The sequence below is a fragment of the Polyodon spathula genome, chromosome 24, assembly GCF_017654505.1.
Source record: "Polyodon spathula isolate WHYD16114869_AA chromosome 24, ASM1765450v1, whole genome shotgun sequence".
Classification (NCBI taxonomy): Eukaryota; Metazoa; Chordata; class Actinopteri; order Acipenseriformes; family Polyodontidae; genus Polyodon; species Polyodon spathula.
Window position 1 is genome coordinate 13,534,486 of NC_054557.1, and position 71,404 is coordinate 13,605,889.

A 71,404-nucleotide genomic window follows, 5' to 3' on the forward strand; every position below is an offset into this window, starting at 1 on the left:
CATGTGGTTCCATAGTGGATCTTTGTAACTGATGTAGTAATTCAATGATTAATGATAGGGGAATGAGAGCCTGCCGAGTGTTCTCTTCAGTGTATGGCTTGACTGGTTCACTTTTTAATCTTGATGTTGCACAAATAAAAGTTACACATATTTAAGTAAAGCAGTCCTGTGTGTGGATATTCTTTGTTGCTTTTGCTTTTGTGTAAAATATGAATTTTCTGTTCTTTTTTGGTAACACAGTATTGTTTCCACAATTGTAACTGACAGCCTTATTTAAAAAAAAAAAAAATCTATATAAATCTATAGAAGACATTTTTTATCTGTTTTAGAAAATTCTTGGCAGAAAACAAAATCCTCAAAAAAAAAAAAATCTATAAAAAACTGAACTAAGGTAAAGTACCTATAGATTTCTACAAAAAAATACAGGCGTTTGTTTAGGATATGTTCAGATGTGCTATGGCTAGAGAGCATTCTCTGCGTGCAGCAGACAGGATAGCTGTCATTCCAGAAGGACAATTCTAAAGCTGTTCCATCATCCCACTGGTGCTCTCCTTCAGAATGCCTTGGGGAGCATCAGAAAACATCGAGCACAAAGCCAAATTGCTCCCTCTCTCTGGGATAATAATATATGTGTTCTCAGGTTCAACTCAGTTTACATGCACAGAAGCCAGGACTTATACTTTTCCATTGAACACACAGGGGAGCAGATAAAAAAGGGATCTTGTTTCATGATGCAAGTTAAATGCCCCTGTCCTGGGGGCCTGATATCATGAAGTGTCCTACTGTCTGTCTGGGAACACTTAAACAGATTTGAGCTGCCATCCATACCCTGTGGCCAGCCCTGCAGAGCGGGACCTGTGCAGGTAAATGGAGCTCATTTAGGGGCCTCCTGTGGGTGTGGGAAGAGCTGGCAGTTTAGATCTGTTTACCTCAATCGATGTTACTGTTCATAGAGTCGACCAGTGTTTTATTGAGGTACGGGCTGGGCACTGGAGAGCGGACCGGGCACATAAACAGATGCCAGTGTTATACCTTCCTAAAAGAGATTACCCATGCAGGACAGAACTGCTATGTTCATTTTCTTCTTCCTTTTTTTGCATGAATGAGCCAAGTTGTTTATCAAACCCCCAAACATGGCTTAAATAGAAAAAAAAGGTTTGAAATTATATATATTTTTTATGAAACTTTGTGCTATTCAGAATTGAAACCACAGTAATATAAACACCCACACATAAGGCTTCTACAGAAGCATGTAACCCTAATTTAAAGGCTGATATTAAATTAGACAGGCAAACACAAGGTATTGAAAGGACCCTGTCAATTGGGGTTGAATCTAAAACGACCCTTTTCAAACTGTTTTTTTGGGGATTTGAATCCCTGCTGGACAGACAATGTAATAACTTATTTTTGTACAACCCCCATTACATTTAAAGGGTACATAAGGACCTTTTTATTGTATTGTGTTACATGTTCCCATGTGCTGCTACAACTGTTTACGTAAGGTGTGTGTATTGTTTTAATTATTTATTTATTTATTTACATTTTGACCACTTTTTTAAACTTTTAAATTGCATTCCCTGCCTCAAGATGTCTTCACATGTACCCGCCTGGACCTCTCAGAAGTACATTTCCTCCTGCTCACTGGTGCATCTATCTCAGTTACATATGTGAGCAGGAGGATGATGGGAAATGTAGTTCTGAGAGGTCCATGCGGGTACACGTGAAGCCATCTTGAGGCAGGGAATGCAATTTAAAAGTTTTAAAAAGTGGTCAAAATGTAAAAAGCCAAAAAATAAAATGATTCACACAACTTACGTAAGCAGTTGCAGGAATGTATGTACCATTTAAAACCTGAGTGATCTGTGTTGAAATGAATAAGGCAAACTGATTCTGCTGTAACACATGTGAGGCACATTAACCTGACGTTTACATCCTCTAGTTTCCATTGAAGCTAAGAAATTGACTTCATAAATCATAAGTTGGCTGCCGTATTCAGTTGGCTTGTCTCATAATCTCGGTTATGAAAGAACCACACTATAAACTATATTATATAGGTCTAAGAGTCAGCAGATTCATGCATGATACTGTGTTTAACTTGTTCCATGCTTTGCCTGAATGATTGACCTTGAATAATGCATTTTGTAATCAATACTGGTAACTCCATCATCCTGGAGGCAGCTTTTAAAAAGTACCCCGTAACAAAACAGATAACTGTGATAAAGATGGCATTTTATGCAGTGTTAGCCTTCAATAACTGCATTCAGTTCCACAGAGTATTTTTTGCCTCAGTGTAATCCATGCGCTTTCATATTAACCCACTAGATTTAATCTAGACAGTATAGGGGCTGTTGGTATTTTGGGAAAATCATATTTTTAACCTGTTCCAAGCATACCCCCCCACCCCCCCACCCCGACACACACACACACACACACACACACACACACACACATATTAGAAACAGGTAGAGGGCTCTGTGTTCAGGGCTATGGTGCTGGCTATTCTGTTCAGCACTTCTAAATGAACACCTAAACAAAACAAGCTGGCTTTAAGCTTTTTTGTATGCATGGACTTTATTAAACTAACATGGACAAATTAAACTAACACCTACACTGTATACCTCCAAGAAAAAGCACACATACCCACACACAGCAACACACACTCAAAGACGTGCGTCATCCAGCCGGTAAATGACACACAACACAAAAAAAAAAAACCGTGAGAGCCAGGCTGTGTGCTTCCTGGAACACATTCTCAATTGGACCAGTGTAGTGAGACTGCAGCCCCCTGTTCCAGCTCTGTGCTGAGAGAAGAGAGGCTGGTTTGTGCCTGACATAAGGAAATAGTGTTCCTGTGGACACACTCCCCCCCTCCTCCAGCACCTTGCAGCACAGGGCCTGATTATGTCATGTCTCCAAGCTGAACCAGGCAGCAGTTAGAGCCCAAAACTCCTCAAGCTCCCTTTCTTTTCTCTCTCTTTTAAGAGCGGAGCTAAATGCGGTGACTTGGAGCCAGTGGTTCAGTTGCTCTGGGGGCCATCTTTTCCTGCTCCAAACTCCTGAAAAATTAAGTCTTTGTTCGAAGCCTGCAGGCAGTGTTTTGGGTGAGGAAGGGGCAGTGAGGGAGATAATAACTCCTAGTTGGGGGCCTGAGGAATAAAGCCCAAACTCTTATTAAAAAGACATACGCTATCTTTATGAAGAACCATGTGAAATGCACCTGGTCAAGGTGATGTCGTGGATATGTCTAAACATGAAAACGTTACAATTGAGGTACTTGCCATCAATGGGCAAGCTTCCCTTCTGTTGCCATTCCCCTTGTAGGATTGTGCTTAATCTACTTTTATTCATATGTTCCAGTCCAGATTTCATGCGCCCGACACGCAGGTTTATGTGTGCATTCTGTGTATGTGTTCTTTAACTAAGATAAAAATACAACCCACATTAATGTACAAAAACTCCAGCTCTTTCTCAGAGCACTGCTTTACTGGAAAGCTGAACCTTTCTCAAACCCGTCTCCTTGGATTCCATATAAAAAGAGTATATAATTCCACGATTCATAGTGAGGAAAGATTCTTTATTGAGCTGTATTCTTTATTGCAACACTGAGGGGTCTCTAACACAGTGTGCTACCGTATCAGCTTAATTCTGGGTTTAGACCTGATTTAAATAGATAGATAGCTAGATAAATAGATAGATAGATAGATAGATAGATAGATAGATAGATAGAAAGATAGATGGACTGAAACTGAGCTACAGCATAGGAGGTGATGGGATTCCTCATTATGTTAAAAGTCAATAATTTGCAGATTTTGCTTCAATGTTTAATGATGCTTCTCTATCTCACCTGTCTTAATACTTCTCAACGGCATGTGTCAATCAGGTATTGAATAAACGAGGAAGCACTGTATTTCCAAAAATAACAGCAAACAACCAAAATATCTCGGGGACCAGTGATTGTGAGGGCAGTGATTATGGGGTAAGATGCAAACACAGTTTAAAGTGTGCAGGGCTTTTACTGGGGTAGCCATTAAAGGTTTCCTTCAGCGGGTGTCTCACATTTGGCACGTCTGAACTGTGGTCTCAGCCAAGTGGTTTAGTTGGCATGGCTGAGTGTGCTCGGGCGGGCGCTGTGTGAATGAGAATTAAGCTGGTGGCAGTTGAGCTGACAGCACTGGGTTCTCAGGATAGACCTTTGTATAGTCGAGAGGGAGAGAGGGGGAGAGAGAGCATGAGGACAGGATGAGATAGAGACAGGTATATAGTGTACTGCATAGCCCCAGGTATTGAACTGAGTTAGGCTCCGCTAACCCAACACTAGTAAATGGATCCTATTGAGGAGAGACTGGCTGCCTCCACTCCACTCTGCAGTCCAGCACAGCGGTCCTCTAATGCTGCTGCTGCAATGCACTGTTCACTCAGTGCACAAAACAAAATCCAGGTTAACATCCATTTACAATAGAGCTTTTCTTTAAAGCAGAGCTTAAAGCCATCAGTGTTCTAAATAAAATGAATTAAGGATTATCTTTGACATTTCTTAAAAAGTCTACCTCAGAATTTTATGATTGAGCTATTAATGACACACTGTTCTAGCATGTATATTTAAATGTACCCTTTCTAAAATAGATTTTTTATTGATCAGAAGATAAGTTTTAAAGACTGAAGGTAACTTGTATCCAGACATTTACAAAAGATCAGGAGGGATAATGTCATCCCTTATAAAAGCCAATTTGCACAGTAACTGTGCAGTTTTCCCATGGTTATACTATGCATTTACCATAGTTTACTTGATTACATGCTGCTATATATTTACTATGGAAGATCTTCAAATTGGTTGCTGCTAAAATCTTATTAGTTATGCTTGTTGTTCAGTCAATGAAAATGATGGCCCTCACTGGTTGAGTTTAGGACTGGTTTATTAATGATGATGACACCTTTGACCATTGTCACTGTTCTGCACTTAGGCCATGCAGCATTGGGTTGACCATCATTATTACATTTACTGGAAATGCATTGGAAATGCTTGTATTCTCTCTGCGCAGGTGAACCCAGGTCAGGGGGCTTGGAGGTGATCACAGTTCTTATAATATTGGCTGCTGCCAAAAATGAGATGCCAGGAATATTTATAAGAATTTTAAAAATATATATTATTTTTTTAATGATTCAGTCAATATTTAAGCTTCTTTCAAGCACGCAGTTAGAGCTCGTTAATGTATGGCTTGCAAGCTTGTTGTCTATAATACATCTATTCATTGAAATACTACAAGCCTCTTTTCCCCTTAGAGTAAGCAGGCGCCCTGACAGACTGAGGGGCGGTATGAATACGCCAGTGTGCTGTGGCGAGAGAGCGCACAGTCAATGGGCCTCTCATAGGCAGGCCAGCAGCCCTCCACACTGTTGGAATCAGCCTGCCTGAGCTGGTGATGATGTACGATCACTTTGGAGGACTCTTGCACTGCCTGGAGCTCTGCGCTAAAGGGGTCTGGCTCATTTGCATTGTGGTTAAGATGCTCGTTTGCATTGCGGTTAAGATGCTTGTTTGCATTGTGGTTAAGATGCTCGTTTGCATTGTGGTTAAGATGCTCATTTGCATTGTGGTTAAGATGCTCGTTTGCATTGTGGTCGTCAGTTCGCACCCAGCCTCCTCCCTGTTTTTCTGGTGCCACAGATTGGCTTTCAAATCCCATTCAGTATTACTGATCACCTGTAAACCACTGCTGCTGATTGGTGGCTGTACCCTGGATCAGAATCCGGGCTCTGACAGCAGATAAGCAATGGAAGTGTTAGACGCGCACAGCAGTTACTGAAGCTGTCAGGATGCTTAACCGTTGTATTGTTATACAAATTAGGAATAGTGCCCCCTAATGTATCGGGGCAGTAATGTGTGTGATTTGTGAAGCAAACAGGGAGACAAAATCCATGTATTATTATTATTTTTTACTTCAGTGGTGGCTGGCCTTGGTTTACCTCTGACAGTTTCCAGCGTATATATTTAACTCAGCATTTTGTGTACAATCCGCCCACCTATTCAAAGTCACACTTGCTGTGTGCTCATTTGCATTTCTCTGATTGCAAATGCATCTGGCTGTCCATTAATTCTGGGATGGGGGGGAGGGTGTTGGGGGCCGGCTTGCACACAGAACCCAGTGTCCCTGACCATCTGCGCACGACTGAAATTTATGTTGAAATCAGGGTGCAAGACTAATTAGAGCAATAAAGAATAAAGAGCTCTTATTAATTAAATAATGTCATCCAACAGCAGTGCTGCTGCCACGGTCCAGTATGATTTACTCTCATCTCTGTCATTCTGTCAGCAATAGGTTCAGGTTTGAGCTCAACCCTTTTTTGCACAGAGACACCCTGAATCAGGTAGCATTGGGGCACAGGTATTGACCTGATTCATGTGCTGTCCACTGGCTTTCCCACATTGTCACTTATTCTTATTCTACTTATTATACTGACTGGAGGAGGTGTCCAGTGATGAGCTGCTTTGGCAGCAGTAGTGAAGGGGTTATTCCCATCTCCAACACTGCTGCACGGCACTCAGCTCTGACACCCCCTCTACACTGAGCGCTGCACACAGGCAGGCTGCCGGCTTATGAATCCAGGCATTCTGAGATGCTGCTGTTTGTCTTGGATCCAAACCAGAACCCCCCTACCCCTTCCACACCTCCAAACCTGACCTCCAGCACGACTCCGTCCGAAGAATCACACACAAGCCAGGCCTGTTCCTCCACTGGTACGTGTGGCACTGCCATACCTTCATTCATCAAAATCACAAGTCCGATATTTAATATATACTCCATCGTACATTGTGGAGATCACTGCAATCAGATAAACTGGGTCACTCACATCAGTTTCTACCTGGCTGAGGACATGGAGGCGATTCCGTCGATATGACCTATTGTGCATTTCCACTTGTTGTGAAGGTCTGAGATGTGCACTTTTTAAAGAAGCGCATGTTATTATAAACATGTATTTTTAGATCTGGTACTACACTATGTTAAAGAAATCTCTGTTTGCAACCATGCTTTCAAATAGTGTTGCACTTCCTTGGGTGTTTCACCTGGAGGGAGAAACCGTCCCCACGGCATCAACAGCTTCTTTCCTGTCATTGGCACAGCCAGTTATATGCTTTTACCTAAAAGCTACCTCTAAGGTGACTGAGGAATTGTGTAACAGATTTCATGAGAGCAAGGCATTGAAACCAATAACTTTCTTTTTACTTTTTAAACTCTTATAAAGGTTAGCCCAGAAAAGAGCCTGCTTTCAAACGTTTTATGTAGCGGGGGGTGCAGTACTGTTTTGCTTCTGGCACAGATTCGGTGAGTCCATGATGAATCAGGAGTTCTGGAGGTGTTACTCCATGTGTATGCTCTGGCACCTTTGCAGGCAGTCTTCCAGAGTAATGGGATGGGAATGAATGGAGCCTGAACTCCCCTCTCACCCCAGGGGTTATTGAGGCGCATTGGCATTGCAGGGCTGTTCTTCCTGCGGTACCTTCAGTCTCCAGACCTGACTGCTCAGTCCCTCTGGTTGTGTAAAAAGAAAATAAAGCAGCTGACAGTGTAGCAGTAGTAGTATACGAATGTGAACTTCCTTCGCCAGGCTTCCGCTACATACATTCCAAAGTGGAGCTTTACAGGGCAGCCAGTTTCCCAGCTCTTCCTTCCCAGACGCTAAAGCAAACAGTTCCGTGTGAAGCAGCGGGCTTGCGGAGGGGAAAGGATCTGACAGTCACAGCACAGCCGTCAGGGGGAGCTCGCTGTCTCCTTATATTAGACGAGCCGCCAGTGATGTTTTTTTTAAGCAGAGGCATATGCATGTATCTGTACAGTAACAACACAGGAGCTGCTCTCACTGTGACACAACTTTGGGAGATAACGTACTAATATACTAATGTAATTGAATTGGTTTGGCATTGTCATGCAGTTCAGATGCATGGGAATCTCTGTTGCTGGACCCATCAGTTGCTGGATACTTTCATACCATTATAACCCACATATCAGAATCCACCCAATCACAGTGAAGTATTTGCCAAAATTCCAGTACGTCTTATCCTGCCTACAGAGGTCATCCTGTGCATAGAACAACCACACCTAATTCCAGGGGTCAAAATTCTAAACAAAACACCCATACCTGGTTCATTTTGTCAAACGGATCATCCTATTAACTTCACTCTTTCTTTAAATTTTGATGAACTGGCCTAGCTTCTCTGAAGAAAAGATTACCTGTGGGCCTACATGAATTATCCAGGGACTGAGTCTGAATATTTTTTGTTTTAAAGCTATTCCTGAGTACAATCTTTGGGGGGGGGGGGGGGGGGGGGGGGGGGGGGGGGGGGGGCAAACACAGAAAAAAGGAAAAAGGAAAAAGTTATTTTTATTGCAGTGTTTGATTTGAAACACTGCCCAGGTAGTCGGACAAAGGGCCAGTTTATTCTCTGGCTTTTCCTTTCTCTCTTCTCTTAATTTACAATTCTTACTGCTGGACGAACGATAGACAAGGGGGCTATTTAATAATAAAAGACTTGCAGTGCTAACTCAAAACACTATTATTATTAATATTATTATGATTTGTTTTCAGTTGGTTTCAACCACGTCTTCATTTCTCTGTTTTTCCAGGGTTTTTATTTGAGCTGCAGGGATTGTAACGGCCAGGCTCAGTGAATGCAATATTGTCTGGCTGACAGAGCTCTGTCAATGCCACACTGCACAACTACGGGGTAGAGCACAGCAAGTTTGCATGCCCCCCCTTTTTTCCCCACCTGAATTTGACACACCCAGGGGAAAAAAAAACAAAATGAGGGACATGGAAGAGTGAAAATATTAATACAATATAGATACAATACACAATATAGCGTTGACACAATTGTTTGCAAAGTGGTAGACCCCAGTTTAAGTCACTTGTTGTTTCCAGGCTTGAAAACAGGCCTGGTCATGGAGCCATATGAAGGCCTAACAGTTGCCATGGAGATGCGCGGACTGCTGAGTGTCTTGGTGGAAAGATTAGCACTCCGTTAATGACTTAATTTCAAAACACAATGTTTTTTTTTTCAGGAACCCAGTTAGGCAGAGTCAGGTAAATAAATAGTGATTCTAAGAGCTACATTGTTATCCTTCTTTACTTGTGTTTTCCATGATGTAATAAGCTGGTCAGAACTGATTAAAAACAAAAAAAGAAATGTTGACATCTGCAGTGTTCCGTAATCATTTTAAAAATCTTTTGGAAAGAAAGTGGTAAAAGTTTGTGTTTTGATTTCTATTGCTCAGTCATGTTCCTGCAGTTTCTAAGGGTTCTAGAAGGCCCCCCCTCATTCCTCACATCACAAACGTTGTAAATAAATAAGCTATATATAGCTTTAGCTTTAGCACAAAAACAAACAAAAAAAAAAAAACAGATTTTACAAGCGAACATCCATCTCTCCACAGCTCTAGCAATAATTCTCTCCACAGCTCTATGGACACTTTCCATCCCACTGGAATTTACTTTGCTGAGTTTGAAACATTTTCTCTTTCCCTGCCTTCCTTCCTTGGGCTAAGACCCAGATGAAGGCCTACAACCTCCCCACACCCCCTTCATTTTTTATTTTAATTTTAAATTTTAAAACAGTTTCTCTGAACTCTGTGGAGCCCTGCCAAAACTTTGAAAAAGAAAAAAAAGATAGGAAACTAAATGTGGTAAAATGATACACACAGTGGCACAAAGGGATATGAGAACTAAATGATGTACAACACCTGGGAGCTATTTAAAAATATCACACACAAGTCCTAATAAGGCAGCATATAGGTACTGACATGGTACTATGATACTGTGCTGTACCCCTTTACCATACCATCGCAGTCCCCCTTATTTGTGTTATTATATATAGGACCACTGCATTCTCAATGTTACATCGCTAATGATGTAATTACACATAATTCCCATATCTAATTATGATTTTTTTTTTTAAAACAGGTTGCTGCACAAAGGTTTTGAATGCCGCGTGACCTTTGAGGACGATTCCATTTCTTCCCTTCCATTTTTGCATAGTGCTGACGGCCTGTGCTTCATGCCCGTGTGTTTCTCCAGGTAGAAGCAGTGCAGTCCAGTTCTCTGTCATGTGATGGTACACTGCAATGTTTCCTGAAACGGGCCCAGGCATAGCATTACTGCTTCTGGAGAAACTCAAGGACGGACGACATGATGTCATCTTCAAAGAGGGCTCCAGGTAGCATCGAATGCTCTCAGACAGTCTGAGTCACCCCAGTTTAAGGCCATTGCCTTTTTCGTCTCTTTCTTTCTTTGCAGAGCACACAGCATTATCACTTGTTGGAATTTCAAGTTTTCCATGTGTACAGTACAACCCCCCACTCCTAGATTAGCTGAGCTGGTGGGATTATCTAACAGGGAAGTTTCCCCTGATAAAGTTCTGGTTCTGTGGGGGCCGTGCAGAAAGAAGCCATGAATGGAGTTTGCTGTTGATGTAGTTTCACTGGGGAACAGCATATAGAGCACAACACTGCTGGGCTGCAGACAGACATGAGAAAACATTTCAGAAAGGTGATGAGAGACTACAAACCTGAAACTTCAACATTCATGTCCAAGTGCAGATGCAACAGAATTGTGCCAGGAACGCTTTTTTATTTGGGTGGTACAAATTTCAATCTTGGGACAGTATATGGGTAAATGCGGCATTTACTTTGGTACAATGAATAGGGCAAGGGTCTGATAGTCTGATAGTCTTTCAGTATTGAAAAGTGCAGTTTTTTTGGTTAGTGAATGTAGATTTCTTCTTGTACCAAATTTACCATGTTCCCAAAGGCACCAGTGCATTGCTTTGCACTCAACGTGTCTACAGGAATGAGCAGTGGAAAAAGCCTAGCTGGCCTCCAGGACAACGGCCTCCTTGTCCTCCAGCCACGGCTGACCAGTTACTTGATAGGAATAGCTTCCTGAAACAAAAAGAATCAGCATTTCTACCTTAATAATGAAATTGGAAAGAAGCCGTTATATTTTTTCGCAGGCTCTAGGCGGGATCAGACAGGGCTCACTGATGGATCGTTCTATTCCAGTTTCTCAGAATAGCTGGAAAAAATGAGGGTCTTAAATATGTTTTTACTGCAGTGCTCAACCCACCCCTGCTGTTCCACAGAAATTCAGTTGATTAATTATGATGTACTGAGACTCAGTGAGGCTTGTGAAGGGTACAGTCACCTTTGTGTTCCCTAAGTGTGTCCTGTGGGTCTAACATTAGGTATTGTCTGTACAATATGGATGATATTAATCTAAGTATACATAGATTAATGATAGACTATTTAAAAATATTTTGTTTCCCTCCCTCTGCTTTTACCCAGTGGGGTGATTTTATGCTTTGGCATTAGAAGTCATAAGAATTGTAGTATAACTGAACATGTGTGTTAGACTCTCAGTTTGTAAAGGGAGTGCTTCCAGACATTGAGATGTATTCTTTAAGTGTTTAGTTTTAGAATTTGTCTTTAAGATGTACCATTTATTGCACAATACACGGCATAGAATCAGGAATGAAAGCAGAATACATTTGGGATATTTCACAGAGCTGCTGTAACTGTGCTCAACAGAAACATTAAAAATGCTAGTTTTAGATGCACTTTGTAAGCCACTTTCTAAAACTAGCTCAGAATATGCACTAAAATGAATTATATGGAAACATATACATGTGGGTCTCAGTCCTCTTAAAGGACAGTTATATCAGGTGTTGAATTGCTTTGGCACGGTACAATGGGTCTGAATTGGATAGCTCAAGTTAATATATTGAAAGACAATACTATTCTGTTGCTCTGAATGTCAAAGAAATTGAGTCAGTCTTGGTAAATATGAATGTCTAGTTTAAGAGCCAGCATAGCCAGTTTAAGGATATGCAGTTATGTATTAACCTCTATTGAAGTAACATTAACAGCAGTGCCCTGGACAGGAAACGGCTTATTTAATTTTAGCAAAAAGCTGTTACTTTGTAGCATTTGGCCCGAAGATCTGTAACGAATGCCACTGAAGAGCGGTTACCCGGCATGCTAAATTCAAATGCTATGTCTTTTTTCAATCTGATTTAAATGCGGTGCAGTTTCTTTCTTGCAAGAAGACAGTTATATTGCATATCTTACCCTTTCCTGTTCTGACACAGGTCTCACTCTCATGCTGGCCAGCTCCACACACCGTTTGGAAAACATTACAGGCTGAGCCCAGGAGCAGCGCCTGTCGAGGGGGCTGAAAGGAGCCCTCTGTCTCAGCTCGCGCTGCTCTGTTTGTGTTTTCCTTCCCGCACCAATTAGAGTGATAGATGGCAACAGTGAGACCCTGAATTCTCGCACTTTATTGTCACTTGGGGAGTAATTCAGCCAACCTGTGAAACAAGAAACTAAAAAAAAGGAGAAGCAGTCATTCCACAATGAAGCAACAGTTTACACAGATTAAAAACAACCCCTTTCACAATGACCCTCAATGGCAATGCAGTGGGGTACTGCTGTGGGAGTGGTGTGAGCAGCTACAAGGTAAACATTTTCCAGCATGATATCACAGTATCAGTGCCAGTATGCCACAGTATCAGGACCACTGTGCAATATTTCTTCTGAATCCATTGTATTGCCATGTTGGCAATGGTATCGTCTGTGAAGGGATCTTCTGTGCAATAATTATAATGGTGTTCTAAAAGTTGTAGCAAACAAAATAATTCCACAATTCTTAGCCCTTTTTCACCTCCATTAGCTACATATGTGTGAAATGTGCAGTTTTAAAATAAACACATGTTAAAGCTGGCGTGTATTTTCATTTATAAACATGATATCTGGTGTTACTTTAGGGTATGGAAGCTCTCAGTTTCTATGCCTTGTTCTTGTGTTATCGGCACTATCTTGGTTATTTTACCCCAGCAGTGTCTTCTGGGGCAAAGCATGTCATTCAATAGAGGAAGCAGCTGATTGGTTATTGACAGGAAAGAAGCCAGTGAAGGGGTGGGGGCAATTTCATGCTCTACATGACATGACCTAGGAAGTACAAGACGGTCAAAAAGCATGGCTTTCAAACAGAGTGCTCTTTAAACTAATGTAGTACCAGATATCATGTTTTGAAATGGAAAAAAAAACAGGTTTTCTGCACGAGATGTTTCTTTCAAAAAATTTGCAAATAGGAGACTTATAAAATGGACAGAGGAATTTCTGAAACTATATTGTTAGCTACAATTACTTCAAACTTGTCTCTAAATCTCCAGCACTGCCAACAGACTCCCTTACTGCCCTATTGAACTGACTCCCTTACTGCCACTGAATTCATCCTGTGCTTGCTGGCCCTGTTGAAGTGCCCTTGTGGGTAGGTAGAGGTCTTGATTCAGCACCCCACCTCTCACAGGCACTATATTCATCACCTTATTATAAAACAACAGCTCTTTATCTGCAGGTAATAACCTCATTCTGCCATAAATCCCAGGTTAATGCAGGCCTGCTTTGTCAGGCGGGTGGTGGGGGAGACTTTTCCATCCAAGGTTAACAGTAAACTGTTTATGAGTGCAGAAACTTGGAGAGAATTCTGGGACAGTGATGACACCTACCCACACCGCACCACACTCTAGTGAATTCCATTAAGCCCTGCAGGCTAAAGCAGAACTGAACTGTTAGTTTATTCATAATACTGTTGCATATAGAGCCATTAGATGTGCAGGATAGCCGTATAACCACATGATCAACACTTAAAATCAACTCCAAAGAATGGAAAAGACGTCAGGCTGGGATAAAATATAATTTGTTCTGAATGAGAAGACACACTTGTGGCACTATATACCCTTATGTCATTGCTTAACAATTCACTTTTAATTCTCCCAGGATTGAATTCTTTGTCACAGTTTCAGTAAATCAGTGACTAATCTGATCTGCCTGCTTCCCCTGGGAAACCATTACAAACATGTTATGAAGCAGGAAAGATTTTCCAGTGAACAAACTTCAGTATATAAACAAACACCTGCACATAATGACACTACTGCTGTGATAAAAGAACAAGTGTGGAGTGTATTTAGCCAGTGTTAGTACATTGGTGTTTTGTCCTTACTGTGCATAACCAGGGTGTGTTCACGGTTTTCAGCCAACATACTTTCTATGTTATTTACATGATCCTGCTGTTCTTTCTGCAGCTCAGTGCCTGCTCTGTAGAAGGTGGAAGTGGAACACTGCATTGAATACTGGAACCTTTCTACCTGTCTTCCCTGGTACCCGGGCACAGACAGCAGGAGGAACATTTTACCAAGCACGTTACTACCTTTCCCCTTTTAAACGGGGGTAACACTTTACACTAAGTGTCTCTCATTACTGTGTATTTACATAGTAGTTACTTTGTGAATACATGTGTACTTACACATAATTACAATGTGTACAGTAACACAGCAATTGTATACTCACATATATTTAACAGTAACTCATTGTGCTACCCCTGCTGGTAATACTGTGATCTGCAGGGTTTCTTAAGGATAATACATAATTCATGAGTATAATAATAATAATAATAATAATAATAATAATAATAATAATAATAATAATAATAATAATAATAAAGAGTGGGTCAAAGAGTGTGCATTTTCTCCAAACCGGTAATCCCCTGGCAGACTGGGTACTGGGATTAGCTCCTATCCAGTCATTCCAGCAGTTATCACTTCCCACGCTGCCTGTGGTGCAGCTCCTCGCCAGCCCTGCCCCCATGACAAATCAACAGGAGACTGCTTTTTAAATGACACTGTTCTATCTTGGATTGGCAGCTCTGCAGCCCACACAGAGGCAATAGCACTGGCAGTGGCAATGAGAGTTCTCCCGCAAGCATGACTCCAGCTTGCCTTGAAGGAAGTGTTCTTTCTCTTAGGGCACGTGGGCACCACTTAGGCTCCAAGCCATTTTCTTTATGAAACTCCACACAAAGGTGTCTGGCATCAATCGCCCCAGCTGTTAAAAGACGAGTACATCCCTTATGAAAGTGTACCGTAGTAAAAGCATAGCAAAGTGTAATAAAGCAGAGTGACCGCATGGTAAAGCATAGACAAACACTGTAAAGAATAGAGCGGAATGGTAAAGCATATGAGTAAACGTAAACCAGGCTAATCTGTGGTAAATGGACCGTACAACCACGGGAAAAACATGGGAAAACTACAAAAACACTGTGCCTCCAAGCCCCACCCCACACTCCTAGTTTCCAGCCCAAACACTCCTAACTGCATGCATTTTAAGTCCACGTGGATTTTAAAAGGGGTGTTTTCTTATGTGTGTCAATGTGTGTGTGTGTGTGTGTGTGTGTGTGTGTGTGTGTGTGTGTGTGTGTGTGTGTGTGCTTGGTCATGTCTTCATCTATGAGGACTTCTAATCAAGTGATTTTTTCTTTATCAAGGCCGTCCAGCAGCCAGTAAAAGGATCATGTTGAATTTTCCTTTAATGCTGTTAAGGTATGTGAAACATAACTTTGCAATTTCACATTGTGGCGTTTAGAATTTTCACATACCGCAGTCTTAAAACTGACAGAGGTGAGTCTGACGCAAGGTTAAGCTGCCACAAGCACTGAAACTAATTGCTACAACACGCACCCCACGGCTGGGGTCGCACAGAACAGTAGACCAGTCAATGAGTCAAGTAGTAAAGTGATGGTCACCTCAGAAGCGGGCAGTCGCACGTCATGTGACTGTGCAGTTAACTGTGAAATGTGTGCTCTCAGGTGGATGGGAGTGTATTTGCGCTTGCAACCCATTAACATATTGATGACATTTTAAAGCTTCAGTAAATCCCAAGCAGTTTTAAAATACAGTGCACAGGGCCCATGATTTATCAAATTGCTCATGCATGTCTGTGATGCACCTTGCTTGCATGTGCCTTGCCAATACCATGATTGAATGTGCTTTACCAAACGTATGCTGTGCTTTTACCATGTTATACTGCAGTAAACTGCTATAAGGGTTCATGGGAAAGTGAATACGTGTGCAGCAACAACCCTTTACTTATGCGTATGACCAAAAACAAGAATTCTGCTGCAGGGCTGAAACAGCAGCTCTGCAAGATCTCAAGGTCCTCTGATAACTCAGAAAATGTGTTTAACTAATTATGATGCATATGATCAGCTCAGTGTTTGGTTTGCGTTTTAACATTCTGCCCATGTAATGACATGCACTTAAACTCAACACTGCAGACTGGGCTTCAGGGACAGAAAGCTAGCACCTAGATTAGATTATTAGAATCATTTGTATATAATATAATTTCTATATTTTTTTTTAGCACAGCCGAATCCAACAAACCGAGCACTTCAATCTACATATTAAAGGCAGTACTGTAAATACGCTGACGTCTTTTCCTAACCGCACTTTTTAATTGCTCACAGTTGCCTCCTGTTCAGCACCGCCAAGTTCGAAGCAGGTACTCTCCGCACCCCATCCCGTGTCCTAAAGTCCGCCTGTTTAAATACAGTGGTCCATTTGGTAATTCCTCGGTCCAAACCTGGCTAACTCCCACTGGAGCGAAGTAAAAGAGTGAAGACCAGAGGAGCTCTTAAATGTTGGAAGACTGTAAGCCAAAGTTTTTTTCTTCAGTCCACTGGCAGGAGGAGTCTTCTTGGCTAAAACCTCTCTCTCTCTCTCTCTCTCTCTCTCTCTCTCTCTCTCTCTCTCTCTCTCTCTCTCTCTCTATCTCTCTCTCTCTCACACACACACACACACACCCACCTCTCTTTCCCTCCTCTTTCTCCAACCTTTGACAGCTAAAGTTGTCCCCGGTGTGAAAAAGGATTCTTTCTGCTCCAACACACATAAGCAGCGCACTCCTGTCTGTGTCCTGGCTGCTGAATACGGGGTCCTTGAGGTGTCAGGGCAAGTAAGGATCTTCTGACCTGGGGGAACAAAATATAAGACATTACAAAATTTAATTACAAAAATTAAGAAGGGGAAAAAGAAGAAGAACATAACCCAAAGAAGAATTTCCTCAGCAAAGTGTATTACTGGGACTTTGCACTACATTGTTTCAGGTAACTGACATCATTCTGCAAGAGAGAGAGAGAGAGAGAGAGAGAGAGAGAGAGAGAGAGAGAGAGAGAGAGAGAGAGAGAGAGAGAAGAGAGATACAGTCATGTAGTTAATTGAAAGTTGTATAAAACTGCAGTTTAAAAAAAAAGAAAAGGCTTCAACTATTCTGGGAAATGAACTTGAATGGAGCTGCCCAGTTTAGTGGTAGGAGTGTAGAAACATGTATTTACTTGTTAAGAATTATATTGGGGTTTCTGCATTTGCACATATTTGTTTATTTATTTGTGCACAGAATAGAATAAGGAGTCTCTTGTGATTTAGTTACTGGTGTGCCCTAATCACTGATTGTCCCTGCATACAGAATCAGTCTCTATGCTAGAGTTTACAGGTAGGGTTTAAAGCATTGTCTGGGCAATTCTCGCTTACCCAAATCTCATTCTGAAACACATTGGCGTCTTTTCAGTTCTCTAAACATGGGCAGATCTTTACACTTCTGCCATTCACAACAAGGGTTAAGGTTTTGTTACAGAAATGAATTCAGTGAGGAAGCTTCCTTGTGCTGTTACTGGTGTAGTTGTCCTGGAAGAGTCCTTTTTAATAGATTTCAGTTCTGGTAGTATACAGATCAGTCTTTATATCAGTTGAATATACCTCTTAAAGCACCACACGTTCATTGGAAGCAATGAGATATTGGCAGGCGAAAACTGTCACTCACAAGCATTGCAAAGGTTTTGGCAGCAAAAGAGCTCCTCATACATTGGTTGCCTAGAATTGGTTGATCTGTAGAGATTCCAAATCTAATTACAAGAACGAGCAGCACGCATTGGACTTTTGAGATTCAGCCAGCCTGTTGCCTAAGCCAGTTTGACATAGCTAAACTGCAAGGATGGGAACTAGATCTCTTTGGAGTTATTATAGATGTTACGTTTTCTGATAAATGGAAGTCAGTGGGGGAGGTAGAGATATCTACTGCTACTTCTCAATACATTATGTGAACTGTACAGGAAGAAATTGTGTTACTGTGCTGTTTTAAGCCTTTCATTTTGGTTTCTATTTATAATTATTATTTAACAATAAGTTATATGAAATCTTGAAACTAATTTACAATACCAAATTCAAGTGATTCATCTCAAAGGGTATTGTAACTATTGACTATCAAATACTTGAATAAGAGTAACCTCTAAGGCAGGTTTAAATACATGAAGAAAACTGATTCTAATGACTTCCCTGGTTCAGTTTTACTGTCCCTTTGTATAAAACTGCTGTGGTGTATATCATTAGCCCAGTATATCATTAGCCCATTTTAGCATCCACTAGCAACCTAGAAGAATACTGGGGAAAAAAAAAATATTTCAAATGCACTGTAGGTTCAAGATGCTCCAAGCTAAGTCAAAAATAACAGAAAACCTGATTAAAAGGAGCTGTTGTGTTAGGATAGGATTTCAGAAGTAATGCTACATGAATTATAAAGTACCAGAGTGTGTGGAGTTTTTAGGAAGCCTTGTGGAAAGAGTATCAGTAGTGTGCGCCTCCATGCATTCCTTGGCATGGTGGAAGCACAGACAGACATGCTCAGCAATGTGAGCATATTTGTTTGAAGGGAGCTGCTTTAGAGTATCAAGTATGTAACAATGGTTTCCACAGCAGACCTACTAGATAAATAAGGATAATGTATTCATAAAGAGTGCTTTAGTTACTAGGCTCCCTCATGAAGGCTAAATACTGTATAATATGGAAAAGCACAAGAATGTTCAGTGAATCGCAATGAAAGCACAGTGAAAGCATCTAAGCATGTTAAGCATTATTCAAACCCTGTAAATCACAGTAAATACTTAGTATAAGCAAAGGCAATTTTGAGGTATACTGCAGAATTACTGTGCGAATTTACCATGATAAACTTCTATAGAGGATACTACAGTGTCATTTTCTCTTTCACAGGTAAAAGTTTGAGAGATGAGAACAGTCTAGGTATTTCTTCTTCTTTCGTTGTTGTTAGAATTGTCAGTTATAGACATTGCCTTTACAAACCCCTTGCATAAGACAGTCTAGACCTAAACCCATGTGTTTATCCTCCTATCCTATCCATGACTGTATTAATATGCTGTATTAATATTGATATGCTGAAGTATGCATGTGCATTGAGTTCAGACGTGACTCGTGTGTGTTTTGCCGGTTCCAGGTATTACAGTCCAGTATGTGCTCTTTGAGTGCTTGCGTGTTTTTATGTGGGCTCGGGGCTGTAAATGGTGCTATTGTTTTTTGGCTATTGAAATTCCTGGCTGTTGCGGGGTGCTGACATTGCTGCTTATTGATTCTTAAGAGCCCTGCCAAACGTTGACCAAGCTCAGGGCTTTTCTTTGGCACCTACGCCTCGCTACAAAAACACCATCGTACGGTTATCGTTTTCAACTGGAAAGCTGTGGAAACAAGACCTGTACTGAGCTACTGCATAGAAACATTTGATTAGAATCAGTTCCCCAAAATACTAGTGAATCAACTCTAGTGCAGCTAATCTATTTAGTGTGCAGTCATTCTGTAAAACGATAGAAACAAATTCTAATTCTAGGAACAGGTTTGCTTTTATTAAATTTTTTAATGAAAGATTGTAAATGTAATGCCCATGAAATTGAAGGAGCAATGCCCTCTTGCCTTTTAATCCTGGACATCTCTCAAGTAGATTCTGTTATTTGTGTAAAATTGTGTGGTAGTTTCGTGTTTGCCACCTAATTCATTTCACTTAGCACCTGAGAGAGGCCTTTGTGTACTAGGCAAGAGGAGCTGGTGAATTAGCCTATTAAGTCACTTTGGAACGGGAATCATATACATTCTAAAACCACTGAAAAAATTCTAATTCTAGAGGCATTATGGTTCTAGAAATAAGTGGTGTGGACCTCAATAGCAGAATTGAGTGTTCTAAATGAACTTCATTGGAAGAACAGGGTGTTCTACTGGTATGGACATCAGCGAGAACAGAATGCTATAACTTTGCATGAATCCAGATGTGTACAGTACAGTCTTTTCTGCTGGCCCTAGACCTGAATGTGGATAGTGTTCTGTTGGCATGCTTGTTAAACGGAACAGTATGGCCTAATGCAATTAAAGTCTTCTATTAGCATGGACCTCAATGTCAACTGCCTTTGTTATTGGCATCGCTCTCAAGGGTAATAGAATGTACTATTGGCATGACCCTCAATGGGATATAGAGTGTTCTATTCAAGTGGACCTACAATTATGTGGATGATAATAGAGTGTGTTAATATGTTCAATTAATTTTACAAGCATGTTCGTATTATACAGCAGTAAAACTGATTCCTGGTACCTAATCAATGTGCAGTAGGTCACATGGTCTTTTTGCAATTAGACACTGGATTAATGGTGGGTTTTTTTGGCGCGGGGGGGGGTTTGTGGGGAGGGGGGGGGGGGGGGGTGATGGTGGACAAAAAGAAGGAGGAGCCAGCAGAGTTGAGAGGTCACATCATTGTGTTTCTGGAATGGGAAAACCAAAGAATTGGCAGCCAATTAGCAGCACAGGAGTGATTGTAGCTAGGAAAGAACTATATTGTAACACCATATTCAATACAATGCAACAGTTGCAGGTAGACTATTTAACTTGATTACAAATGCAATTTAATACAAATGCAATGTGGCCCTGATACAATTAATTATTATTGGGTAGAGAGTCATACATATGAAACTATCTTACTATCCTTAGTATAGGACCTTTGCATTGCCATCACAGTGCCACTGAAGATCACTTGGTAAGGGATCCTCTGTCGGAGGCAGTGCCTCTCTCCCGGCCCCGAGGATCTGGCGGGATGGTGCCAGGTATGACTCGAGGAGGCCAGGGATGGGGTGTTGTTTGCTCTTCAACCCACATTTAAGTCAAGTTTAAAGTCTGGGCCAGGACAGATGTGCAAATATTAGAAGTGCATGATGCGAGGGCTCTGTGTGTGAGAGAGAGCTGGGCCGAAATCTGACAGCACAGGAATTCTTAGTGTACTGCTCCTGTTTGCGTGTCTGTGAATGTATGTATACATAGGGCTGGACCAGTCTGCTTGCACCAAGCTTTTGACAGCAGTCACCAAGGGCCAGCAATGAGTGGCCCATTCTCAATCTTCTGAGAGCAAGTTAAGGCAAACCATTTTCACTCCGTGGTTCCCTTGGTTCATCCAGGTAGCCCGGTCAAGACCAGCATTATCAGTGGAGACTCATTTTTGGTTGGATAACACTTGTAATAAGTCTAATCAGTTTATAACATATGAGGCAGGAGCAGGTACTTCGCCGTGTTACTATCAGCACTACAATGTGTAATAATACAGGCCTATGAAAGCACGTTGTGGATGCACGTCGTCATTGTTTCCGCTTTGCTCAATACTTGGCGTTGAGGACCCCTTTAGTGTTTTAAAAATGCCCTTGATCAGAATGGGACGTGTAGATTGCAAGTGTAGTTCATTTACAATGCACACTTTTTAAAAGTTCACTTCCAGTTGCATTTTCAATAAAAATGCACAGTGCTTTTAAATGTCTAGCACTTTTCATAGTCCTGTAATTGAAAATGTATTTCAGTGTTACTGTAACTTCAATAAGAACTGACAGGATGCATTTGGCTTAGACTCCTGATAATACGAATCACTGATAAACCAATTTTTTTTTGCTGGTCCATTGAAATTCGCCTGTATAATCATTGCCTTGTATCACTTGACTGGCACGCAATGCATCTACTTAAGTAATGTTCTCCTAGCTAATGCAAATCAACTGTAATTGATTAAAGTGACACACTATTTCATATTTACAACACCATCAGATGAACTTTATTTATTCCCTTAAATCAATGGCTATTGATTTTATAGATTCATGGAGTCCAAAATCAAATGATGTACCACACGCACCATTTAACATTGTTTAGGAGAATTTCTGCTTGTTAAATACTGTATATTATTATGTGAATTATATATCAGGTGCACAGTCAGTCAGCTTTAGGCAATACAAGGCCGTATTTAATGAAAATGAGCTGCAGTTTTGCTCCCACCTGCACAATGCATACAGAGGAAGAAGATTTATACTTGCAACAAAAAAAAAAAAATCACTTAAAACGACTTTTATTATCTGTTTCTTGTTTGTCCAGTAAGTACCACAAGATGGCGCAGGCTCCCACGTTCTTTCCCTGAACAAATCGTGTTCTGTTTGGCTTTAGTTTCTCAACAAAAGGAGTCTTCAGAGCTGCAGTGGCTACACACAGTGCCAGCAGTCTTACACACGGTCCCAGGAGAAGCCAGGAAAATTCTTTAAAAGAGAGGACTGTTGCTCAAAACTAGCCAAACCAAAGTCCAAGGCAACAACGGAAACCTTAAAGTTTACTTAAAAAAAAAAAAAAAAAAAGTAGTTCCTTGTAACTGAAACAGAACAGGCAGTTTGTGTTTGAGAGAGCGTGGGGCTTGTGTGTTCATCTCGCTCTCCTGAAACCGCTCTGTCAGTGAGAGCTGAAGACAGCAGTACTGTTCACCTAAAGTAGCTTTTCTTTTAAGGCAATGAATTGCTGCATTAAGCAGGCAAAGCAGTCAGCTTCTCTTACTAGGCTTTAAATGACCAGCCCTGAGTGCTTGAATTGAATTTGTGGGCTACCAGGTCTCAATTCTCTATGAGTCTCAGATCACCCCATACTGAGCTCACTGTATGGAATTGGCTGTCTCTCAACGCTCAGATATCTACAGTGCATTGCACAGAATGTGCTGTGTCTCAGTCTGGCTTATCCAATGTGAACATGCTGTGTTTGATGGTCATCAAAAGCCTTGATGAATCATACTGGCTTCCCCCCACATCTTAGCAGTTCATTTCATTCTTTGTTGTTGTTGTTGTGATTTTCGTTAGATATTCAGTGTGCACTGGTGAGCAGGCAGTGGTGTTCTTTGAGAATGTTCTCATCTGAGTGCATGACGTGAGTATTTCCATTAAGGCTATGAATAAGACTGTTTTTATAACCTCGCTGCCGCTGGTTTTAGTCTGTAAATGGAGCTGTTGATTATTTTCACTCTTTGTGTTTTTGAATGGGGTTAGTGGTGTTTCTCGTGCATTGGTAAGGCTTTCTATGACTGGTTTGTTAGAGGTTGAGAAGTTTATCACCACACCACACTTGAATGCCAAGTTTACATGAGGCCACTGGGGTTCATTACCATTATTAACCAACACTTGCACTTTCTAAATGAGAGTCAGGGCAGTAGTTCCATATGCAATACTGTTGCTCTGTATTAAAGGCTAGCCCAAGGTCAGAGTCAATGGCATTTCTTGTTCATGTTATACTATAGTTATTTCCATGAATGAGAAATGACTAATAACTATTTTGAGCGGAATAAGGAGAGAAATAAACACTGCTTAATATGGAGGGAAATCATTTTACATTAAGTCACAGTTGATTTTAAAAATAGTTTATACTGGACAGAATAGGATGTTTTTTGGTGAATAAATCCTGGTTTATGAGGCTTGTAGCGTTTTTAGTGTTTGCTACTCTGTGGTCACCAATAGTGAAGATGGAGCACGTTTCCAACTGGCTTATCCAGTAGAAACAGATTGTAATAAACATGTTCAATACATCAATAAGTGTTCTGCAATGTCTGGGCTTGCAGTGTAGCGTTACATGTCCACTGCAGTGAGGTCCTACCACTTATCAATTCAGGGACATTAATCGACATTTTCAAATATTCTTCTTCACACCAGAGCTTTTTCAAGATAACGGGACTTTTTCTTTTTTTGACGTTCTCATGTAAAGATGGTATAGTCCAGTAGATTAATGTTTCAGCTATTTCACATCCCCAGAGCTGTTTGCACACTTCACAACACTGATAACGGTAGAAAGCCAAAGTGATTGTCAATGTGGTTGTACAGTAGGTGTGCACACTAGTTTATGTATGCACACTAAGTCTCTTTGTATTCACTTCAACCTTGTCCAATTAAGTAAATGCATACAACTGGGCTTATAGTGGTTATAGCTGTGGTACCAGGAAACTGTGGTCCAGTGTTGTATGCTAAAACACTGGCAATATGGTCTAATCTTGTGGTTAAACCTAACAAACTGAGCCTAGTGGTTTCAGCTGAGGGACTGGGAGACCGTGTGGTCTTGGACAGTGTAGTTAGAGCTAAGGGACTGGGAAATGTGTGGTCTTGGGCAGTGTAGTTAGAGCTGAGGGACTGGGAGATGTGTGAGCTGGTGATAATTGCTGAGGGAAGGCAGGGTTGAAGTCATCAGTTCAATTACTTGAAAAGCCATACTTTTATCAAACAATAAAAACAGTTAACATTTCTGAGTTGAAAGTTGTGTTTGTGATTAAATTTCTGAGTTGAAAGAAGTGTTTGTGATTGAAATTTCTGAGTTGAAAGTTGTGTTTGTGATTGAAATTTCTGAGTTAAAAGTTGTGCTTGTGAAAGCAGTTGATGGGTTCTTGGTAGGGGTGTGCTGATACTCATACCCAATGCCATAAACTGACAAAATGTCTGTGCCCCAGAGGAGAGGGAAATAGGCTTCCACTCAGCTTTTAAAACAAGTGAATTGCCATTGATAATGAGTTATTAAAGTGAGAGATGGACAGTTTGTCTTGTGTTGAAATCTATTAATACCTGCTGGTAAACTTCTTAAAAGCAGTTGTGAGTATGAATATGAGTATCGGGACACCCCTGGTTCTTCATCTGACTGTGTGCCATGAATAGTGCTCAGAGGGGTTTCATACTGTACCCTGAACCCCTGGTTCTAGCCTACCTTCTAAGCTACTTGACTTGTACTTACACTGATTACTTCAATAGGCAGTCCTGTCCCAGCAGTTAAAGTGCGATGGCTTTCAAATACAAAGTGCTAAATGCCTGATTGAAAGGAGAAAGGGGTCCCTCTAACCTTGAGCCCAGCTTTAAATAGGTCTGTGGAAAGTAAGTGTTACAGATCCCAATCTATAATTGCTTCATGACTGTGCAAGGACGTTATTTTCCGTAATGAGAGAGCTCTTTGTACACTGGCAATGCACAGCCAAAAGCACCGCACTCCTGCTGCCAGATACTACAAATGTATTGATTTTATACATCTACAGGGAAAGCTTACAGTGCCTGATTATACTGGATTATAGTGAAGCATTGGAAGGAGATGTCAGAACCTTTAGAAGTTTACCATAGTAAAAGAACAGCAAAGTGTAATAAAGCATAGCGACAGCATGGTAAAGCATAGGTAAGCATTGCCATGAACAGCAAGATATATTAAAGAATATTAAAAACGTGGCAAACCAGGGTAAACTATGATAAATGTATAGTGTAAGCATGGGAAAACTGTAAAAATACAGTGCAAAAATAGTGTGCTAAACTTTTATATGGGAAATCTAAAAAATAATAAGGAAGCTTGTGTCACAGAGAAAGTTAGCTCTCAATCTGAGATACTCTGTAGACTTCCCCATGAATAACTACAGTTGAATTTGACATTTAATGGCGTCATAATCAAAACCCTATCAGCCAATCAAAGCTACATATATCAAATATTCAATTCCATTTAATATTTTGTTTGTGTTGTGCAAGGAATCTAAAGATATAAAGTCAAACAAACTATTGTGATGTCAGCCCTGTCTGGGTTGAATCGTGATACTGAGTTGCTGAGTTTCAGCTACATGGTCAAGCCAGGTATTATACCAATTCATTTAACATGTGCAGGGGTCTGGCAATGACACCTCTTTGGAAAACACAGCAAAGAAAGGGCCAGTTTCTAAAAAGGTTGGAAATGCGACATAGTGGAATATTTCCACCTTTTAGCAGCTAGGAAAATATTAGGAAAAGCTCAGTAAAGGATATATAAAAAATATAAGAGGCCATTCTTTCAGGTATATTTTTTATATTACCATATAAAAATATACCTGAAAGAATGGCCTCTTGTTTCATCAGAAGAAATGCAAGCTTTTGTAATACAGACACACATTTGTCAAAGCATTTGGTTGAATTCATATTGACAAAAACTACAGCGACACCTCAAAATGTAGTCCTCAGAATGTAGTCCTCAGAATGTAGTTTTCAGAATGTAGTTTTCAGAATGTAGTCTTCAGAATGTAGTCCTCAGAATGTAGTCTTCAGAATGTAGTCCTCAGAATGTAGTCCTCAGAATGTAGTTTTCAGAATGTAGTCCTCAGAATGTAGTCCTCAGAATGTAGTCTTCAGAATGTAGTCCTCAAAATGCAGTCTTTAGAATGTAGTCCTCAGAATGTAGTCCTCAGAATGTAGTCTTCAGAATGTAGTCTTCAGAATGTAGTTTTCAGAATGTAGTCTTCAGAATGTAGTCTTCAGAATGTAGTCCTCAAAATACAGTCTTTAGAATGTAGTCCTCAGAATGTAGTCCTCAGAATGTAGTCTTCAGAATGTAGTTTTCAGAATGTAGTCTTCAGAATGTAGTCTTCAGAATTAAGTCCTCAGAATGTAGTCTTCAGAATGTAGTCCTCAGAATGTAGTCTTCAGAATGTAGTCCTCAGAATGTAGTTTTCAGAATGTAGTCTTCAGAATGTAGTCTTCAGAATTAAGTCCTCAGAATGTAGTCTTCAGAATGTAGTCCTCAGAATGTAGTCTTCAGAATGTAGTCCTCAGAATGTAGTCCTCAGAATGTAGTCTTCAGAATATAGTCCTCAGAACGTAGTTCAGAATGTAGTCTTCAGAATTTAGTTTTCAGAATGTAGTCTTCAGAATGTAGTCCTCAGAATGTAGTCTTCAGAATATAGTCCTCAGAATGTAGTTCAGAATGTAGTCCTCAGAATGTAGTCTTCAGAATATAGTCCTCAGAATGTAGTTCAGAATGTAGTTTTCAGAATGTAGTCTTCAGAATGTAGTCCTCAGAATGTAGTCTTCAGAATGTAGTCCTCAAAATGCAGTCTTTAGAATGTAGTCCTCAGAATGTAGTCTTCAGAATGTAGTCCTCAGAATGTAGTCCTCAGAATGTAGTTTTCAGAATGTAGTCTTCAGAATACGTCAATGGTTTTCCTGGGCTCAATGGTAGAATTCTTAGGCCACACATTTTTTCAAGACATTTTCAGACAGTTATTCCTTGACAGATCTCCCTGCCCTTTCAGTATGTATCAATGCTCTCTCTCTGTCTCCAGGTGAACTATGACCACTTTGCTCCTACTGTTCGTTTGTTTGCGATTCATCGCAGCGACAATCTCCACTGAGCTGTCAGGTGAGTGATCCCAGCTTCCTCATTATAGCCCAGCCCCACTCTCCAAAGCTAGCACTGTATCTGCCAGGATCTATAAGCAATCCCGTACAATCCAGCCCCTCAGGACCTTGGGATTGCTTTTAGATGTTAATCAAAGTGGAATATTCCAACCGGAAAAGCCTTTCTTATGAGTTTCCGCCTCCTGCGTTAAATCTGCTGTACAAGTTATAACTGTATGATGCGTCTGTTCTTATTGCATTTTAAACTCTTTCAACATTAAGTAACCTCACAGAAAAACCACCCTAGGATAAAAATGTGTTGTTTTGAGTGGAGTTATCTTTCTTAAAACTGTGTGCAGTTTTGAAAGAGCTCAGCCTAGCATAGCTACAGTGAATCAGTAAAATGAAAACTGCAGCCAAACTGCACTTTAATCAAAGTTGTTTCTGTCCCTCTTACTGTGCCCCCTCCTTCCCTTTCGCCATAGACCCAGCTAGTGCACTCAGCGTGAGCATCCCGGGGCAGTCTCCACTGCGTCCCCTGCTGGGCAGCTCGCTGGTCGTGCCCTGCTACTTCCTGGACAGCACACCCCATGACCCCACTTCTGCCCCTCTCACCCCCCGGATCAAATGGAGCCGGATCTCCAAGGAAGGCGAGTCTGTCATCCTGGTGGCCACAGAGGGAAAGGTTCGAGTCACTGCCGAGTACATGGATAGGGTGACCATGGTCAGCTACCCCCTGGTACCAACTGACGCCACTCTGGAGATCAACGAGCTGCGTACCAGCGACTCGGGTATCTACCGTTGCGAGGTGATGCATGGCATCGAGGACAGCGAGGACACTGTCGACATCCAGGTCAAAGGTAAACACTGCCACACGCAGACAAACTGACAGGCATTTCACATTTTATCATAAAGAAGCATCTTGAATCCCGAGTTGGTGGATTGATTTTCCTGTGTATTCTCTCTTCCACATGTCTAGGATGCATTTATATAATAATAGGCACTTTGAAAGGAAATTCATGTCAACATTCATAAATGGCAGCCAATATGCACTCCTACATACAGCTTACCCTTCTGAATTTGAAGTTGTATTATTACCTCTAGGGTATAACTGTGCTGTTATGCCCTTTCTGCAGGCATTGTATTCCACTACAGAGCTATCTCAACTCGCTACACCCTGACCTTCGAGAAGGCCAAAAGTGCCTGCATACAGAACAGCGGCACCATCGCCACGCGTGAGCAGCTGCAGGCAGCATACGATGATGGGTTCCACCAGTGTGATGCTGGTTGGCTCTCAGATCAGACCGTCAGGTGAGCTACAACCTCCTGCTTCCCCCAAACATTTAGTGTTCCGTTTTTAAGGGAAATTCCTCAAATAACTGGATTTATACCAGGGTTGTCCAAAGTTGGCCCTTCCACTCCTGGTCTTTGTTCCAGCCCTGTTTAAAATAGTTTCATTGAACCAATTAAACCTCCACCCAGACCCTGAAGTAGTTATATAATTGTACCTGTTAAACCTGAAGTGGAATGGCCCTCCAGGTCCGTGATTGGACACCCTGATTTATACAGAAGTCACATTGTCCCAGGTCATGGTTTCAATCCCCTTTGCCCAGTGGAAAGATAGACCAACACAAATCAGGCACCTATCTTTTATTGAAACAACATTTGTCTAAAGACGAATAAAGATATGAAGGGCTTAACCAGACCGTGTATTTACCTCACACATAGAATAGATGTAATTTAGTAAACAGTGCTCTGCAGTCTTTGCAGCACATATGTTGAATTATTGTACGGTTCCTAGGTATCCAATTCATAGTCCACGAGAGGGTTGCTACGGTGACAAGGATGAGTTCCCTGGTGTCCGAACGTACGGAATTCGGGAAACTAACGAGACATATGATGTGTACTGCTTCGCAGAGGAGATGTCAGGTAACAATGCCTTCTCTAGTTATGGAATTATGAATTCAAGGTGAAGTTATAGTACAAAGCTTGAACAAAACCTACATAATGTCCTACAAGTCCTGACATCTACTACTGACTGCTGTCTAGGCTGTTGAAATTTCAGCTGTTGTTTGCTCTTCTGTGAATACAGGCATCTATTTCAGCTATCACGCAGCTGCGTGTTTAATATAATAAACCTGCAAATTAATTTAGATTCGAAGGATGTTTAGACATGACACTTTTTAGACCATTAAAATGTACCCCTTGTGTCACTGTCTGTGTTTCTAGAATTAACGAGTGACATTCTCATTTTTTGCACTGCAGGCAAGGTCTTTTACTCCACCTCCCCAGCTAAATTCTCATTCTCGGAAGCAGAGGAGCAGTGCATTAAGCTTGGCGCCCAACTAGCCACCACTGGGCAGCTCTACCTGGCCTGGCAGAAGGGCATGGACATGTGCAGCGCAGGCTGGCTGGCTGACCAAAGTGTCCGCTACCCCATCACTATAGCCAGGCCAAACTGCGGGGGAAACCTGGTGGGTGTCCGAACCGTCTATCGCTACCTGAACCAGACTGGCTATCCCTACCCAGACTCCCGCTATGAGGCCATCTGCTACCGAGGTGAGTGGGCGGTTTAAGCGTCTTCCTTTGATTTAAGCAATGTGTGGTAAGCTGGAATGCTTTGTTGTGTAAGCACAGCAAAAACATTTTTGGTCGTATGCCTTCCTGCTTTTCAGATGAGCCAGTGGAAGCTGTCACCGCGGCGACAGACGGATACCAAGCCACAGAAGCAGAGGAAGTGACCACAGAGATCGGCAGTGGTCTGCTGACGGTTGAGACCTTCACTGAGGGCCCGGAGCTCTTCTTCACCAAGCTGACCTCGACGGGGGAGCTCCAAGGAGAGGTGGTCACACTGGAGCCTGTCGACCTGACTGGCACTCCCGCGGTAGAGCCCTTCAGTGCCACTGAGGTCATCGAGGGATTCCCCCCCTCTGTCACCATGGACTTCGTCTTTCCAGGTGTCAACGTCACTGATCTTCCCTTGTCTCCACCTCCTGGCATCACCGAAGAGGTCCTGACCCCGGAGGAGGTTACGGCAGAACTCACCGGCACCCCAGGGTTCCTGGTGGAGGAGCTGATCAGCGTGGTCACTGCCGCCCCTGAAATCGGCTTTCCTTTGGTAACAGAAGGAGCTGAAAATGCCACAGACGTGCAGGAGGAAGTCAGCACCCTGACCACAGAGCTGCCACCCACTGCCCTTCTCCCAACAGGTGAGCCTTTCACAGGGAAAGCAACTGCAACAAAAGTGGAATTATTAGCCAGATATGAGTGTAGTGACTCCTGTAATTGCATATTTAAAAAAGGTAATTTTTACATTTTACAATTTTATATGTATTTGTTTTTCCTTGCCAGGTTTGGTGTTCCACTACAGGGCAGCGTCCAGCCGCTACTCCCTCACCTTTGCCCAGGCTCAGCAGGCATGTCTGGAAAACGGTGCCGTCATCGCCAGTCCGGAGCACCTCCAGGCCGCTTACGAGAGTGGCTTCAACCAGTGCGATGCAGGCTGGCTCTCCGACCAGTCCGTCAGGTAAGGCAGGCACAGCCGTCCCTCTCTAGGGGAAAATAACCGCAGTTCGACTTTTTGTTTATTTATACAAAGGTGTTTAATTCCATGTATAATATTCAATGTACTTAATATAACCCAGTCAGATTAGTTAGTTAACTACATATGCAATCTTTTTATAATCAAATTCTAACAAACATTCTCTAGGAATTAAACAATTTTAAGTGTTTGAACTTTTTTTATGTATTACCAGGTATCCAATCGTCACTCCACGAGACAACTGCTACGGTAATATGGATGGGTTCCCTGGTGTGAGGAACTATGGTGTGCGTCCGGCCAGCGAGCAATATGACGTGTACTGTTACATCGACAAGCTCAGGGGTAGGTAACATTTACATGAGAATGAGCAAGCGACTATCATGTGTAACATGTGCAGCGTATTGTCAGTTTAAGGATATCATTGATAAGTGAGGCAGTGTGGTCCGGTAGTTAAAGTCCAGGGCTTGTAACCAGAATGTCACTGGTTCAAATCCCACTGCTGCCACTGATTGACTTACTGTGTGACCCTGAGCTTAACCTCCTTGTGCTTGTTAAATCAATGTCCTATTGTAAGTGACTCTGCATATAATGCACAGTTCACAGCCTACCTCTGTAAAGCATTTTATGATGGTCATCCACTATGAAAGTCGCTGTATAAAAATAAAGATATTATGGTTATGTACCATAGTACAATACCGGAAAACTACCACTAGGGGATACTAAAACAAATGCTTACTTGCCTTTTGTTAAACAACTACAATAAAGAGGGTGCAAAGCAAAGCTGTCTGCAGTGTGTTTATTCACAAGCCCATATTAAAATAAAATCAGTTAGGGGCTGAGAAACACCTCAGTAACCATTGTGATAATTTGTAGCAGTGATGAATTTGAAAGTCTAGACAAAATGACTGCATTCAATCCTGTACATTAAGGTGCAAACTGAATCTCAGCTGATTAACATAGACTGTTTTGCTTTCATGTTTTTGCCTGGATCTCAAGCAGGTACCAGGACCTGCAGTGGATTTGTACAGCCTGGGAACAGTGATGCTGCAACCTACTTACTCTCTTTCTGTCTCATCCCCAGGTGAGGTTTTCCACGCAAGCTCAGTCGAGCGCTTCACGCTTGAAGAAGCCATGTCATATTGCCTTGACCAGAACGCGACCCTCGCCACCTGTGGAGAGTTGCATGCCGCGTGGAAGCAGGGTCTGGACAAGTGTCGCGCAGGTTGGCTGCTTGACGGCAGCGTGCGGTATCCCATCACCACCCCAAGGCCCTTCTGTGGTGGGGGGAAAACCGGCGTTATCACCGTCTACCGGTTCCCCAACCAAACAGGCTACCCAGAGTCACACTCCAAATATGACGCCTACTGCTTCCGAGGTGAGTACCCTTTCGACTTTTTTTCCTCTATTACATAATAATCTGTACATTATGCCATCATTGGATAAGATAGAATAAAATTTAAAAAAATGTACTTGACCAGTTCACAGATACACTGGAGGGACACGTTACATCGTAGGTAAGGCTTTTGTTGTCACATTGAGCTCCTTTAGACTACAAAAGTATGCCATAGAAGGTTACAGCAATACCATCCTAAACCCCAAGCTCTGCCGTTACTTCCTATCACATTTCATTGCTTCACAGAGCATATTATTTTCCGTCATCATTGTATTGTTGGAGTAAAATCACAACTACTAAAGAATGAAAATCATGATTCCTGTTTTTTTTTTTCACCAAGCCGCTGAGGAGGAAGCTGTAACTGCATTCCCAGAGTTGGAGAAGGTGACCAGACTGACCCTTGAGGTGGAGCCACCAGTCACCCCCACAGGGCTCTGGGAGTACCCTGTCACTGGCACGCCCCCTTACGAAGACGAGCTATTCACAGGCACAGAGGACATGTTGCAGACAGGTAACAGTTCAGTTCAATCTTCCTCTTACAGTACCACAATATTTGTTATGTTGTAACTCTCACCTCATAGTTTGAGTCCTTCTTTCTCTCTCTCACCCAAAGGGAATTATGAAAAGATCTTATACCGCTGGGCAACCACGTGTTAAGATAATAAAAGTGGATAAACTAGTGTTACTTCATTCTTGGTCTCAACCCCATTCTTTTCTCCCTCGCTCTCTCTCTCCACAGTGAACGTTACGGCCATTCCCTTGATCACTGTCCCACCTGAGGACATCAGCGGCTCTGCGTACAGCGGGCTGCCATCGGGAGGAAGCGCCATTTCTTCAGGAGATGAATCAGGAGTCATGTCTGGGGACATCTCAGGAGATGCCAGCAGCAGTGGAATTCCAGATATGAGCGGGGAGGCCTCTGGATTTGCAGTCACCAGTGGATTGACCTCTGGGACCAGCGGCGAGGGGTCAGCTATAGATGTGACCTTGATTGACACTGAACAATTTCAATCTGGCCAGGGATCTGGTGTCTTCCAGGAAGCTGGAGGGGAGATTTCAGGAGAAACATCTGGATTTCCAGATATCAGCGGGCAGGGATCCGGAGACTTAAGTGGGTTCTTTTCCGGGTTCACTTCTGGGTTCCCTAGTGGGGACTTTTCTGGCATCAGTGGACTCTCATCAGGGATTCCAGACATCAGCAGCTCCGGAGTGACATTCATTGAAGGAGGCTTTGTTCAGGTGATACCCACGCCACAGGTCAAGGAAGAAGCAGGAGTGGGAAGCCTGGAAGAAAGTGGCATTTCATCTGGTGATGCCAGTGCAGAATACAGTGGTCTGCCCTCTGGAATTCATGATGCCAGTGCGGATTATTCTGGGTTCCCTTCTGGGTTTCCAGACATGAGTGGGGCCATTTCTGGAACCAGTGGACTTCCTTCTGGCTTTTCAGATACCAGTGGGTATTCATCAGGGATCATCATTTTGGATGGAGATTGGATTGAGATTGAGACAAAGATTCCAAAAATTGAGGCTGAAGCAGGACAAGAGGTGGAGGCCAGCGGTTTGCCTTCTGGAGACTTTTCTGGAATTTCTGGAATAAGTGGACTTCCCCTGGACACAAGTGGAGACATTTCAGGTTTCCAGGACTTAAGCGGTGAGGGTTCAGGAATGCCAGACATAAGTGGACTTTCATCTGGAATCCCAGATTTAAGTGGTTTCACTTCCGGAATTACAGATCTTAGTGGACTTTCTTCTGGATTCCCTGAAATTACTATGGTAGATCTCGGATTGGTGGAATTAGTTCCCCCAACTACCAGTGTGGAGCAGGAGCTGGGTGGTGGGCCGTCCGTGCTTCTGGAATTCAGTGGTCTGTCATCTGGGGATGTTTCAGGAGACTTGTCCGGATTACCCTCTGGTATAAGCGGGGACGTATCTGGAATGGTGAGTGGACTTTATTCAGGGGAGCTGGACTTCAGCGGCTTACCCAGTGGATTCCCCTCCGGAATACCAGACATCAGTGGATTTGAATCTGGATTCCCAGACGTGACCCTTGTAGACTGCAGCCTTGTCAAAGTGACAGAAAAAACAGATGTTGAGCAAGAACTGGGAGAGGGTCCTTCTGGATTTCTGGATTTCGGATCCGGAGAGCCAAGCGGGTCCTCTGGACTTCCAGATATCAGTGAAGCATCAGGAATCCCAGATATCAGTGAAGCATCGGGAATCCCAGATATCAGTGGAGCATCAGGAATCCCAGATATCAGTGAAGCATCAGGAATCCCAGATATCAGTGGAGCATCGGGAATCCCAGATATCAGTGGAGCATCAGGAATCCCAGATATCAGTGGAGCATCGGGAATCCCAGATATCAGTGAAGCATCGGGAATCCCAGATATCAGTGAAGCATCGGGAATCTCAGATATCAGTGGAGCATCAGGAATCCCAGATATCAGTGGAGCATCAGGAATCCCAGATATCAGTGGAGCATCGGGAATCCCAGATATCAGTGGAGCATCAGGAATCCCAGATATCAGTGGAGCATCGGGAATCCCAGATATCAGTGAAGCATCGGGAATCCCAGATATCAGTGGAGCATCAGGAATCCCAGATATCAGTGGAGCATCGGGAATCCCAGATATCAGTGGCCTTCCTTCCGGGGAGGTTTCAGGAATCTCTGCTAGTGGAGATGTATCAGGGTTTACAGACATCACCTTCCTTATCTCGGAGGAGGTGATAGAAGTGGCCACCAAGCCAACGATGTCCCAGGAGCTGGGACAGGGGCCCCTGGAAGCAAGTGGAGAATCATCCGGGATACCTGTAGCAAGTGGGGAGCCCTCAGGAGTCCCAGACATTAGTGGAGAAGTTTCTGGAATACCTTCCGGAGATTTACCTGCAGTAATTCTGAGCTCCGGCTCTCCAGACCAGGAACTTACAAGCAGTACTGGTGGTCCAGAGGAGACACTCTCAGAAATAGGACAGGTCGTTCCTGAAGTACTCATCACTCCACCTGTGCCCATTGCACTTACCACTGCACCGGCAGTGATTGCCATAGAGACACCGTCAGTTCCAGAGGAGACAGTCTTGGAAGGTACTGTAACGCATTACACTTTAGCCCCAATTTACATACATTATTGAAAAATGAGTGTCATTCGAAAAATGTTGGCTTGGGGTCAAAAGCTTAGCAAGACAGGCGTGATGATTTTTTGCAAACCACAAATAGTGAGAAGATGGCAATGATAATGGATTGCAGTCAGCTAAGAGGTCACCACCAAGAAATGTTCTTCATTTCAGTAGTGGGAGTGGCAGGAGAAGCTTGTGCAGAATATATGGCTGCAGTGAGGGCTGTAGTTTGAGTAGCTTAGTGCTAGGCTGTGCTTAGAGTTGGGCTAAAGCGTAGGAGGAAGCAGACTTGAGCAGGTCCGTGGTTAAAGTACTTGGCTAAAGAGCAGGGGGTAACGGGTTACCTTGATACTGAGTGCTAGGTTGCATTGCTTTTCAGGAACTTCCATAAGGCAATAAATGGCAGCTAGTATGGAAAAGGGTTCTGGCTAACCTGGTATTTGATTCTCAGATATTCCCGACCCCTGTGTTCCAAATCCTTGTGGCACAGGAACATGTGCAGCCCAAGACGGGATTGCATTCTGCCGGTGCCCGCCAGGACTGACCGGAGACGACTGCCAGATGGGTAAGTCTGAGCTTTGGGCTGTTTATTCTGTATTTTAATTTTCATTTGAAATAGAGTCTCATCATCGCAGATCAAGACCCGACAAAAAGCCCACTCCTTACAACATAAAAATGCAGGATACACTGTATTCTGTGGACCACTGTTGTAAAGAAGAGAAATAGTGTTATTCTTAAACATTTGAAATGTTTAGAAAACTGCTTGACTGACACTGTGCTTTTATTTCACAGAAGCAGGTTTCACAAATAATTGTCAAATTCTTCATTGGTACTGGGATCATCTATGACTATTAAAAACATATATGTGTATAGTATGGGTGTGATGGTCCAATATATGAGCCTGACTCGCTCTTTTTGCGTGGTCCGTTGCATTCTTGAAAAGGAAATAAAGGTTTGGGTTTTGTTCCCATCTCTCCCAGAAGGATCTTTGTCTTTTCAAATTTCATTACAGGTTGATGACAACAAAGCATGTAAACATGGAATGGTTAGTTGTTCCCTCAACGTGTTTGTCTGAATTTCTTGCTGTGGCTTTGCAGCTGCGTGTGAACAATTTACAAAACAATCTTAGATAACTTTTGGGTGGCAAATCTTGTGTTCTGTAAAGTATGCTAAACTGTGGTTATGGTTCATGTCATGGTGAATAAAACAGCATCTGACTTGGCTCCATGACGAGCAACCAATTGTTTTTGCTTGCAGTTGAATACTCTACAATTCATCCTATATCTGGAAGTCTCCAGAAAGGTTGTTTGGCACAGGTGGGTGTCAAATTGTAAAGCCTGGTGTACATCATATTCCTGTTCAGGTTACTGGGAAAGTCAGCGTTAGAGCTTTTGTTTTCTATCCTTGTGTTTGGTCTACTTGTGTCTTCGTAGTTTACTCTTGTCTTTGTTTGTTTGTTTACTTGTTTGTTTTGTGTTGTCTGCTGTGGTGTTCAGCATTTCACCAGCCCTTGTTCTTCAATGTTGGTGTGTTGTGTGGCCTGTCTACAGAGCTAATGTTCTTTGTGAGAGGAGACTTGGTTGTTTGTGTTGTTTTTGTAGTTGTGTCTGCCTGTCTCTGGGAAAGCCCGCACTCCTTTCCTGTTTCATCCTAACTCCATGCCTCATTTTCATTTCTCCAGCGCCCTTTACAGTTAATAAAAGCTGAACCCCAACTTGTTCTTTTTGCTTCTGTTTTGAATCGGTTCACTAAGTCGCTGCTTATAAGTTGTTGATCAAGACATTATTAAATACCTTAATAACACTAAACTCTAAGAATATCATTAAGAACTCTGAGAACCTAGCAAGATACTATAACACTTTTTTTACTCATAAAATCTCATTTATTTTAAGTAGGAGTAGCTCTCAAGAGGCCAACCATTACACAAAAAGAATGAATGTTGAACTGTACTGTATACACTGCATTTAAAATGATTATGCTCTGATGTGGCATTTAATTAGGATTGTAAAAGGAACCCAATTCTGCAAAGTAACACAATCTAAATAGCAAGTGATTTACCGCTTGAAAAACTGGGAGAAAAAAAAACCCAGCTGAATGCTATATATTAAACATCATAGAAGATTTACTGTGCCAAACTCAGAGCAAATACATACTCACTGTTTCAAATAATTTCTGAGTATTATTACAATAATTCAGTGATTGATGAGCCACATGATAGCATGCCAAGATGCATCTACAGTACCTAGTTCATTTTCAGCTCAGGACACAGGATTATACCAACTTCAGTACTGTGAAAATTACTCAGACTAAACTATTGAGCTGCCTGTCCATCGTCGTGGACAATTGCAGAGAAGCGGGATACTATTTTTAGCCAACATGTGAGTCCAGATATCCACACTTTTTCTTCCAAACCATAAAAATGAAATAAAAGAAACAGACACAGTTGGTTGACATTGGATTGAAGTTGTCAATGACTCATTCTTAACTCAGCATTGTGAGTATAACATGAAACTTCTTAAACACAGATAACAACTGAAGCAGCAACGCTAGCAACACGATTCAAATACGCCCCCCCCCCCTCATCTGCACCCTTCCTCCCCTGTAGAACAAGCACCCCCCCATCTCGCTCTGCTCCTCTGGGTCGCATTCCTAGCCAGGAATCCTAACGGCAGACCCTTCGTTTCTTGCAGACATTGATGAATGCCACTCGGGGCCCTGCGTGAATGGAGCTTCCTGCATTGATGGCATCGACTCTTACAAATGCTTATGCCTTCCCAGCTACGGAGGGGACCGCTGTGAGAAGGGTACGATGAAGGCTTCAGCTAATTTTACTAACAACCGCTCAAAGACAGGAAACAAAAAAAAAACAGTGCTTACAAATGCTCGTTCGGTGGTGGTGATTGGTGGTTGGTGGTTGGTGACCTCATGTGGTGGTGATTCATCAAGTTGTATTTTTGTTGATGTTTGTGGATACTCGTATTGAACAAAGAGCTATCTCGGTTTTCCTGTTCAAAGTGACCCTCTGCCCACAAACCTGCTCCATCCATGATGTAACGGGCAGTGTTGTGTGATGCACTGCCGTTACAGAGTCTGTCATGCACATGGAAGGTTTCTGTATTGATTCTGCTGTTGTGTAGATTAAGCAATCTATCTAGTGAAAACTGATTTCTCACTAATTGCTATACACTGTTCCGATCACACACCTAATGTGAACTGCTGCATAACACGATCAAACCGCTATTAACCAGCGTGTAGATAAAGTGCTCTTATCTACTGCAGAATCGCACCCTATCTCACCGCTGCATTAGCAGACAGGGAACTGTGCTGTGTATTTCAAATGCTCTCTGACCGCAGGTTTAGTTAGAGTAACTTCTTCTTCTTGTTTTATTTTACTGTATGCTTTTGATTGTGATTTGCTCATTGGTGAGTTCATTGTATTCTCTTCTTTGATCTGTGTTTTTCGTTGCAGATTTTGTTATTTTCTCAATTTACAAAAAAAGAGCGCTGCCCTGTGCACGCCTTTACATGATCCAAGGCAGTTCTTCGACATGGGCGTAGTGGATTCTGCCACAACAAACTGTGGTCCTGAGCCAAAATAATAACCCATTTCCTAATGTAACTTTGTTTGCATGCATCAGTGGTAGTGACCGTTTCATGTTAGTGGTGCTTTGAATGAAAGCGTTTGGTTCCTTCAGGCACTTCAGGTGAGTCTCCGAATTGGAAACCCCTTGCATAGCCCTCACAGCTCAGGTTCCTTCAGGCACCTCAGGTGAGTCTCCGAATCTGGTAACCCTGTCTCTGTATTGGAAACCTCTTGCATAGCCCTCACAGCACAGGTCTGGTTTTGTACCTGTATGTTTCCTTCATATAAACCCTTCTTACTGCCAAGCCACTCACTGGGTGCTGTTGTCAGAGCATGTCAGCTCAGACTACAGTCGCAAATAGTGTGGGATACTAAATGGGAAAGGTTCGTTTTGTGCAGCTAGAAAGACCCGCTTTGTCTCAAGATTTCCTCAAGACACACAGATAAGGATATGGTTTTCATTGCAAAAGCATTACGATTGGATGCTTGCAAAGCAATGTCAATGTCAACCATCCAACCAATCACTGTACTCATACACTTGTAGCTACAACGTGGGTCCGCCATCAGATTCTTCTTAATCATTTTCGAATGCGCAGTGGAACCCGACTGAAAAGTCGGGTTCCTCACCTTTTCTCACTCCCCTGGCCCGCCCCCATACAGATTCTCTATGTATCTGTAGTGTAATACTCCAGTGGTATGATTTTGTCCACACCTGCTGTTCCTGCAGACTTGGAGACCTGTGAGGAAGGCTGGATGAAGTTCCAGGGAAACTGCTACCGCCACTTCTCTGAGCGGGAGACCTGGGTGGATGCAGAGCGCCGGTGCAGAGAGATCAGCTCCCATCTAGTGAGCATCATGACCCCTGAGGAGCAGGAGTATGTGAACAGTGAGTATCGAGTTCTACCCGGGTGGATGCACTATAGAAATATATTGCAGACTGTAGAAATATTCTTCAGAAATGGGCTGAATTATGCATACAGATGTCAATGGAGATGGACTTCTTTGTATATCAAGTGAATGCAAATGTATATTATTTCTATTAGGTAAGTAGTCTACTGGCCCAATTCTGAAGCAATGGTATAATGGTATAAAACTAACAAGAAATTGTTTCAGTAGTTTTATTCCCCTTGAAAACAGGGCTTCAGGAATCCAAACATGCATGCAACACTAGCTACTGAACAGTGTAATGTTAAAAACGATGAATTCAGCATAGAGATGAAATATTTCACAATAAGTCCATGGATAACACTTAACATGCGGTGTGTGCTGTGTGTCTAAAGAACCCCAGCGGTGCTTCATATTCGCCTGCATTGCAAACCCAGTTGCTAAGCTGTGCATGTTTGACTGGAGGACACCACAGGCTCTGCAATCTCAATGTGAAATAACACGGAGAGCTTCTGTTGACTGCAGTGCTGTTCTATAGAGTCAGACTGTTTGATATCGATCACTGTCTCGCCTCCAGACAACGCGCAGGACTACCAGTGGATCGGACTGAATGACAGGACGCTGGAACGCGACTTTCGCTGGTCTGACGGACACCCCCTGGTGAGATCTGGCTGGCAGCTAAATGCTGCGTCCAGCCCTGCTGTGTGATTAATAGATGATTAATGAACTTCTCAGGCGCTGGTTCACACAGTACAGTGCCTTTCCCAGCCGTGTGAGAGCTCGGTGTGCTGGCAAGGCCTCCGCGAGTGAGGTAATGAGCCAGACAGTTTAATCACACAGCCTTTCTTTCCCTAGAGAAAAGATAGAGACACAGAGATTTTTTTGCCTTTTTTTAATTAAAGGTTTTTGTGTGAAGGGCTATTCGGAATCTTTGATAACTTCCTTAAATCACACTCCAAATGTCCACTGTCATCGCTACTGCCACCTTCAGGCAGTGACCAGGACTGCAAGCAATTGAAAGAGAGAGAGAGGGAGTTTATTTTTTTTTAAATATAACACTTTTTTGTCTGGTTTTGTTTTAATAAAAACAGCAATTTGAGAACTGGAGGCCTAACCAACCGGATAACTACTTCAGTGCTGGAGAGGATTGTGTGGTGATGATCTGGCATGAGAACGGGCAGTGGAACGATGTGCCCTGCAACTACCACCTTCCCTTCACGTGCAAGAAGGGCACCAGTAAGTACAAGAATGAAGTACAGCGGAGCGCACAACCGTCACGTAACCCCAATGTTATTAGCCCACCCCTCATGCCCACTAAGATGCAACTAAATGTCGGGTACTGCAATGTTGTGCACAGGGCTTGGGTTAAATTGCACTAAAGGGCACACATGTTTCATGATTAAAGCAGTTTGTGGCATTTTTATTTGCCCAGAATCCTATTCATGCATGGTGAAGCAGCGCTGGCAATTGTCATTTTCTATAGAGGATTGTCAATTTTCACTAATCAAACCTTTTCACAAAACCCTCTGATTTTTGACATGACACTCCAATGTGTGCTGTCATCATTACTGTATGCTGTCATCTTCACTGTATGCTGTCATCATTACTGCATGCTGTCATCATTACTGCATGCTGTCCTCTTCACTATATGCTATGCATTTTATTATCTTGATAGGTCATTCGCCCTAATGCAAGCTGTGGAAGCTGATTGATCCTGTTCATTTAGGCTTACTCTTACTGTACAGAGAAAGGCTATGTACAAACTAGCCATAGAAGCTAACAAATCCTGGGCGTGTCTTTCCCTCCCCCAGTGTCTTGTGGATCCCCTCCATTGGTAGAAAATGCCAGAATGTTTGGAAAGAGTAAAGACCGTTACGAAGTGAACTCAATAATCCGGTACCAGTGCAACCACGGGTTTACACAGCGCCACCTGCCTGTGATCCGCTGCAAGGCAGATGGACAGTGGGAGCAGCCTCGAGTGGAGTGTATAGATTGTGAGTGTTTTACAATACACAGCAGCACAGCACAAATCAGACAGAGGAATGGTTGCATTTTCCTACACAAGGAATTTGTTGCAGACCTATTTATTGTAGCAGATTGGTTTATAACAACATTTTAGTAAGGAGTCAAATTGTACAAAAAAAAAAATAACAGACATGATACCAAAACTGTCCTTTAAAACAAATGCAAAAGTAATAATCATAATCATCAGCATAATCATATTCATAAACATGTCTTCCTCTTTCTCCAGCCACTGCCTACAGCCGCAGACTACACAAGAGATCAACTAGGAGTCGATCGAGACAAGCCAGCAGATCTTGGGGAAAACTCAGATAAAAAGGGAAAGGGGAGATTGCTAAAGAAGAAAGATTTTTAAAAAGATAATTATTTTAAAGAACATTTATATAAAAAAAAGAGAGAGTCATTTTTCTGTCTGAAAAAAAAGAGAGATTATAAAATAAGAACCACCCATCTTGTATATACAAACACCAAAGCGAGCTAGCCTTGAATCTGTATAACTTAGACATCTCTGGACAAATTCTGGAAAGGGGGGGGGGGGGGGGGGGGGGGGGGGGGGTGTAAGATAACAAGATTTTAGTTTCTTTTTTCTATGTTGTGCCAAACACACTGTAATATTTGTATTATTATTTGTATTATTATTTCTTATTATTTTAAAGACATCAGACCAACCATTTGTATTTGTAAGGACTTTAACCAATCAGTGAGCTGGGATATGGACTGTATTTTCAGGCAGTCTGCAAGGGCAACCCAGAAGCCCCCTCCCCAGCCATATTGGAATGTGCCCTTGACAGTGCAGGTGAAAACATCAGCTTTCCAGAGGCTTCAAAGCAATTATAGCAAGTTTACTCAAGAACGATAAGAAATATTTTACCCAGAGTGGTTAGTATGATTTACAAATTCCCATCCCAAAGCTCCCACAAAAGCCCAAGACTCTGAGTTCTTCAATTCTGACAGAAGAGTGTAGGCATAGTCAGCAACTTGGTAATAATTATAGTACAAGAGGATCTTAAAGCCAGCATATACAGTACACCAAACTCACTGTACTGTAGGGATCTGAGAGCCAGCACATTCAATACAGAGGAGAGAACTCAGTACTGTGGATCAGAGAGCAGCACATTCAATACAGAGGAGAGAACTCAGTACTGTGGATCAGAGTGCAGCACATTCAATACAGAGGAGAGAACTCAGTACTGTGGATCAGAGAGCAGCACATTCAATACAGAGGAGAGAACTCAGTCCTGTAGGGATCAGAGAGCAGCACATTCAATACAGAGGAGGGAACTCAGTACTGTGGATCAGAGAGCAGCACATTCAATAAGAGGAGAGAACTCAGTCCTGTAGGGATCAGAGAGCAGCACAAGCTCCACACATCAGATGTTTTGCTCTCTTCTTCTCCTGCCAGTTCTAGTGTATTCTTCCCCAGAGGCCGTGCAGTGCACAGCGTCTCTTCGAGAGTTTCTGTAGTGAAAATCTGCCCTAAGCAACTGTTGTCCAAGTTTGTTTTTTTTTCTTTTGTGGTTTGCACAAAAAAATAACCTCTCCTCATCACTTTAAAAACACTCCCAAGTGAACAGAATGCACCAGTACAATAACTGAGCTCAAAACTAATTTTTCTCATTTTTAATGCGCATTGCACAGCGCGAGAAGGAAACCAAGCTAGAGAGGTCCGGGCTACAGCAGCTGCAATCTACATGTATTTACATTCCTGACAAGGGGTTGCTACTGCGTTAAGCGTCCCTGCCTGAAATTCCACAGCCCTCACAAGCCTACAGTGCTGTAGGTAGATGCAGTATTTTATTAAATGAATTAACTATAAACAAGAATGCTAAAACTAGACAGTCAGCCTGGCATGATTTTCTATATTCAAAGAGAAAAAAAACCTGGGCACGGTTGCTTTTAAAGAACAAAGTTGTGTGGTTGTTTGTTTTTTGTTTTTTTTTTAAATGCCAATGATATCCAACAGCACTCTGCAGCATAAAGATGTATCCCAGAATTAAAAAGAACAAGAAATGCTTATTTTTAAATTTTTTGTATTTGCTCAGACATCATGGAGAATGCAAAATAAAACCTATCTATGTTGTATTATTAGTGGGATTGGGGCTCTGTGCGTGTGTGTGTGTGCGTTTGCAATGCAGGCTGAGTGTGTGGTGCATGCGCCTGTGTCTTTGTGTGACTCTCTGCTCGTGTCAAGCTGTTGTGTGCCTGCATGCATTTGCACATGTGCACTTTAGGGTCTGCATGCAAGTATGCAAGAGACGTACAAGGCTTTTTATTTTAGGACTCACAGACCACAAAGACTTCCAATTTCATTTGTTAGAATTAAAGCACAAAAGGACACATATAACTTTGAACATGTAACCAGGGAGATGGCTAGCCCAACCTCCTTTATCAGGAGCAGACTCTAAAGGGAGTGGAGTGGTTAGCAGCCTAGTGTCATGTAAAAGAGACAGGTGTTCAAATAAATCAGGATTGGAACATATTTTAACATTCGCTACCTTTGTATATTTCAAACAAACAGTATAATTTGCTGTCATTTCAGTTCATAAAGTAATTATTGGCACCTAATCAGCTTAAACCAGTCAGAACAAGAAGGTTTTTTTATATTTATTTTTTGGAGGGGGGTGGAGGTTTAATGGTGTGAGGTAGTTTTGAGTAAATATAAGGATGTGTTTTGCGTTCTCATCATGAAAGGACAGGCGTTTCTTTGTTCTGCACTGGGGAGAAGCAGACCCCATCCTTGGACTCAATGGAGTGTTTATGAGAGGGGTTGCTGTTCTCAAACGCACAACCTGCCTTATTTTTCTGCCATTCACCTTTCAAGCCCAGAGATCCTCCTCACACCAAGCACACACCCACTCTTTATTCTGTATCATTTGCACAGGGGACCCCTAGTGGATTCAGTGGTCATTACATGGAAGTCATATGTATTATTCTGGCTAGCTCTAGTACTTAAAGGGATAATTGCAAGTAGCAGGTTGGCATCATGGTTAACAAGAGACCCAGTAGGTGTTTGAACCAATCACATCAGTTTCTTAAAACAGCGCCCCACTGTGGTCGGGACTGATCAGCGCAGGAAGGACATGGCTTGCCCTGAATGCAGTACTGTATGTGCTTTATTCTTTTGCAATATTCAAAAAATAATGAACAGCATAATCTAGTTTTAGAAAAAAAGATTATTACATTTTACTTCCTGCTTTATTTTATCATTTCGACATGTGTATGTAAAATGAATAATAATGATAATTCTCTGCATTTTGGAGTTAGAAATCTGTGTTGGGTTATTTTGATCTTGTTTCTCTCGCCTGTCTCGCCTGTCATTAAAACAAATCCAATATTTTGCTACTTTGAGTTTATAGGTAGATGTAAGAGTAAGTGAAGAAGGATAATATTGTCTTTTAAAATGTATATTATCTTTTACATTATTATTGATGCAGTTTGTTTTATTTTTGATTTTTGATTCATTTTTATATATATATATATATATATATATATATATATATATATATATATATATATATATATATATATATATACATACATACATACACACACACTCGGATTCCACCTGAAATTTGGATTGATTCTGCTTGCACCATAGAACACCGTTGCTATGTTACTTGAACATATAGATATGTAACTGTATACACTGTATTTATAGGTTTTAATTTATATTTTTCGTTTTGATGACAGCATTTGGTAGCTTTCTTGTAACACAGTTACAGTAGTTCTGCACGTTAGAAGATAATGTTTCTGTTCTGTAAAGGAATGTTGCTCTTTGCTTTTATAAAACTATTTTCATTAAACTGACGAGGTTGCCTAAACTATCCTATGAGTTGTTACATTTACATATATACATACATACATACATACATACACATAACAACATAATCATGCATGCGTGTACATACACATCTACATGGATTTTATACATGCACACACATACAGAATTGAAATCTTATTTTAAAAAGTTAGAAAACTTTTATTTGTAAGAAGTAAAGACCTGCGCTGTTAAATTATCAAAGAGGTTAAACTCCATTAAGATTAAAATGCAAAGATACAGAAACCAATGAAATAATATCACAGCCATGCTGAGTGCATATACCTCACAAGTACAGTATCTCACATTTTATTTGTCCATATTTACACAAGCAGAGAAGAAGTCCCAGGACTGAAGCCCAGCTCTGTACATCACAAGACTATTGGGAGAGACACAGTAAATACCAAAGAACACATTGAGCAGACTGTTAGACACTGCGAATGCAACATAAGGCACACACAGGACTTTAGCATTAAATATGCATTTTATACAGTACAGTTTATAATAAAAAAACACACATATAAAAAATATATTTCACATTAAATATAGAATCCCTTAACTCCATGGTGTGTAAAAATCAAAGAATTTTGAGAAAGTTTGAAAAGGTTCATATCATATCTTATGCTACAGTAAGATCAAGGTCTTGATGAGCTACATTATACAATTCTACGTGCTTGTCTTTGTAATACAGCTCAGATTGTGTGGGGGGGGGGTGGGGGGGGTATGGTGTCCCATAATCCTATTCAAGAGACACTATGTGATTAATGCATAATGCATAGCAGAGACAGTATATTCATAGTCAAGTTTCCTACCCTTGAAACATCCCTGCTGCTGCTCCACTCTGAGACGAATAAGCATGCCCCTACCTATACTTACTGTGCACTCTAGCAGTATGGGTGATCTACTGTAAGTTTCACATTGTCACCTTAAAGTTAGCACACGAATTGGTTGCTCTGTATTTTACTATTGATGTAAGAGGTCCAGCAAGGAATTTGGTACAAGGAAAACATTACAAAATATAGTCTTATTAATAATATGAATTATGATAATACTCATGTTTCCCAACTTCCCCCCGCACCAAGAACAGATAATGCCCTGGACAGGAGGTATTACTTCTGTCTTATGCTTCATTGGCTAATACACAAACATACACTAAAGTCAATGGCCAGTAATCTGCTTTACCTTTCAGCACAGCTAAGGCTACAGCAGCTCTTAACCATCATCGTCTCTATGAAATCTAAACTCCCAGGCCTCCTAAAGAGCTGAAGGAAGACAGAGGAAGAGGTAAAGGGGGGAAAGCCTCCGGGACAGGATGGAAGGAGTGTGGAAGAAGGGAGAGGGAGGAGAACATATAAAAAAAACGGGAGAGCTTGAAAAGCAGTGGGACGGGAAGAAACGAGTGATGGAGACAGTTAAAGAGATGGAGGGAGCTGAAGACAAAGGAGATAAGTGAAGATGAGAAGAACATATGAAGAGCAAGAGAGAGGGAGTAAGAGAGGGAACCCATGTACCAGATTACCACGGAGATTCTGTACAATAATTGAGCAATTTGCCATCATTCCCCCATGCTTATACAACGCAGCTACCATTGCTTTCCCAGAGCTTACCATATATTTGCTATGCTTTACTACATTTCGTTATGCTTTTACTAGTACAGAGTGGGAGGCAGACGAGAAGGGTTGGAAGAGGGAGCAGTGAAGTGAGCAGGGTGAGTCTGGGAGGTGAGCTCTGCTCAGTTCGGCTCTATCTCATCCCATAGCAGTAGACGCCGTGTTTCTGGTGTCTGCTGGGGAAGCCGAAGGTCCTGACGCCGGGCTCTGGGGGGCCGCAGTTGGCCCGGGGGAAGGCAATGGGGTAGCGCAGGCTCCCGTCAGCCAGCCAGCCCGCATCACAGCGGTCCAGGTCCAGGAATCTCCAGGCGGCGTACAGCTGACCCACCCGGGCGATGCTCGCCCCATCTTGCTCACACGCCGCCCCCGCTTCAGTGAAGTTCAGCTTGTGAGGGTGCTGCAGGAAATACACCTTCCCTAGGGGGAGACAGAGACCAAATGAATACAGGAAACACACCTTCCCTAGGGGGAGACAGAGAGCAGGTGAATACAGGAAACACACCTTCCCTAGGGGGAAACAGAGAGCAGGTGAATACAGGAAACACACCTTCCCTAGGGGGAGACAGAGAGCAGGTGAATACAGGAAACACACCTTCCCTAGGGGGAGACAGAGAGCGGGTGAATACAGGAAACACACCTTCCCTAGGGGGAGACAGAGAGCGGGTGAATACAGGAAACACACCTTCCCTAGGGGGAGACAGAGAGCGGGTGAATACAGGAAACACACCTTCCCTAGGGGGAGACAGAGAGCGGGTGAATACAGGAAACACACCTTCCCTAGGGGGAGACAGAGAGCGGGTGAATACAGAATACAGACTTCTGCAACACTAAAGAAATGGAGTGCACTATGACAGGAAAGAATGGAGTGTACACTTTTAGGAGAGGAGGGCTAGAATAAGGAATATTCACTCTAATAATAAAGGGTGGGGTATACATGAATTACTGTAAAGGGTTAATTTGAAGATTTGAAGTAGAGAGGTGGGTAGACAAAAGAGCAATGGAGGGATGGCTGGGAGGGAGAGAGGAGGGAGGTTGTACAGTCAGACACTCACCCCGCAGAGAGGAGGAGAAGCAGAAGGCGTCATAGAGGTGCAGCTGCCTGTGCCGGGGGCCGTAGCTGCGGAGCCCCGGGGCCAGGCCTAGCCCCCCGCAGGGCTCCCGTGTCTGGGTGATGGGGTACTGCACCGTCCCGTCGGCCAGCCAGCCTGCGTTGCACCAGTCCAGCCCCTCCTCCCAAGCTGAGTACAGCTGCTCGAAGGTGGCCAAGGTGGCATCCTGCTCCTCGCACACCCGCTGCGCCGCCTCGAAGTTCAGCTGGTAGCGCCTCCCCGTGGGCTGGTAGGGAAACACCACACCTGGGGCAGAGAGAGAGGGCGTGTTCAGACTTTCGATGGAAGTTGTGTTTTAAATCATGATATAAGACTGGGAAACGGAATAAGATAGCAATAAGAATAGGCGTGATCAGGTGAAGGCGTGGTTACCGCGCAGCTCCAGCTCCACTGTGCTGCTCTCGTCTTCCAGCCCGTCGATGACCTCACAGCGGTACCGGCCCGTGTCGGCGAGGCACAGCTGCGTGATGACAAGAGACACCTCCCCCTCCGAGTCCTGCTGCAGGTGCACTCGTCCCTTGTACTCCCCGAAGCTGCGGTGGCGCAGGCCGATAGCCACCAGTACATCCGTCTCCTCTCCCCCGTTCACAGGTAGACGGGACCACTTGACCCGGGTGCGGCGCGGAGCGCTCAGCCGCGGCTCGTAGTAATAGTGGCAGGGCAGCGTCACGTTGGTGCCCCGCGCAGCAAAGATGGGCGCTTCCAGAGCCTTCACATGCAGTCGCACTCCATTAAAGTAAACTGGGAAAGAGAGGGTATGTCAAGCACATCACGGACCATTTCTGACCCCGTGCAACCAGGTGTAGAATATGCTAATCAGATGCATTTTACTTGTAAACTACTTTTATAAAGCTGTGCTAAATCCATCCAGTGCTTTTCATGTATCACAATTTCCTGTGCTTTTTGGGTGGGGTTTTTTAAACTATTATACACCTTTTTAACCCTTTCAGTGCTGGCATATTTTTGTCGAGCTGAAGAAGGAACTCCTTTATTGAATATGCATGAGAACATTTTATTTTTGTTTTACATGTATTTGTACATGACCTCTGACTGGGACCTAGGCGTCCCGTGAGGTTGCAACGTGATTTCCAACGGCACGTGTTAACATACAGCACTAAGCCAAGGCGGGACTTTAAATGAATGTTTAAATGGATCAACGGTTTGATTCTGGTGTTCCACAGGTACTTACTCTCCCCGTTGCCGTTCCCATTCATGATGTCATGGTAGAAGAAGCCGTTAGAGTAGGGGGCAGTCCAACATGCTCGGAGCAGCTGAAGGAGCACAGCCAGCAGGGGGAGCCACGTCATTCTGCCACCTGTTGTATACAGTATGAGTCAGTATGAAGAATATTCTCCTGCGCACCTACTGTGACACAAACAACTGATTAATACACAGCAAGGGTTTATGAGTTTCTGCTTGTAAAGTATTTATAGTACTGTACAATATTATAGTACTCCCCTGCACTGCTTCCTCAACAGCCCTCTCATTCTCTGCAGGGCTGCTGCCACTCCCCTTGCATTGCCTCCTCGACAGTTACACAAATTTACTTTCATCTTTTTTTAAACATTTAAGTTCGAACATCACGTTCTGTAAGAGCAGGAACGAGCAAATGCCTCTTTGCTGTAATACAAGTATTTATCCACAAGGTGGCAGACAACCACAAGAAATGTAATATGTGGAACGTTTTTTTTTTTTTTTTCACTTCAGCTAGACCTGCAGAGCAGAAAACTGATAGCACATTCTAACAATGTTACAAATACACACAGAGTGCATAATACAGTGACAAGGTTGTACCTTCGGCATCACTCTCGTGACAAACGACATCCATGCATGACCCTGACCTTGCTCAGCTCCCCTATGAGAGTTTTTATTAAGTATCTGATGCATAAAAACAAGCAGTCTCCCCGGCACAGTGAGGAGGCTTTATTCCTTGCAGCTAAACATCCTGGCAAACCTGCTTCACAGGGCAGTCTGACCTGCATGTCCTGTCATGTAATCTGGCCAGGGGTGGGGGTGCTCAATAATTATGATATAGAGCTAAAACTGTGCTTCAGCAGTATGGTTTACACATGCGCTGGGCTTCCAAAAAAAACCATCCTTTCAGGCCTGTGCCATTTCTGTACCCAGTCTGCTTTTATATGAGCAGTGGCTTCTTCTGAGTCGCCCTGTATATGTACGCTTTGTATTGATTAAAATTTTTACTAGACATGTTGTATTTATTTACTGTAGTCACAGACAGTTGACTGTTTGGTTACTCAGTCAATATGGTTAAGTGGTGTTGAGATAAACACTACTCTTTTGCAATTAAATGGCTGGTGCTAATGATTTTCTGTTAGCACTAGCAGTTTGGTGCTGGTTTTGAACTGGGGTGACTGATAGGTCAGACCTCGGATGATAAGAGATGATGCTCTTGTGAACAGAGCTTTGACTACAGGCAAGATGAGACAGAGCTAATAGGGCTGTGGTAATACATGCAAATTACCAAGAGAGTTACTGAACAGCACTCTATTTCAAACCCCCGAGCAATTCTAAAAATGCATTGGCTGTACTTTGGTTTCTTCCTCAGCAGGTGGCGCTGCTTGACAGCACAGAATAGCCACTCATGTTCTATTAGATCACTATTCACTAAGGTCCGATAGCAGGTACATTGACGGCCTCAACACCACCTTTGGAAAGGGTCTGGTAGATTTAACCGGCACCCCATCTTCTGGCTTTACTTAGATTGCTGCAGAATTTTTTCAATTGTTAAACGCTATTGTAAACGGGAGATGTCTGTGACTGGATATCATATTTCAAATATGTATTGAATATATTATTCTTATATCAGATCTGCAAAACGGTGACACAATTCTGTGTAGATTTCTGTAAAATATCTATACATTTATATAAGAGGTTTATAAGTATGTACAGGTATAGATACATAAGTGTCTATAAAACGGAGTTAATTGTAATAAGGCGATTCTTACAATCAAAAATACATTTCCTTTCAAGTAAAGTATATTGCATTCCAGATTTATCATGTGGATTAATAATTTAATAAAGCTCTGCTTCCACGTGAAAAACTTGGCAAAATGCAAAGTATTTTGACGTTTGGTCCATTTCTCAACACAGACCAGCCGTGTGAATCGGGACTGGGGGTATATAACGCGCTCTCTTTGCTTTGCATTGTGAAAGGATACTTTTCAGGTGACAATACCTCGATTTTCACACACCACGTTCTTGCAGTATGTAACACAATTGAATAACAGTGCATTGGTCAAAATAACCAATGCAATAAGCACCACTGCTCAGCTGCATTGTGGTACAACTGATTGTAACAGTACACTTCTGTGATTGTCCTAATCTATAACAGTTATCGCACCGTATTGAGATGCAATATCCAGCAGACGGCATTCATCAACCCCTAGACTGAGGCGACTGAGACATGTCGACGTTTCTCGAGTCCCATATCTCTACAAAGCACAGGACTGTATTTTGACACACTTAGCCAGGCTCGGACTTTAGCTCAGAGTCATAAAATAAACGTGATAAATAACTGGCATTCTTTGCTCACCGACCCGATCATTATGTCTGAAGTAGCCAGCTTCAGGTAACACAGACCCCTTGCACACGGACCAAGACAGGGTTATAAAGGTGCTGCCCCTGTGGGATTGTATGCTGTGGGCATCATATAGTTTAGTTACATTTTTAAGAACTGTAATCTTTAACACATCTATATTCGATTTTTACAAAGGTTTCTCTTTCTTAGATTAAAAGCAAGCATCTCAAATACATTTCTCCGAAAACACATCACCCCCAAAGCAGATGTAATTTACAAAATATTGACACCGACGTTCATATAAAAAAAAAAAAACAATCTTGTTACAATAATAATAATAATAATAATAATAATAATAATAATAATAAGCTCGAATTCTTTATGAATACTCACAGCAAGCTGGTAAGATATTCTCCCAGCTCTAGTCTAGTTTTAACTTTCAGTCAATTCCGTTCTTTTTTCCTCCCTCCTTCTCTGTCAGCGTGCAAGTCGTTTTGTAGTAAAACTGAAAAAGTTATTCCTTGTTTAAATTGATCTTCTGGAGAAAAAAAAAAGGAACTCCGTGACGTCACCGCCCAAGACGAATTGGCTGTCCCCGGCCCGCCCGCTGTTTAAAGAGACAGGACTGGAATATTTAGCAGCAACAACTGTGGTTTGCAAACCACGCCCTACAGGAAGCAACCTCAGAAATGTTTATAAGACTAACGTGTGTGTATGCTGTCGAGTAACCTTCGCCACAACAACAACAATAATAATGATAATAATAACAAACTTGCGTTTAAAATGTTGCAAGTTATAGTGAGAAAGAGAATCTGTGTGAATATATGAAATAGGTATGGGATGAATATGTTGATGAACCATTGTCAAATCATATATCGATATGCTTCAGTCTGAAATGGTACCTGAAGCAGCCTTACATTGAAAGAGTTGCTTCTGTTTATTAGACAAGTTTCTTGTTCAGATGTAGGTGGACTTTTAAAGAAGCAGCTGTATATGACAGTTCATCTAATAAAGTTTTCTCTTTTCAAATCAATGAGCACGACTACTTGGATTAACACAGTCAAAAAAACTGCTTATATTCATAAAGCATTAGCTTGCTGTCAACATTCCAGTTCATTTCTGAATATGATCCACTGTCAGCTATACACCCCTCTGTTGTTTGCACATCGTGTCCTTGTATTGGGATCACCAGTATGTTGTTGTGTTTCATTGTGCAACATTTTATCTCTTGTATTGAGTTTCAATGGAAATTCAGTACAGCTGCGTCTGCCTGCCAGTGGCCTCTTTGGAAACACCTCAAAGGGTTTGCCTGGTAATCTGCAATAATGCATAAATAGCACATTCCATTGTTCCCAGAGCACTTCGTTTTCTCCAATTAATAATAATAAAACAAATAATAGAATCCCAGTAGGATTAGTCACAGACCTCTGCAAGAATATCCTGCAATAACAGCCTATAGCCCAATCTCATACAGGTCACACAGCACACATCGCACAGGACTGAAGGAACTGCAGAGCACAGGATGCACATCCTCCATACAAGCGTTACTTTTGCACCAGGAATGTTTTTTTTTTTAAATTGCATTTCTAAAAAAAAAAAAAAAAAAAAAGATAAATGAGTTCATTGTCAACTGAAGATTGAGGAAAAAGCTGAAGGGTGGCCTTTTTGAGGAGCAGGACATTTCCTGTGATCTGTACCCCTCTGAGAGGTGCTGCTGGTTCAGGGCAGGGTCTGTTTGTGTGTGGGAGAGTGTGGGAGGGGGGGTTCTTTGGACATCCTCAGCTGTTGATGTTATTTCTGGTTGATAATAACCACTCTGCTGTTCCCGCGCCTCACATAGAGACACGCACACACGGGCACACAGCTATTACAGATGTTTTTGAAGTTCGCTGTCAGTATATTCAGATAGCGAAGATGAAAGCATTTGCCTGGGGCTATACATACTACAACAGTATAAATAGCAGGAGACTGGAGAAGTGTAATTTTTAAAATAAACTAAGACATCCCAGTGTAATACTGAACACATTCAGAGAGCAAACTGAGGATAGCGCTTAAGCTTCAGTGCTGAAAATGGATTAGTTTAGAAACATTAGAAAGTTTAGGGTGAGAATGCTGTACAAAGGAGCTGGTTCGAATGCATTTAACCTTGTCAGAACAAGCCTTCCATCATTAGTTAGCGAGACCTCATCCTAAACTCTCCTAAACCTCATCTTGGACCTATTCTAACAACAACAGATTCTGTAAACCCCCATAGGGTTCATAACCATTGGCAGAACTCCAGACAACTGTAAAGGGAACACAATCCCCCCTTAGCAAACCCAGATGTGGATGGGGCTGCATGCACCCTGTTAAGAGATTAGGACTGTGGATATCCCATTGAAGATAATCCGCTGGCTTTATTAGACCCTGTCTCCATTTACAGATGCTGGAGTTGTGGGATAAACACTCTGCGGCTCACGTTATCTGGAGATGTACTATAGGATAGTGCAGCAATGAACTGCAGAATTATTTGGCATCTGTTAGGTACAGTAATACCCTGGGACATCAGGTATCTCCCAAACTAATACATTAAGACTGGGGTCCAGTCTGTCTCCAGTCCTGGATCCAATCAAGCCTTACTCGTTGGTGAGAGTCTGGTCTGCAGGTATTGAGTGGTTGTAACTGATCTGGCAGAAGATAACCCCCAGTGCAATTGCGTGTGCAGAACATGACAGGCTGTTTGGAATCTGTGCTAAACCCCAAAGAGGTCCTATTAAATTTGAATAAAGTGAGGGAACCAGCCAACTGCAGCTACAGTGCAGTGAGGGAACCAGCCAACTGGAACTACAGTGCAGTGAGGGAACCAGCCAACTGCAGCTACAGTGCAGTGAGGGAACCAGCCAACTGCAGCTACAGTGCAGCGAGGGAACCAGCCAACTGCAGCTACAGTGCAGCGAGGGAACCAGCCAACTGGAACTACAGTGCAGCGAGGGAACCAGCCAACTGCAGCTAAACTGTTGCTAATTGCAGCTACTTGTATCTTCATATAGTTTAAGTCTAGCTGTAGAATGCAGATTTATTTTTTTTTATTATTGGAGAGAGGAGGGGAGTTAAATTTTGCAATATAAAGGGAAACTGTGAATCACAGGACTATATGAATGCTCTGGAGGCTGCTGCCTGTTCAAAAATAGCCTTGTTTGTCTGAAGGCCTGCCTAGAGACCCTGGCCAGTCTGCACTGCTCTCCTGGCACACTGTCAACAGTTTTCCTGCTATTCTTCAGGAAAGGACACAGAGACACAGAGACCTGCTGACAGTGCTTTGATGAACCGCTCTGTGCAGACTGAAAGCCTGGTGTTCACTGACCTGAGACTCAAGCTGGCCTCTTCATAGAGCTATCATCCTGAATGACTTGACTTAGGTGGGCGAGTAACCTGGATCTGTTTCATCTCCTGGAACCCCAGCAAGGTGCGGAGGGAACTTTGCTGAGAAGGGTCAGGTGATTTTGCACAACTCAAGTTTCTTCAGACAGCGACAGCAAAAGTTATCCAGACAGTTAGCATGTTCCCATGACTGTACAATGTTACTGTTTCATTTTATAGTACAGATGAATTGACATGGTTATCATATGAGCAACATTTTCCCACTAAGTTATAATAAGGCATGACTTCTCATGTTAAAAACATGCTATAAATCACACATTCTAGAATTAGATCCAGTTGGTATTTTGCTTTTTACATTTAAAAACATTCAGGTTTTTTTTTTTTTTGTTGTTTAAATATTGCATGCACTTGACTTTTATTGCACATGGTGCGATCGTGAATCTAGGCTGACTGAATAAAATAAATGACCAGAACAGATGACAGTAATATAGTTGAAAACTGAACCACAAATTTACTGGATTCTTGCTGACTAATTAATAGAAGAATAAAACAGTCACATTTTAGGCATTCATCAACCAGGATGACATTTCCTAGACAGCCACTCTTAGCAGCTCCTGGTACAAGACTCACAAAGTTTCAACAGTGCTCCCCCCCCCCCCCCCCCCCCCCCAACGTCTATAAATCACTCTGTATGTCCCAGTTTTCAGACAACATCCCTTTGTTTGTGATCTGTTTGACAGCAAGTGGTCTATGGCTGGAGCACTATACTGCTGTGCCTTTCTAACGTGAAACTGATAGCAACGCCACTCCCACACCCAAGATTGGGATGAATTGAAAGCAATGAAAGTGGAATAAGTCCACCTTTATGTACAGTCTTGCTAGGAGATTTTCTTAACATTATCTACCAGTCTACCTTTAAAACATTGCTATTTAAAGCTTTTTATCAGTGTTCTTACCTATTTGCTCTGATACCTTGCTGCGTGCATGTTTTTTTTAAATTAAATGCAGGTATGCAGCACATCAGAAACAAGCTGTCATAGCTTCCTGGTACTTAATCACTTCCTTTAATAAGTCATAGATTGTCCAAGTGTCTGACTGCAGGGAAATCAGACCACATGACACAGGAAGTGATTACAGGGCTGCAGCTGAAAGATCAACAACTCCTGGAAAATGAAAAGCAAAAACGAAGAACAAAATTCTTTGAATCAGAAGTAATAAATAGATTTTAGACTCTAAATTTTCATCACTCCGAAATTCTACAGCACTTGATGAAGAACGAGGGTGTGGAACAAAGCCCTGTCCGAACCCAGAGACACTAGTTTAGACAAGAAACGGCATCTCCTGTGCGCTGTGGGATGCAGCCGTAAACCCAGCATTCCTGCCTTTAACAGCCTTTGAAGAGGCTCGGCACAGCTGCACCGCTGGAGTTCTCACCCACACCATCAAGATAAGCTGTTTAAATAAGGCTGCTTTTAATGAAGTAGACTCATGGCATCACCACTGTAACAAGGTATCAGGGTTAAACGGAATCCCCACAACCTTCTCACTGTTACATCAGCCTCTGTCCCAGTTCACCACAAGGATCTTGTTTAGGATAGGAGTGGATTGGGGCTGATCAATGAATCATAATGAGAATCGAGGGGTGGGTAGCATGCATAAAACAGAATGCTCTAAAGGTAGACAGGTTATATAAATCAGAGTGGACAGCATCACAAGAGTCATAATGACAGAGTGGACAACAGCCTATTATATAATTTAGACATGTTGGAGCCTGAGATCAGAGGCGTGGACAGCATCCCTTCATCACAGGCAGAGTTAGGGCACAGTTTACCACCAGGATGCAGTGGACAAGGATACACTTGTGTTCTGCATTTCTATACCAGAGCAGACACCTTCTGATGGATACCTTCTAGTCATGAGGTATTGCAACACTAGCGTGTAGACTGATAACCATACCTCACAGCTCCATGAACTATATAGAGATACACATTTCACAGCAATTCCTGCTAAAACAGATCCAGAGTTTAGTAGCTCATCAGTTACTAACTAATTAATTAACCGACAATTCAATGGAGTTTAATGACAATAATTAAAATCCTCACTGACACGGATCTCTATTATGTATAACTAATTAAAAACACACACTCAAAATGAACTAGACGCGCCTGATATTCTTGGAATTCAGTGAAATAAAAAATACAACTGTGTTTATTTGACATAGAAACAAAGCAGGAATACTGGCTGTGAAATGGCTATGCTCAGAGGAACAGAAGCAGGTTTTTACTCAACGCAGAACACTAGGATATTAAGACCTTATTTTAACAAAGCTTGAGACTGCTTCTCAGATCTCTACAATACAACATACTACCATCTTACAATCCCACTGTAATCCCTTTCTTGAGATACTGCAAATCTGTACACCTCTAGAAGTGAAATATTTGTACTTTAATTTCCTTCTATACCTGGTAATAAATTGAGCCCCCAACTCTCTGTACCTAACTAACACTATTTGTATGCCTCTACAGTATAATTCAGTAATTCTCTGGTTATAACTCAGTAGGAGACTCCCAGGTCCTTCCCCAATCTGTACCCCTCTGTTTCTCATTAAAAGAGTCTGCCACCCTTCCTAAAGCACACCTCTGCACCTCCATGTACCATGCCTCCTCGCACATTTCTGCAGATTTAGAAACCTGTTGATTTAATCGATTTACTCATTTTAAAATTGAAGCAGCACAGCTGCAGAGATCATCTGAGGAGTTCAGGAGGGAGGATTTTTAATTCTTTAATTCACATCAATTCAATTGTTCAACATAAAACTGCAACCTCTCTACACCCGAGGGTGGAAGGACAGCTACACCACCCCACTGGGTGGTCTCTTTAATAATGCACCTTCGCACGGCTCGGTGCACTGCCTTTAGGGCTTCAGGATTACTGAGCTAGTGGAGAGGGGACTTTGGGTCTCATGTTGATTCTGGAGATGGGGTGGGACCGAGTGAGGCCCAAGTGACTGCGGGCAGAGGGAGGCGGGTCAGCTATTATTTCTAATCAACCCAGTAATGTTAAAACGAAAATCGGACCAGCGTTACCAACACACGTCGTCAGCATCTCTACATGCCTGACCTCCACTCAGACATTGAATTACACGATGCAGCTTCACAAGAAGAAAACTTCACTGACAAATCAGCAACCAATCCCAGGGGAATAGTCTTTTTTCCTTCTATGTAAAATATGCATTAACAAAATCAATAAATCACAGAATCACTGCAGTACCATTCTCTGTCATCAATTTTAGTATTTGCAAAAGCACATAAAACCTATATATAACCTTTTTTTATATATAAAATATAGGTATGCAGAAGCTCGCAATTTGGCCCTCACTGTCTCCCGCTATTAGAGAATTACTAACCAAGACATAACAATAAAATTCAAAGTTTTGCTTGCTTTCTCCTGGGATTGGAAAAGCTTTGTTGTTGATTTCAGTCAGGGCTCTCCCTGCATATAATCTGTTTGCAGTGAAGCACCGCTGGGTTTTTTTCGTCTTTTTCTTGAATATATAAACACGTCAGTGTATTTTAACCCTTTATCCCTTATCCCCCTCTGATCCTGCTGAGTGCACAACACAATGCAAACTGATCTGGCTTCAATACGAACAGTTGCCTTTTGGAATCTCACCCTTCACAACAGATCTGTTTTTACAAACACAACCAAGCATGTGGGAGACCATGAGTTGCATTGGTTTATAGCATCTCTCTAGGGCAGAACCCTTTTTGCTACAGCAGTTTCTACAGAGGATAAGGGTTAAAAGGTCATGCATTTAGGTTTTCAGACCCAACCTAACAAGGAGGGTGCCAAGCAAGGGAAAGGTTAGGCAGGTGGTGTGGAGTTAGAGTCTAGCAGGCAGGTCTGGCAGGGCGGAGCTTGGCGCTGGGCGGGGCAGGAGAACGGGCTCTACTCGTCACAGCCCAGGAGCTCCATCCGCAGGGTGATACGCTCATGCCAGGTCCAGGGGATGATCCGTACAAAGCGGGCAAAGAAGGGCGGCTCGAAGATGTTCTTCTTGTGGGAGTTGTTGTCGACGTTGCCTTGGAACACCTGGGAACAAAAAGGGCAAACAGAAGTCAGAGGTCAGGAGATAAAAGCCAACCAGAGAAGCCCTGGATCCTGAACAGGTTTTGAACGTCAACAAAATACAACACGTTTTACTATTTATACATGTATCTTACCGTTTTCTAGATACGGAAGAAACAAAGTACAAAAGACAGACAGAAAAAGTAAGTGTATCCCACAAGACCTTTTGAGTTTACTCACCTTGTCAGATTTGCTCTTGTCCTTGAGCACCGTCCAGGACTCCCCGTCATCGCTGTAGGCCACTTTGAACTCCGACACGTACTGGACATTCCCAAAGTCCTTCGCTCCCTGGGTGACGACACCCGTCACTTGTGTAGGGGCCTCGAGGTCAACCTGAGAGGGAGAGAAAGAAAGACGGCAGGAAAGAGCAAGTAAATAGAGCATAGAGGCTGTGTATTCCCTCGCTACAAACACAGCACTCACAGAGACTCGTCACAAGAGCCAATTCTAAACTGTGGTAATCAGAGACTGTGTTTTGCTAAAGTCTACCTCTTATTCACTCACACCGAACACTCACTGTATTATTCAGCGATGAGAAATATTCCATGCTTGACCTGAATGGAAGTTTTAATTAGCACCTGATGACAAAGTAGTAGAATGGCTCAGTTACACATTTTGAATTTACTAAACTGACCCAATACATCCAGAACCAACTTCCAGCATCTCCTGGTTCGTTATGCATACAACATCCCCCAAATTCCTCGGCTGTCCCATTACCCTTGTATACTAGAACTCTGGCAGCCAGCAAGCTGTTGTAATAACTGTTAACTTCTACCACTAGGCAGGGCAGTTACATCTGCGCTCCAGCTGTGGATTGGTATTCTCTGCAGCAACAGCCCAGGGTTTCTGCAACGTCATAAATAACGAGACCCGAAGGTCGAGTAATTTATAAACTGTCACAGAAACCTGAGATGGAAGTGTTTTCCTGTAACTCACTGAAGAGGCCCATCTACTATTTTTTTTTATAACACATGGATACCCTTGTGATGCTGACATTAAAGATGAGGTTCAGCAGTACAGTTTTTTTTTTTTTTTTTTTTTTTTTTTTTTTAAACGTAGTGTTTAAGTGCTGTACAGATGTTCTGTGTCATTATCTGTCATTGTTATCCGGATGATTGCCTTTACCTTGTATTAATTTCCCGTTCCTCTCCAATTTCTCTGAGATATGAATGTACTGAATAGAGAAGAGAGAGATATAGAGATCTCTCTCGCTCTCTTGTTCTCTCTCTCTCAATATACACAGATGTAACCACAGTGTTCTAACAATGAGAGCGTCAATTTTTAGGTTTTCTTTGTTATTGTGGAGTCGGGTTTAACTGTACGAATATTGAATAAGTAGCGGGGTAGGAGGTAGGAGGCCTATACTGTGCTACCTGCAGCCACTGGGAGCGGTCGCTGTGCAGCGCGGTCCAGGCGTTGGTCTTGCCCTGCTTGTCGAGCCGAGCGAAGTGCGGGTGCCAGGTGAAGGCGTCCATGTTCCAGGTGCGGAAGACGCTGGAAGCGGAAACCTGGCTGTCGGCGATCATGCGGGATTTCATTCCCAAGGGCTCAGAGCAACCTGCCGTGTTGAAATACACTGTGAACAAGACAGGAAGACAGCGTGACAGACACACATGGGCACTGGAAGCAGATAAACAAAAAACAACTAGCCAAGCACTGCGCACATGCAGTTTAGTGACCGACACAGCGAGTGGAGCGACGTGCAACAAGGCAGCTTGTACAGGGAAGCATGCTGCAGTGCTCTGTGGAGAACTACCCTTCCATATAAACCAGTATGGACCTGACAATAAATATTATTACATATACTGTAGACTGGAATATTGGATCATTGGTTAGTGATGAATTAGGGGCAGTTTGTGGGGTTTCCATCTGCAGTCAAACTATAGAGAGCTAGAACATTATTACAGTTCTCTCAAACTGTAGTTACAATGCAACTAATCCAAACTCTAAATACAGGCTTGCAGAAACCCACGTTCCCTTTCTGAACACTAATAACTGCTCAGGATTTAAACCCAGGTTCTCCAAGGAGGTGACAAGACTGAATTCACTAGGACCTGAACTCGGGTTGTTTTGCATCAGGCTCCCTGCAGCCGCCCTGCACTGTCCTTTGAGCTTGTATTTTTACCGTTGATCTCGCAGCCCACGAGCTCGAAGCGGAGGGTGCAGGCCTGGTGGCACACCACTGGGATGACGCGGATGTACTGCGCCACGATGGGGGGCTCAAACAGGTTGGTCTTCGTGCCGTCATTATCCACGTTCCCCACGAACACCTGGGAAAGGGAAAAGATCCGGGGTTAGTCTCCAGGGACCGCCTCACTGCACGAAAAGAACATTTCCACTGTCAATAACCAAGCCGCGCTACTCTCGTCCGGGGCAAACGTCACATTCCCCAGACGCGAGTGCATGGAAAGCCAACCACCTCACCATGTCTCTCCGCTGGCCCGCGGCCCGGTAGATGGTGAAAGTCTTCCCGTCGAAGCTCGATGCCACCTTGAAGGACTTGATGAACTCGGCAGTGCCCATGCGGCTGGCGCCCTGCGTGATGATCCCAGAGACACGCATCTTCTGCTGCAAGTTCACCTGGGACAAGAGATTACAGGAGAACAGGACACAGGGGTGAGCCATCAGTGTGTGTGTGTCTTGAACAAGTCTTCCTCAAGACATCCCTTATTTACAACAGTATTTTTGAAGTTTTAATAAAGCTTCCCCCCCCCCCCCCCCCAGTGTATACACTATGCATATACCATTGTTTACCCTGGTTTGACATGTTTAATATGCTTTACAATACCTCTCTGTCCTTTACAATGCTTTCACAGAGTAGCACAGCTTGGTATACATGTGCCAGCTGGGGAAGCTGGTTAAGATTGGCTATCTGCAGCCCTCACCTCTATCCAGGGGCTCTTGTCGTGGCTGGCGGAGGTCCAGGCGTTGACCATGCCTTTGTTGTTGAGCCGGGCCAGCTCGGGACCCCAGTACTGTAACCCCAGGAAGCCATAGTTCACCGAGGAGGCCTTGATCTGGGACTCTGCTATCCCACCACCCTCCATGCCCAGCATGGAAATACAGCCTGCAGAGGTGAGAGCGCATGAGCAAAACCAACAGAGAATCCAGACCAGGGCTCACAAGTAAATTACCCAGCTAAAAATACTGTGCTGAAATTTGACTGGGGCAATGGAGATCCGTGCCACTGATTCTTTAACCCATATTCCCAATTCACAGATCCACTGTTTATTTGATGTGGCTATAGACAGTGGAATTAGTATTTCAAATAAACTGCCATTGCCATTTGAGACCCCGTTCAGATTCAGTTCGTTTGCTTTGCTTACAGTTACCATTGTCGGATCGCGCCGAGCCAGACGTTAGACTATCATGTTTTAAACGGAGCACTGTGAACACTCACGTATTTGGCAGTGCACCCCCAAGAAGGGGGAGGGGCACTTGCAAGTATAGTCCCCGTCCATGTCCTGGCATGTGCCCCCATTCTTACAGGGCTGTGTGGCACACTCGTTCACATCTGGGGAAGAACAATAACACAAACATTAGCATTACTGACACGCATTAGAAACCCAAAGGTATGGCGTTTAGCAGATGTACTGAGTTTAGCAGCTGTACATTCCCATAGCCTGTAGGTTATTTTCCTGGAAAATGATACCTAAATTTGGCTTGCTTGTAAAGCTAATCAAATTAGCTGGTACCAGGCTCTCACCTTTCAATACTAAACACTGACAGTGCCAATGAAACAGCAAAGGGGCTTTGCTGTAGAAAGCTGCGCAGAATGCTAACGTTTCTTAAAATGGTCGACTTATCTTACAATGATACTGGATTCCAAGGTCACAAAAAAGTCTTTAGAATAACAATAATGTTAATTTTACAATAACTTTTGATTCTGCTAATGCTGAACGAATAAAAGCAGTTCCCTGGAAGGAGCTGCTTCTGCAAGCACCCCAGCCCCCTTCACCCTCCTCTCTGCAGCACACAGCCTCACTGCAGAGAGACCATGAGAGAGGGCACTTTATTGTGAATCCTGAAATTTAATTAAATCAAACTTTCATTCTTCGTCTTACCAGCTGCCTATAATCCCAGCAAAAATGCTTTAATCTGCTCTCACGTTATTTTCAAATAAAGCCCATCTCTTCAGCGTACCGTGTGACAGTCTGGAGACTTCGGAAAGCTGAGGGGACCCAATTAAAACAGAGCGACTGGGTATTTTACTAAACTGTTGTCTCTTCAGCTACTCCAATGGACAGCTTGGAAACAAACCCAATACAGTACCACTACTGTGGATCATTGTAGTTTAATTACCACAGAAACTAATCTGATTATTACTGCAGACATCACAGACACGCTGTGGCTGCATCGACAGTGATGTGCGACTAGCAGAACACACAATGGCAAATGTTATCTTGCTCTCTTGTGGTGCACAATCTGGTCTGTCGTTTATGCACGATTTATAAGCCAGTAAAGAATATAGCTGTGGTAATCCGTGCTGTTGGGTGGTCTAGGGTCAGCAATGTAACTAGTGGAAAAAGAGCAGTACGGCACCAAGCTGCAATAACTGTTTACAAGGCTGATGCACATACTGTTCAGGGAGAGCCTTTACCTCTCCACTATGAGAGCTATAGGAACAAGCGGTGCTCGTACTAACCCTGCTCTACAACCCATTAAATGCCACTGTCCTTTATGGAGCATTTTGAACTGGCATCTACTTGTTATTTGAATTCTCTAACTATGTTGCTAGGATAACTCACTTTCATGTTGTTAAAAGCATCTGAAGGGCTATATCTGCAGCTTTATGATGCCTCAAAAGAAAATAAGAAACTGAAGCTTAAACGTGATACAATTTTAGTGTTTTCTTCCCCGCAGTGATCATAAAGCTCCATTTTCTATGTGTTGAGCTTCATGGCCAGTGTGAAATTTCACTGCTCTGATTATGGGCATGTCTAACTTGACTCTCCTCAAAATAGGACGCAGCAGTGTGTAACCAAAAGGAAGGATTTATATTTATTTTTTGTTTTCTGTGAAGAAATTGATTCAGAATGTATTAAACGACAAATACAAATTGGAGTTGTTCATGTGCCATATCAATACATCTTCAATGTGCTTTCTTTAAAAGTGCGAAACCAAAACCCTTTTTATTTATTTCTTTTTTGCTTATGGGTAAAACCATATTGGGTTAAATCACTACTACCAATTAGTCTAAGGATTGAAGTCTAGCGATTCACAATAGCTGAACTGTAGTGGCTCTCCCTGCACCCTCCCCCAGCTCTGGCAGGTGCGTTCCCGAGTGTCACAGGTGCTGACAGGGGCCTGCTGAGAAAACACAGAGGCACAGAGGGGAGCCTGTGTCTGGGGAAGGGGGTGGACACGTGGCTCTGAGTAGGAAAGGTTTAAACAGCCAACCTTGCGATTCCAGCCCAGCTAGAGGGTAACTTGTGAAGAGAGTTATAATGGTGAGTCTGGGCACATTCCGTAACACAACTGCAGAATGTCACATAACTGAATTCACTCTGAGTTTCAATGTGCTATTAGGAGCAAAACCTGAATGAAGTGATACAGAACTGGGATTAAAAAAAGCCTTGTCATTACTTAAATAGTTTATTATAACAAATGATGTGTTACACACTAAAACAGGGAGTCCTGTCTGAGCAACGTAGAGTTCCAAGTTTACACACATTCATTGAGAGAGGTCATCGAGAGCTGTTTTTCAGACTGTTGCATTTGGGATTGCACATGATCTTTGTCTTGTTCAGTGAAGTTATTGAAGCACTAATGAAAGCTGCAGGTGTTCAATGTACCTGTGCAGCTGCGGCAGGTTTGACAGGGCTAGTGAAATCGTGACGATGCGCATCAGCCGCAATCGAGGTCCCTTGTTAAGATGTTAATCTTGCGAGAGCAGGATGCTGTCCAGGTGGCAAGAGCAACCCTCATTTCAAAGCTCAGATAAAACTGGAAGGCGGTAAGTAATCCTCTTAAGAGTCTGAGCAAGACTGGTAAAACAAGAGGCAACATCCTTCCCTTAGAATCCGAGCCTGGGTGCGCGTGGGCGTTTGTTTAGGGGTGTGTGTGTGTGTGTGTGTGTGTGTGTGTGTGTGTGTGAGAGGGTAGTGTTTATCTGAGTGTGTGTGTTAGGTAATCTAACAGTATAATTGCCTTTTTTGGCCAGCAGGTGGTTCCAAGCGGAAAGTAATTATCCCAGCAAAGACTTAAAAAATAAAATAAAATGATTGCACTTTCCATGATGTTGAGTAAGTGTCAACACAGGGTATTAAACGTACCTAAAACTGTCAATTTCTTGAAAAAGTATAACTATATATTTGACTTTTAAAAATATTTTCGATCATCATTCCTCACGTATTTGCCCCTTTTTTTATTGTATAAAAGTTTCCTCTCCTTGTCTGTTGTACCTCTGTCACTTCCTCACAACATGCCAGTGTCTTGGATCTCCCCCAGTCTGTTTATCTTTCATTATAAAGTCTGTGGTTTGTATCTGAGCGACTCTCGCACTAGCTGGCGGTGGACAGGCTGGCCAGCACGTACAGACAGGACGCCCCCAGGGGAGACAGTGGGTGCAATCAGGAGTCAGGCTGCGATGGGTGAGGTGTCTGTGAATGCTCAGTCAGGGACATCAGAGAGAAGCAGATAACATTCAAGATGCACTGCTCAGTAAAACACACGAGGGACGCTGGCTGCCACTGCAGAGGCTACTTTCCAAGGATGGACCTCTTGATCTTAAACTGATCCCATCCCTGGACAAGCAGTAAATGTGAATCATGTGGCTGCTACACTGTTATTTAAATAGGGATTATCAGATCAAAGGGTTCGTCTGATTGTACATTTCAGCTTAGTCATGATCGTCACTTAACCCTTGAGCATTGGAGTTTTATCGATCGATTTCTGCTACATGCTTAGGTAAATGCAATTTCACGGCTTTACTTAAAAAACCTATATAAGGTTTGTATTTAGATATTTATTTTTTACACAAATTTGGGCCTCACAGAATGCAGGACAGCAGTGCTGAGAGACTAGCTTTTCCTCTGGCTTGCCACAAAATAAAGCAGTACAGTGCTGCCTCCTCCTGGCACAAGCCTGTCAGTGCACCTAGTCCGTTACCAATCATAACACTCCCTCTACTACATACACCCACACGGAAACTCATGCACAAGACACTGTGTGCAAAAACCTACCCTTTCTTTACTAGTCATGTGCATGTCAATTACATTATACAAGGGTCATAGGCTCTACTTTGAAGATGAATACAGATGATTATCACTGATTGGACTGTGCCAGTTTAATTGTATTTCAATGTAAAGCACACACGACAGTAATACAATTATATACGGCTTAATACCACTTATGGTAATTATATATATATATATATATATATATATATATATATTTATATATATATATATATATATATATATATATATATATATATATATATATATACACACACACACACACACACACACACACACACACACACACACACACTATAAACCTGTATGGTTTATACTGTATATACAACACCTCTGGGGGCTCCCGAGTGGCGCATCCAGCAAAGGCGCTCCATGCGGATGCATCCTATAGTCTGGGGATCGCAGGTAGCGCTCAGATACAGAGTCTTGAAAACAAGAAGCAGCTGACATTTGGGTTTTCCTATTTAAAATGGATGCTGTACACAGTAGTGTATTAGAATCACAACCAGTGGTGGCTGAGGGACTGGGAGGCAGCGTGACCTAGTGGTTAGAGCTGAGGGACTGGGAGGCAGCGTGACCTAGTGGTTAGAGCTGAGGGACTGGGAGGTAGGGTAACAGCAGCATTTAAAACACAAGTCCAAGTGGGTCACTAGTGATTGAGCTGGTCAAATCAGTAAAGACATGCGTTAAGATAATTAACAATTGCAAAATTATTTTCTGTTGACCAGGAAGAGGCAGAAGCCCAGAAGCAATACTGGGGCATAGTCAGGGCCAGGGTAGCGGCACGGAGACTAATCAGCTTTAATGGGTTAGGAATAAAATAAGGACAACGGAATTGTTCCAGGGCCTCTCCACAGGTACAGTCTGAGGGAAGTCTACCAGGCACACTACCAGCTTCCTTTATTAGTTTGTGGTTTTAACATCTGATGAAAATGCACAATCGATGCTAATTTTATTACTACATAAAACCTTTTCTAGAGAACACATCATCAATAGGTGAAATTCACTGTGTGTCCATCACAGAAATGTGTTGCCCAAGTTTGTGCGAGGGGGGGGGGGGGGGGGGGGATGTCTTCTTGTAGCTACAGCATGTATACAGCCTTGTTTACCCAGTTCAGTAGCTCCTGACTGCTGAGATAAGCCTGGCCTCGGGTTCAACAAAGAAATCACTTTCTGCAAGGAGCTCTCTTTGACCCCACCAGACAAACAAGAGCCTTTGTGTTGGTTGAGAAGAGAGAAGATTCGACAGACACATGCTTTCTATTCAGCATTGTTCCTGCTCGATGACGTTCATCGCTTTCTAGCTATGCTCTTGTTATAATCTTGGCTTAAGAACAGCTTTCCGATCGGTAGCCCGAGTCCTGTTGGAAACGCCAACCGTTAAGTAAAAGCAGGTAGACAGGAACTCCAAACGGAGGTAGAGACATGAAATGAATAGATCTCCAACCTGCATGAACACTCCGGGTCTCTACATGGTCTTTGAATGGGCAGCATTGTCTTGAAATAGATCCAGCTTGTTTTGCTTTTGTTTAAAATGACACGCTGCATATGGTAATCTCAGCGGTGAGTCAGCCGTGAGCCACAGAGAGGGAGAATCAGAACAAGGCTGTCCTGGTCCTCATTAGACAGAGAGGGGGCGTCAGAAGTACTGCACCCCCGAAGGGGCCTCCTGCACCGCACTCCCTGGGATGTTTGTGTGCGATTGTCCAGGGCACACCCAAAGCACAGTGCAGCATTCTATTACTACTGCACAGCCCACAATCTAAACCTCCAGTTCCAAAACAGATTTTAACTTGGCACTCCGAATCCTCTCACTCTCACAGCATCTCTGTGTGCTAGGACTGCTCTCATTCTCGTGTTGTATTTTTTAGTTCAGTGGTTTCCTAATCCATGCTTCCATCTAGTACTGGCTAAATTCAAGGGTTCAGTTGTCTAATTTATTTCAGACTATAAAGCCTGTTTTCCAGCTCAAGTGAACCAAGCAAGTAGCTCAACTTGATTCAATAGTTCAATTAGTTTTCTTGAAAATTATGCTGTACGTCCGTCTTTTACAGCTCTTCACGTGTCACCTATCCCAGAACCTCTCTCTCCACTATGAGTCATCAACCGCAGAAATGGAGGAAACCACCTCCTCAGAATTTGGCCCCACTTCAGCCAGAATGATCTGTATTCAAAGACTGCCCTGCACTACAGGATATATCCACCAGGAGGCAACACCTCAAACATGCAACATGAAAAAAAAAATCTTCTCTTATTATTCTGACAAAGAAGTTGCTATACTTGCCCACTGTTTCGTGGGATGTGTTAAATTAAGATACTGGAGTGAAGGCACTACAGCTCGGAGACTGGAACGTTTCTGGTTTTATTTTAGGACCATTTGGAATGCGATAGTTCCCTGGCATTATTCAAGCCAGATCAGTCCACTGCCAGAGGCCAGTGCTCTCGACAGGATATTGGTTTGTGGTTTCAACACATCGTATCAAAATCTGATGAAACAGCACAAATGGCTGTCAATTGTATTTCTATATAACTCTTTGTAGAGGACAAAAGAGTACCAATAGGAAGAAAAAGGCATTTATGGGGGAAATCCACTGATTCGCTTCAGTGTTTTTTCTAGTTGCCTGCGAGGCTGTCCTTGTGGAATCTCTTCAGCACACAGGGATAGTGAAGGGAGTGACGGGCACTTACTGTTCTGGCAGTGCACCCCGTTGTAGCCCTCGGGACACTTGCAGATGTACTCGCCGAAGACGTCCCCGCGCCGCATCTTGCTGGTCACCTCGCAGGCCGCGTTGTTGTGGCATGGGTTCGGTTGGCACGGACCTGCAGAGAACCCAGAGAGGCTGGCGTCAGTGCCAGGGTCCTAGACTGACACAGCATTTTTCAAACAGACGCATTTAAAACAGGGTGTTACAGCACAACTACACACTTATTGATAATGCATTAAAACAGAAACTACAGGTGCATAAAATGATTTAAAGAAGTTCAAAATAGTATAGTGGCTGTGGACACCCCCCCCCCCCCCCCAGTCCCAGCATGCTGCGGTTGTTACCAGTCTCGGTGGTGTTGCATTGGTCTCCAGTGAAGCCCTCGGCACAGACACAGACGAAGGGGGTATTGTCCACCTCAGTCACGCACGTCCCTCCATTCAAACAATAGTTCACCTCGCAGAATCCTCCTGAAAAACAAGCAGAGAGGAGGTGAGACTGGGAAACCTGAGGAACTACAGCCTGGTGGGTCTGTCTGTCTGTAACCATCTATTCACAGCGGAGATCAAATACAGGCTGCTTCTGCTAATGGCTGGGGGGGCCTGACAATACCAGGGATGGAAACAAGATTCTCATTGCATAGTGGTTTGATCCATTCTTGGTTTTACTAGGAGTTTAATAAGACATACCTGAGTCAGTTACCTATACTAATAAAGCTAATTTTAAAACCTGGAATGGGTAAAACTAATATGCAATAGGAGTCTTATTTCCATCCTTGTAAAGCTATTGCTATAGCCCTACAAAAGGTACTGATGCCCTCCGACAGACTCAAAGGTAACACAGACATACACGCAGCGTGAAGTGACAGAAAGGTGCTGATGGGCTGTGTAAACGCAGGGACCCCAGTAGCTGTCTCTGTGAGCTGCTGTATGGTGGCCCCCATATTAAAGTCCTGTTGTTGGCCTACAGGTCATCCGAAGCTGTTCCAGCCTGCAGCCTGCTGACTCAGCAAACAGCGGACCCGGGGAAAGAGCTGAGCGGATACCGGAGGGTTTGATCAGGAGCAGGGATTGTTAGCAGGAAAATGAAACAACTGGTGCGCTCAAAGTGATGCATTTCCATGTGCACTCTGTAATAAATGTGAAAGAGAGACCAGCTCTACGGTTATTGGCACGACTAACAAAACAAAACTACACCTCTGTTTAGTATAAGAATTTTAATAACTAGCATTTTTCTGTATTCCAAATGAGCCTCATTTTCAAATCCTGTATCAGATAAAACCATGAGACATTTTAGACAGAAATTGGTTACAAAAGCATTAATAAACTTGAGACAAAATTTACAACGTCTGGAAGGTAGAGCAGACAGTTCAATTTCTGTTTCATCAAAGCGAAACAACTATTTAGAATAAATAACACCACTCTCTCCCATCCTGACCTTAGCACTGTCTCTCCTGTTTGAACTGAGTAGCTGGAAACTTAAACAATCTCTAAACTAGCCTTGGACTGTCGCAGCCCATCTCCTTATCTGCCAGCTCGGTTTACTTATCTTAGTTCTGGAACTGTTCCTTGTTATTATCAAAACACAGACAGGCTCCCGGATCCCAGGAAAAACACTGCTGTTCTTCTATTTAAACAAAACAATTAGTACATGTGCTGAACTTAATGTTGTACTGGTGAAAGGGATGCAAGGTGCTCCTGTATCCTGTCACTAGCACCCTTAATTGGAAGGTCAGCTTTGAATTGAAACTGGGATAAGGCCATCAATGCAGAAGACTCTTGGCGCGAAGGCGAGGTGTGGAAATATGTAAAGCAGTGGAGGTATTTGTTTCCTTGCTAATGGACAGGGAGTCTACAATGCAAGAACACATGGCTATTGAAGTCAGTTGAACCGCACTGGTTCCACTGGAATGACAAGGCGGGGCTTATTTAGGAAGGTGATGCTTTCTGCAATTGTTTCATAATTTCCTTTTAAACCATTTATTTGCACATTGCAGGTCACTTGCACAGGGCAATTTCTGAATGACTTGGTAAGAAAAGCAAAGTGGAAAATCCAGGCCACTATTACTGTACCATCATAAAGGGTTTAGAGGAAACTGTAATTTGCAGCTTTCCCTAAACAGGCCTGTCTCCAGATTACACCCAGTCTGCCTCATCCCACCCTATCAGCTTTCACTCAATTACTTTCCCCCTCAACCCCCCTCTCAAGGATTTTTTTTTTATATATTCTCATTTCTCTTTTCCTGAAAATAAAACCTC

The 71,404-nt window shown here is 42.8% G+C and overlaps 3 protein-coding genes and 1 long non-coding RNA gene across 6 annotated transcripts in view; 1 reads left to right on the top strand and 3 right to left on the bottom strand.

Moving 5' to 3' along the window:
- Positions 1-9,827: 9,827 nt before the first annotated feature.
- On the bottom strand, positions 9,828-16,607 carry LOC121299300. The gene is made up of 3 exons (XR_005947380.1): positions 16,346-16,607; positions 12,117-12,370; positions 9,828-10,931 (listed from the first exon to the last, which is right to left on the bottom strand). It is a non-coding gene; the product is annotated as an uncharacterized LOC121299300 (long non-coding RNA).
- A 74-nt stretch (positions 16,608-16,681) lies between these two features.
- LOC121299105 (aggrecan core protein-like) lies at positions 16,682-42,168 on the top strand. 2 transcript variants are annotated; one of them, XM_041226648.1, is made up of 19 exons: positions 16,682-16,986; positions 27,088-27,164; positions 27,628-28,002; positions 28,279-28,453; positions 28,944-29,071; positions 29,408-29,701; positions 29,818-30,351; positions 30,494-30,668; positions 30,898-31,025; positions 31,765-32,058; positions 32,417-32,587; positions 32,816-35,158; positions 35,642-35,755; positions 37,881-37,994; positions 39,501-39,659; positions 40,236-40,318; positions 40,750-40,894; positions 41,470-41,652; positions 41,910-42,168. In XM_041226648.1, exons 2-19 carry the CDS (start codon positions 27,095-27,097, stop codon positions 41,993-41,995), a joined length of 5,571 nt encoding a protein of 1,856 aa, XP_041082582.1. In that variant the 5' UTR covers positions 16,682-16,986; positions 27,088-27,094; the 3' UTR covers positions 41,996-42,168. The 2 variants fall into 2 exon arrangements, with proteins under 2 accessions (XP_041082582.1, XP_041082583.1); XM_041226649.1 differs by lacking the exon at positions 37,881-37,994 and having other exon boundaries at positions 16,683-16,986.
- A 3,470-nt stretch (positions 42,169-45,638) lies between these two features.
- On the bottom strand, positions 45,639-52,369 carry LOC121299111 (hyaluronan and proteoglycan link protein 3-like). Its single transcript, XM_041226656.1, has 5 exons — positions 52,148-52,369; positions 49,406-49,531; positions 48,589-48,957; positions 48,160-48,462; positions 45,639-47,524 (listed from the first exon to the last, which is right to left on the bottom strand). The coding sequence occupies exons 2-5, from the start codon at positions 49,521-49,523 to the stop codon at positions 47,241-47,243; spliced, it is 1,074 nt and encodes a 357-aa protein (XP_041082590.1). The 5' UTR covers positions 49,524-49,531; positions 52,148-52,369; the 3' UTR covers positions 45,639-47,240.
- A 4,925-nt stretch (positions 52,370-57,294) lies between these two features.
- Positions 57,295-71,404, bottom strand: part of LOC121299110 (EGF-like repeat and discoidin I-like domain-containing protein 3) — an 18,673-nt gene continuing 4,563 nt past the window's right edge. Inside the window, exons 2-10 of one of the 2 annotated variants that reach the window (XM_041226654.1) lie at positions 69,491-69,616; positions 69,130-69,261; positions 62,643-62,756; positions 62,128-62,309; positions 61,667-61,822; positions 61,368-61,512; positions 60,616-60,818; positions 59,423-59,575; positions 57,295-59,206 (exon numbers count right to left, since the gene is read on the bottom strand). In XM_041226654.1, coding sequence (XP_041082588.1) covers positions 59,063-59,206; positions 59,423-59,575; positions 60,616-60,818; positions 61,368-61,512; positions 61,667-61,822; positions 62,128-62,309; positions 62,643-62,756; positions 69,130-69,261; positions 69,491-69,616 — 1,355 coding nt within the window. In that variant the 3' untranslated portion in view covers positions 57,295-59,062. The remainder of the gene's footprint in view (positions 59,207-59,422; positions 59,576-60,615; positions 60,819-61,367; positions 61,513-61,666; positions 61,823-62,127; positions 62,310-62,642; positions 62,757-69,129; positions 69,262-69,490; positions 69,617-71,404) is intronic. The other variant, XM_041226655.1, reaches the window with a different exon arrangement.

Excerpts from the sequence above, each read along its gene's own strand:
- LOC121299105 (XM_041226648.1), top strand. The coding sequence starts at position 27,095 with ATGACCACTTTGCTCCTACTGTTCGTTTGTTTGCGATTCATCGCAGCG. Across the intron at positions 29,072-29,407 it reads CTTCGCAGAGGAGATGTCAG|GCAAGGTCTTTTACTCCACC; the intron begins GTAACAATGCCT and ends TTTGCACTGCAG. Across the intron at positions 37,995-39,500 it reads AGGGGACCGCTGTGAGAAGG|ACTTGGAGACCTGTGAGGAA; the intron begins GTACGATGAAGG and ends CTGTTCCTGCAG.
- LOC121299111 (XM_041226656.1), bottom strand. The coding sequence starts at position 49,523 with ATGACGTGGCTCCCCCTGCTGGCTGTGCTCCTTCAGCTGCTCCGAGCA. Across the intron at positions 48,463-48,588 it reads AGTGGAGCTGGAGCTGCGCG|GTGTGGTGTTTCCCTACCAG; the intron begins GTAACCACGCCT and ends TCTCTGCCCCAG. Across the intron at positions 47,525-48,159 it reads CTTCTCCTCCTCTCTGCGGG|GGAAGGTGTATTTCCTGCAG; the intron begins GTGAGTGTCTGA and ends GTCTCCCCCTAG.